General features: G+C 41.2%; 1 protein-coding gene across 1 annotated transcript; it reads left to right on the top strand.

The window, feature by feature from the left end:
* Positions 1-28,554: 28,554 nt before the first annotated feature.
* Positions 28,555-48,017, top strand: LOC140713777 (3'-5' exoribonuclease 1-like). Its single transcript, XM_073024302.1, has 7 exons — positions 28,555-28,695; positions 31,594-31,772; positions 32,992-33,211; positions 37,880-37,963; positions 42,855-42,964; positions 43,182-43,296; positions 45,223-48,017. The coding sequence occupies exons 1-7, from the start codon at positions 28,636-28,638 to the stop codon at positions 45,463-45,465; spliced, it is 1,011 nt and encodes a 336-aa protein (XP_072880403.1). The 5' UTR covers positions 28,555-28,635; the 3' UTR covers positions 45,466-48,017.
* Positions 48,018-72,089: the final 24,072 nt, after the last annotated feature.

The following is a 72,089-nucleotide window of genomic DNA, read 5'->3' as shown; positions in this document are numbered from 1 at the left end:
CCCTCTGTGTTATATGGACAAGGCCATTCTGGATCCAAATGGATCCCATACATCATGGTCATCCAAATTCAAAGATGAAAGTAAGTTTATTAGCTGTATACACAATATATCACTATATACAACTCTGAGATTCACTTTCTTATCGGCATTGACAGCAAATACAGGCTGAGTACTCCTCATCCAAAACGCTCGGGGCCGGAAGTCTGAGATTTCGGAGTTTATTTTGAGATAGCTTGTGATTGTCATCATTCCCGACTCTGAATTTATGTGCTACCGGTATGCAGTCTTTGCCTTCCACTTGTTCATCACACTTACAGTATGTACTGAATGGTATTACACACCATTAATATAATGAGCATATAATGTGTGCAGGATCGGGAGAAAATCCAAATCAGCTGATGAACATAAACCTGCCATTGTGTTAAGTCTCCACCTCTGATGCCATACTTTGATTAAAATGTTATTTAATAGGTTTGTATAAGGTTTAAAAACAATTGGCATTCGAGGCTTGTTCTGTTACATTTTCATCAGTGACCATGTTCACAAATTTATCAATGTATTTCTCTGCCACTTCATGATCAGTAGATGCTTTTTCTTTAAAACTTTTTAAATATTTAAAAAATTAATGCTGTGCTTTTTCTTAAACCTCAGCAACCAGCCTGTTGAATATTCATAATTGCCTTCAGTTCTCAAACTGTCATGATAGACTTTGGCTTGTTTCATGATCAGAATACTGGTAAGCAGTATGTGTTCACACTGCTGAGAAATCAACTCTTTCAATACACGTCAAGATCTTCATTTTTCACTTTGTGCATTGTTTTTCAATTTTTCAGTTCATTACATGTGTAAAGTCACTTATAAGAACTGTCTGTGGTGCTCAGGTACCTATGTATTGCCTGGGAACCTTCCTATACCTTGTGGGATTTTCCATTTGTGTCATCATGTCAACGCTCAAGACCCTTTTGGATTTGAGGTTTTCAGATAAATGGGCACGCAAACTGTACAAGAAACAATAAAAATAACAGGACAACCAACCAATGTGCAAAAGACAACAAACTGTCTAAATACAAAGAGAAAGTGAAAATAATAACAGGTATACAATACATCGAGAATATGAGATGAAGAGTCCTTAAAACTAACGGAGATGGGAGTAGACTCTCACATGGTGGATTGGATAGTGGACTACTTGACAGATAGACCTCAGTATGTGCGGTTGGGAGACTGTAGGTCTGACACGGTGGTCAGCAGCACAGGAGCGCCGCAGGGAACCGTACTCTCTCCGGTCCTGTTCACCCTGTACACATCAGACTTCCAATATAACTCGGAGTCCTGCCATGTGCAGAAGTTCGCTGATGACACGGCCATAGTGGGGTGTGTCAGGAATGGACAGGAGGAGGAGTATAGGAAACTGATACAGGACTTTGTGATATGGTGCAACTCAAACTACCAGCGTCTCAATATCACCAAGACCAAGGAGATGGTGGTGGACTTTAGGAGATCTAGGCCTCATATGGAGCCAGTGATCATTAATGGAGAATGTGTGGAGCAGGTTAAGACCTACAAGTATCTGGGAGTACAGTTAGACGAGAAGCTAGACTGGACTGCCAACACAGATGCCTTGTGCAGGAAGGCACAGAGTCGACTGTACTTCCTTAGAAGGTTGGCGTCATTCAATGTCTGTAGTGAGATGCTGAAGATGTTCTATAGGTCAGTTGTGGAGAGCGCCCTCTTCTTTGTGATGGCGTGTTGGGGAGGAAGCATTAAGAAGAGGGACGCCTCACGTCTTAATAAGCTGGTAAGGAAGGCGGGCTCTGTCGTGGGCAAAGTACTGGAGAGTTTAACATCGGTAGCTGAGCGAAGGGCACTGAGTAGGCTACGGTCAATTATGGAAAACTCTGAACATCCTCTACATAGCACCATTCAGAGACAGAGAAGCAGTTTCAGCGACAGGTTACTATCGATGCAATGCTCCTCAGACAGGATGAAGAGGTCAATACTCCCCAATGCCATTAGGCTTTACAATTCAACCGCCAGGACTTAAGAACTTTTTAAAAGCTATTATTAATGCTTTTTGAGATAGTGATTTAGATGCATATCATATTTTTTACTGAATTAAGTATTGTATGTAATTAGTTTTGCTACAACAAGTGTATGGGACATTGGAAAAAAAGTTGAATTTCCCCATGGGGATGAATAAAGTATCTATCTATCTATCTATCAAAAGTGAGTTCACAGTTGAGGGAACAGTTCAGTGATGGGTGAGTGACTGCTTCAAGTGCCTGATGGATGAGGTAATAACTGTTCCTAAACCTGGTGGTGGGGGTCCTTGGGATCCTGTGGTACCTTCCTGATGACAGTTGTGAGAAGAGAGCATGGCCTGGATGGTGGGGGTCCTTGATGATGGATGCTGCTTTCCTGCGACAGCAGTTTGTGTAGATGTGCTCAATGGTTGGGAGGGCTTTACTCATGATGGACTGGGCAAAACCTACTAATTTTTGTAGGAATTTCTGTTCAAGGGCATTAGTGTTTCCCTACCAGGCCATGATGCAACCAGTCAATATACTCTCCACCACACATCTCGAGAAGTTTGTCAATGTTTTAGATGTCATGTCGAATCTTGGCAAACTTCTAAGGAAGAAGAGGTGCTGCTGTGCTTTCTTCGTAATGACACTTGTATGCGGGGCCCAGGACTGGTCCTCTGAACTGATAACTGATAAAGCTGCTGACCCTCCACCCTGATCCCCCGATGAGGAATGGTTCCTCGACTTCCAGCTTCCTCCTCCTGAAATCAATAACCAGCTCTTCGTCTTGCAGACATTGAGTGAGAAGTTGTTGTGACTCCACTCAGCCGGATTGTCAATCTCCTTCCTATATGCTGATTGCTAATCTACTAACATGCTAATTATCCATGAGGAACCTTGTAAAGCACCTTACTAAAATCCATGAAGATAATATCCACAGTTCAACACTGTTACGGGTCTCACTAATAACAGTGTACAATTCCCATACATTTGATCTTCCACATTGCAACACTTCACATTTTGGCCTGGTTAAACTCCATCTGCCATTTCTCTGCCCATATCTGCAATTGATCTATACCCTGCTGTTGCTTTTGGCAGTCTTCAATGCCATCCACAGCACCACCAATCTTTATATCACTTGCAAACTTGTGAACACACCCATTTGCTGTAAGTTTTCAACTCCGTCATTCATATGTGTCACAAACAGCAGAGGTCCCAGTATGGATTCTTGCACAACACTAGTCACAGATCTCCAGCCAAGATAAGTCCCAGGGTCCACTATCATCTGTGTTCTATGGACAAGGCAATTCTGGATGTAAATAGTCCATTTACTATCATCCCATGCATCATAATCATCTTAATTATCCACAAGATACCTTGTAAAACACCTTACTAAAATTCATGTAAATTATATCCACAGTTCTAACTTCATCGATCACCTTTGTCACTTCCTCAAAAAACACTTCAAGTTAGTAAGACACAACTTTCCCTGCATAAAGCCATATCATTAATTAGACCTTCGTTTTCCAAATGCTCATAAATCAAGTCCCAGTCTAGCTGTCAGCTATGGTATGCCTGACATACTACAATGGGTTGCAAAATGCTGTTGGGCAGTATCACCAATGACACCACACCCTTTCCTGAAGAGTTTAATGCATTCTCTGCAAGTTTTGACTAGAAGAAAATGAGTACATCACTACCCGCCCTCCAGTGCACCTGAATGAACCCACAGAAAGCATCAGGCCTGGTGCAAACCCTGGCTGTGTCCACAGATCCTGTGTGGATATGCAGAAGTTTTCAACTTCTTCCTGTAGGCTGTGGTTCCTTCCTGCTTTAACAAGATCACTATTATCTCAGTACCTAAGAAATATAAGATAATGTATGTTAATGACAAGTGCCCAGTGGTTCTGACATGAAGTGCCTCGGGAGGCTGGTCATGGCATACATCAACTCCAGCCTCCCAGACAACTCCCCCACTACAATTTGCCTACCGCTGAAACGAGTCTGCCTGGCCCTATACTCATCCCAGGAGCATCCGGACGGTAAAGACATCCACGCCAGACTATTTTTATTGACTGCAGCCCCGCCTTCCGTACTACCATTCCAAGCAAACTCATCACCAAACCCCCTATCTGGGAGTCAACATCAATAACTGGATCCTTGAGTTCCGGCCATCAGACCACAATCAGCAAGGGTAGGCAACAAAACCTGTGCCACGATTCTTCCCAACACTGGTGCTCCACAGGCTGCACCCTCAGCCCCCTACTCTACTCCCTCCACACTCATGGCTGAGTGGCCTGAACTCCGCTCGACCTCCACCTACAGGTTGGTGATGTGGCGGGTTGTGGAGTATAGGAAGGGAACATGGTGTCATGACATCAACCTTCCCCTCAATGTCAAAGAACTGCTCAATAATATCAAGAAGGGGGGATGCATCTGCTCCTGTTCACATCAGGTTACAGCTTCAAGCTGCTGGTAATGAATGGCACCGATAGCCTGTCCTGCTCAACCATGTTGATGTCACAGCTACGAGAACTCTACAACCCCTCTGCTTCCTCGGGAGATTAAGGAAATTTGGCATGTCCCTGTTGACCTAACGCTCCATATAAAAGTATTCTATATGGGTGCCTAACAGCTCGGTACGGCACTGCTCTGCATCGGACCACAACAACACTGCAGAGGGCAGAGGGCACAGCTCAACACATGATGGAAACCAGTCTCTCCTTTATGGACTCAGCCTTGCTCCTCACTAAAGCAGCCAGCAAAATCAAACACCCCACCCACCCCAGGTATCCCCAGGTAGAGGGTACAAAAGCCCAAAAGCATGTGCTTCTATCCCATTGCTATTAGACTCCTGAATGGACATTTGTACAACAAGATGGATTCTTAACCATATAATCTGCCTTCTTACTCACCTGCACTGTAATTTCTCTGTAGCTTTTACTCTTTCTTCTTGACTAAATTCACAACCTCTCTCGACGTCTAAGGTTCCCTTACCTTGCCATCCTTCTCCTTCTCTCTTGCTAGAACAATCCCTCTCCTTTACTTTGTACATTGGTCTTTAAACACCCTCCACATGTGGACCTGCCCAAAAACAGTTGTGCACAATTAACTCTCCCTGCCTAGCATTCTAACTTACCCTATTCCACTTTAATATCCATATTTATCCTTATCTTTCGCTGTCTTAAAACCATTGTGGTTACTGTTTCCTAAGTGTTCTCCCAGTGGAAGGCCAGTCACCTGGCCAGGCTCATTACCCAGCAGGTCCTCTCCTCTCATACATTGATGCATGCATACATCATGCATACATTGATTTAAGAAACCCTCATGGATGGAGCTAGCAAATTCTGCCCCACCTAACCTGCTAAATTAGAATGAGAATTTTGTTTTACAAAGTATTAAATATGGGTAGGAAACTATAGTAAGGAGGACTGTATGTAACATTAAGCTAGAATTTTAATTTTAAAATTACAGCAAGCAAAGTTGGTCCTGGCATCATCACAAAATGAAAACTTGCAAGGTCAGTCAATGAAATGGAAAGATGAATTCTTGACTAGCAGCCAATTGAAGAATGTTTACCTTTCAGAAGCACTGACCTCCCTACCCCACTGTTTGCTTGAGCTCTTCCTGACAATTACTTTTTATAATCAAAGGCTAAGGAGGATTGAGGGCATCAAGCTCTGGAAAACAAAGCTGAAATAATATGTCAGGAACAGCAATACCAAACTTGGAACGGGAGCCTTGGGAACTGAGAGAAATTTGATAAACAGTTGGGAATTAATGTGTCAGAATCAATTACAATAAGACACAATGAACATAAATAGAAGTAGGTCATTCAGTCCCGTGTGCTGCTCTGCCGTTTGCCTCGATTCTGTTAATATCTACAAATCTATTAGCAACTGAGTTTCCACAGTCCTCTTGGGTAAAGAATTTGAAAGATTTGCCACTCCTTGGATAAATAAATTTCTTCTCTGTTGTGATTGGCCAGTCCCTTATTTTAATCGTGTGATTCCTGAATTTGAACATCCAGGTCAAACAAAGCCTCTGCTCTTCGATTACGTCGGACCCTGGGGGATGCTCACTTCTGGCCCTGGGTTCTGTAGGGATTAGATGAAGGCAGTGTGCTGTTTTTCAGTGGTAAGCTGAAGTTACAGATTTTTAGGATGGGAAGAAATCAAAGGTTTGCTTTAAAGGAAAAGGGTTGAGACATTTGCTACAGTAGACGTGAAAACTCAGTGATCTTGAAAGTCAGGCTGGATGTCCGATCAGAGCTCTACACTTACCTGACTCCTGAAGGCCAGTGTAAATAGAGAATGCGAGTGTCAGAAAGGGTTTAATGATTAACCTGATTTAAAGTATTACCCATGGTTACATGGAAGTGATTGGCCCGGCTACTGGAAGACGAAGTGACTATTGATGCTGAGTGCATGCTCTGGGTCCTGTGGTGTACTGTATTAAATCAAACCCTGACCTGACTGACATGCACGTGGGAATTGGCGTTGACCTACTTAGCAGATGAAGAACAGAAGTGCCTGATCCTGTGGTGAAACATTCGTACTCCTTCAGAGAGGCTGGTTCCCCAGTGGTAGCCTTGAACATTGTGAGATAAACACTGAAGAACAACTTCTTTGCCACAAAGGGCTCCATCACTGGAGATATTTTAAAAAGAGGTAAATTATAAGATTATAGAATTGAGGCTATGGTGAAGTGCCTCATGAAATGAGGCCTGGGGCAGATCAATTATATTGCATGGTGAGGCAGACTTGTGGCTTATTCCTGCTTCGTTGTTGTTGGGTAAATACTTAATCCAATCACAGAAACGTCTGTAGTCCCTACGAGAAACAAATGGAGAAGGATGCTTAGTCCTCCTAGTTCTTGGCTTCAGGAAACCTCATTTCACCTCTGTTCCATGTCTCCTTATCCATATAATTGTCAAGCCCATTCTCAGAGTTTTATTTAATTCTTAAAGTGGATTGTTTCCCCATGGTTAATTGTTTGAAATTCAGCCCAGTATTTATTTGCTGGATCATTTGAAATTTCAAACAATAGCTAAATATCTGCAGTTTTCCTCTTAATCTATTAGAATCAGAATAAATTCATCTGATCTGTGGAGGGTAATACTTCGTCAACTTCATTTGGCATTCCTTTAACTCGCTTTCTATTTATTCTTCCCATCTGATCATGTGACCTGAGAGAGATTTAGAACAGGGAATTATGGTAGTTTACAACACACCCAAAATGCTAGAGCAATTCAGCGCGGGTAAAATGGGTGGCCAATACACTCTGTCCGTTAGAAGAAGCAGGATCTCCCAGTGGCCATCCATTTTAGTTCCACTTCACCTTCCCATTCCAATACATCAATCCATGGCCTCCTCTACTGTCACAATGAGGCTACACTCAGGTTGGAGGAACAACACCATATATTCCATCTGCGTAGCCTTCAACCTGATGGCACGAACATCAAATTCTCGAACTGCTGGTAATCCCCCGACCCCCCTTCACCATTCCCCATCCCCTTTTCCCTCTCTCACCTTATCTCCTCGCTTGCCTCCGGTTCTCCTCCCCCATTTTCTTTCTTCTGTGGCCTTCTGTCCTCTCCTATCAGACTCCCCCTTCTCTATCCCGGTATCTCTTTCACCATTCACTTCCCAGGTCTTTACCTCACCCCTCCCCCATCACCTGTCACCTTGTGTTTCTCCCTCCCGCCCCCTTTTAAATCTACTCATTTTTTTCCCAGTCCTTCTGAAGGGTATCAGCCCAAAACGTGGATTGTACATTTTTCCGTAGATGCTGCCTGGCCTGCTGAGTTCCTCCAGCATTGTGCGTGTGTTGCTCGGATTTCCAGCGTCTGCAGATTTTCCCTTGTTAGTGAAGGAGACCCTTTTGTAACAGCACTTTGCTGGAGTGATTCAAATGCACAGAGCCCCCACTCCCACGGTAGATTTTTTCTGATTTAATTACTTCTGCTTTTCTTTTCAAATCTTTTTATTATTATTATTATTATTATTCAAAAATAACAGAGGTACATCGAAGTAACAACACTTACAATGCCTCAACAAAAAGGAATTATCTTAAAGATTGAAAATTCTGTGAATAAAAAAACCCCTACTAAGCAAGAAAAGTGAGAGAAAAGAAGAAACCCATTGGGGGTACAACCCCGGAGCCATGCGTCACACAGAAAGCTTCTAAAAATAAACATCTTTTCATTCAAAGGCCAGAAGGCTTCTGGCTCAATCAGTCCTTGTAATGTAGTCCGTACTCCAGTGACACATTGCATGAAGGAATGTTTGCAAACCCCTCTTCTGCAACTTTGCATTGCCACTGTACCTTTTCACAGCCTGACCCAATAATTACAAAAGTGCTTTGCTCCCTCCGTCTTCAGAGAGAATCAATATAATTCAGTTCTTTTAAAATGGTCTTCAGTAGCATTTGACAAGATGCATTTAATATTCTGAGTATTAGCAGATAGCATAGTGGAGTGAAAATTACTGGCTATCATACTATAACTATCAATGTGTTTTGTTTTCTGTTACTATGGTGCCACACAGCAATGCCAAATAATTCTCGATCTATATTTGTATTCCACAAATGCCTTCACGTTTTGTTAATCAATCCTTGTCAACAAGTGCTTATCTGATATTTAGTTATACCTGCAAATTAGAAGTGGTGTCAATGCTCTCTCTCTCCCACAGCTTGGCACCTGAGATTACAGCCTGCCTTACTCCAAAGTGCTGGCTGCTCTGTCATTTACAGTCTGCAGAACAAATACTGATATTTGAAAGTGCTCATGGATGACTGAGTGATTAACTAAGAGCCTCAATTAATAAGGAAGTAAAATACAGTTAAAGCTGCAGTCTCCCAACTGTGGATTCAGTACTGAACTTGGGTGCTGTGCCGAGGAACGGACTATTTCCCAGTGACCACGTGGGTTCCCTCTGGGTACACCAGTTTCGTAGAAACATAGAAAACCTACAGCACAATACAGGCCCTTCGGCCCACAAAACTGTGCCGAACATGTCCTTACCTTAAAACTACCTAGGCTTACCCATAGCCCTCTATTTTTCTAAGCTCCATGTAGCCATCTAGGAGTCTTTTAAAAGACCCCATCGTTTCTGCCTTCACCACCATCAACGGCAGCCCATTCCACACACTCACCACTCCCTGTGTAAAAAAACTTACAACTGACATCTCCTCTGTAGCTACTTCCAAGCACCTTAAGATTATGCCCTCTCATGCTAGCCATTTCAGCCCTGGGAAAAAGCCTCTGACTATCCACACGATCAATGCCTCTCATCATGTTGTGCATCTCTATCAGGTCACCTCTCATCCTCTGTCACTCCAAGAAGAAAAGGCCAAGTTCACTCAACCTATTCTCATAAGGCATGCTCCCCAATCCAGGCAACATCCTCTGCATGTAAATCTCCTCTGCACCCTTTCAATGGTTTCCACATCCCCCCTGTAGTGAGGTGACTAGAACTGAGCACAGTACTCCAAGAGGGGTCTGACCAGGGTCCCATGTAGCCTATATTTCCTCTCTCATCCCAACAATACGCCAACAGGTTAACATAGGTTAATGGAAAATGAATCAAAGAGCAGCTGATGGCCACGTGTGAGAGTGAATGAGTTCCAGGCTCAGAGTGCAATGGGAATAGTGAGATGGGAACTGACTATAGGCTGACTGGTCTTTCTGTTCTGGAACAGCTGGAGGCATCAAATTTGACACTGAATGATAGTGATGACATCACCAATGGTCACAAAAAATACTTTACATCTGATATTTAGTTACTACTCCTCAGTCTAGTCACATTTGGTTCTGTGTTTCAATGTCAGTTTCAGCCATTTTGCAACCCGGAGAATACACACTTATTGGTTCTCAGGCTGTTCAAGATTCAAGATTGTTTAAAGTCATTTCCAGTACAAGTGTAAGGAAAATGAAGTAATTGTTGCTCCCGATCTGATTCAGCACAAAAAAATCACTAAGATAAAAATCACAATAAACATAAATGCATAAGATAGCAGCAGAATCAGTATCAGGTTTCATATCACTGGCGTAAGCGGTGAATGGGTTTTGTGGCAGCAGGGCACTGCAATACATAATAATGAGATCTATAGATTCCAATAAGAAATCAATATACAAACCTGATGCCTCAAGGATTATTTTGAGGCATCAGATTCTTTAGTTTGGGCCCTTTTTTTTGTTTTGTTTATTTTCATACTTATCCTATATTCAAATTCATAAAGTCTATCATCTAATTGCACATGGTGTACTGTCTGATAGTTTGCGTTGTGGGTTTGTAACTGGGGGTACATTACACAGCATCCACACAAACATGATTACCTTGTTTGGCGGGGCCGAAAGCAGATTCCCCTGGACAAACGCTAGCGGGCGGCCTGAGGGTTACATGTAGAAGTTTGCTAGTCTTCGCTGACATACTTAATTTCCTCAAACTCCTAATGAAATATAGTTGCTGTCTTTGTAATTGCATCGTTATGTTGGCACAGGATAAATCTTCAGAGATGTTGACAACCAAGAACTTGATACTGATCACTCTTTCCACTGCTGATCCCTTGATAAGGACTGGAGTGTGTTCCCTCGATTTCCTGTTCATGAATTCTTTGGTCTTACTGACATTGAGTGCAAAGATGTCGTTGCAACATCACTCAACCAGTCGATCAATATCATATCTGTTCGCATCCTCATCACCATCTGAAATTTTGCCAAAGATAGCTGTGATATCAGTAAATCTATAGACGGCATTTGAGCTGTGCACAGCCGCGCAGTCGTGGGTGTAGAGAGAGCAGAGCAGTGGGCTCAGTGTGTACTCTTGAGGTGCACAAGTGATAACTGTCAGTGAGGAGGAGATGTTAATTCCAATCTGCACTGACTGTGGTCTCCCGGTGAGGAAGTTGAGGATCCAGTTGCAGAGGGAGGTATAGAGGCCCAGCTTGTAGATTAAAACTGAGGGGTAATCAATAAACAGCAGCCTGGCACAGGTTTTGCTGTTGTCCGGGTGATACAAGGCCAAGTAAACTGTCAGTGAGATTGCATCTGCTGTAAACTTATTGTGGCGATAGGCAAGTTGCAGTGGGTCCAGTTCTGTGCTCAGACAGAAGTTGACTCTGACCATTACCTCTCTAAGCTCTTCATCACAGTACGTGTGAGTGCCACTGGGCACCTCACCCAGATCTTCCTGCACGCTGGTATGATCGTTGTCCTTTTGAAGCAGGTGGGAGCCACCAACAGCAGCAGTGAGAGATTGAAGATGTCCTTGAACACTCCCCCAATCTTTTGGCACAGGTTTTCAGTCCCTACCAGGTGCATTATCAGGGCCTGGCGCCGTGCGAGGGTTCACCCTCTTGAAAGATGTTCTGACATAGAGATCACAGGGTCACCAGATGCTGCAGGGAGTTGCACAGGTGTAGTTTTATTCTCCTTTACAAAGTATGTATAAAATGGGTTGAACTGACCTGGCCATTCCTGATGTCAGGTTTCGCTTTGTGGGGGGTGATGGCCTGCAACCTCTGCCCACATCTGATATGCATCCAATTCCTTCTTTAACTTCAAACAGATTTTTTTTTCTTCACCCACCTGAACTTCTTGTATAATTCTGGATCACTGGTCTTGAATGCCACAGATCTGGCCCTCAGCAGACTGGGAATCTCCTAGTTTCTCCATGGCCTTTGGTTTGGGGATGTTCTCAAAGGCACACACTCATCCACATGGATCTTGATGAAGTCTGTGACAACTGTAGAGTATTGATTCTAACTTGAAGATGAGTCCCTGAATATCTTCCAGTCTACCAACTCAAAGCAGTTCCTCCATCTCCCTTGACCATACCTTCTTGATCCACCACTGGTGCTGTGGTCTTTAGTCTCTGCCCATATGCTGCAAGTGAAAGTACAGCCAGGTGATTAGACTTTGCGAAGCGTGGGCATAGATGTCACGGCAATTGTTCTTGATTGTGGTGTAACTGTGGTCGAGTGTGTTGCCTCCTCTGGTTACACAGGTGTTGTTGGTGCTGAACTACTTGTTCAGAGACTTCTTCAAGCTGTCCTGGTTGAAATACCCCCGCACTGATAGGGAAGGCCTCAAGGTGGCTGTTTCAAGACTGCAGATCACGGTGCTCAGCTCCCCCGGTGCCTGCCTGACGTTGGCCAGGGGTGGAATGTACATCACTACTAGGATAATGATAGAAGACTCCCTCAGCGGATAAAATGAATGCCACTTGATCACTAGATGCTCCAGGTCAGGTGAGCAGGATTGTGACAGAACTGCCACGTCTGTGAACCACAATAAAGCATACTCCACCTTCTCTACCTTTAAAAAAGACTCAGGTGTCCTGTCTCTTTGGTGGATGGTGAAGCCCTCAGGCTGCAGAGCTGCATCCAAAATGACAGAGATGAGCCACGTTTCTGTGAAGCAGAGTACACAACAGTCCCTGATGTCCCTCTGGGACTGCAATCTTGCTCTGAGGTCTCCAGTTTTATTTTCCAGAGACCGTACATTCACCAGCACGATAGTCAGAGAGTTTAAATGCACAGATTGATTGTATGTCCATAAAGTGACGTTAGGCACAGGAGTGTCTGTACATAAAGTGACTGAAAGGAAACGATAAAGTAGTGTTGATGGGGGGTGTAGTGGTGTGGGTTGGTAAGTGGAGCTGTTAATCAACCTTACCGCTTGGAGGAAGTAACTGTTTTTGAGTCTGCATGGATGCCGCATAGCCTCCTCGCTGATGGGAGTGGAGCAAGCAGTCCATGAGCAGGGTGAGCAGGATCCTTCAGAATCAGAGTCAGGTTTAGTTTCATTGGCATGTGTTATAAAATTTATTCTTTTGTAGTAGCAGTACAATTCAATACATAATAAAAAAATCCCTGTAAATTGCAAAAGGAAACATACTGTATATATGGTGGATTCTGGTTAATTGGGCCATCGATTAATCGAGGCAGCTGCTTACTTGGGACAACACTTAAAAGAACAAAAACTGATCAAGAAAATAGCTGGGGTCCCCTTCCCTTATGTGGGCATGATGCCACTTAATTGGGGCAGGAGATTGTTGCTAGTTTCTAACTAGCATTACTTACATACACTTGTGTGTCCACTAGACACAACACCATATTTCAAGCAAATAATTTTTAAATAGCGTATATTGCGTGTTTATATTCCAAAAGCTGCGATTTTTGTCATTGATAATTGGTAAGAGATAAGTAGTAAGACCATTCAGAACTGCTGTGCTCACTGTGGTTTAAAGCATTCAGGCTTGGAGTAGCTAGAAGTGGCCAGGAGTGAAAGTGAAACGATTTCACTACTTCCAACAAATTAGAAACTCTAAAGAATTTGAATGTCGCAATGAGATTGAAGATTTGGAGGATGGAGTCGTCAACAACATTGTATGAAGGCAGTCCATCATCTGCACTAGATATTAGCACTGATTTTGTTTGTTTATAGTCAAAAGAATGCAACGGAGATGAATTCCTCTGTTGATAAGTATTAGGAACTAATACAGTTTTACAGTCCTGCAGTATGATTGTTAGTGTTCTAATTTGTTCTCTATTTCATTTAAATACATAATTTGTTACTCAGTCTGTAATTTTTATAACTATTTCCATGAAACGTCAGCTAATTGGGGCAGCTGCTTAATTGGGTCAAAAAGTATTGGTCCTGACATGTGACAATTAACCAGAATTGAGTGATGTTGGCCAGGGGTGGAATGTACACTGCACTGCTACCAGGATGATACTGAACAACTCTTTCAGTAGTTAAAATAGATGACACATGATTGCTACATGTAGTAGGTTGGCTAAGAAGGGCTGAGACAGAAGCACCCTGTTGTGAAACACACTCTGCTTCCTCTATCTTTAAAAGACTCTGCTGTTCTCTCTTTGTGATAGATTGAAGCCCTCGGACTGTAGTGCTGTGTCTCAAAAGGAGGCTGTCATGTATTTAATATTTCAGTAATATTTGAGTTAATATTGTAAATATATTGTTTGATTAAGCATTCTTTGTTGTTTACATAATTATGGGTTATATGTAAAAGTATGTGAATGTTATATGTCATTACACCACCACATCATAAGTGCACTCCTCGCTTAAAGTAAAAACAAAGCTAGAGTACACACGTTATTCCCAGCTCTTTGTTTTTCTTACTTTGAAAACAAACCCAAGACAACAAGAAGTGCAGCGAGACATTCGAATTTTAAAAAGGAAGTGCAGCACTTGTTTCTTCAGGAAAGGATGGTCAAGTTAAAAAGAAGGCAGAAAAAGGACCATATTCACAAGTCCATAATCTGTGAGTACTGGTGATAAAATCATAAATAAAAAAACAGAAATGACTAGCTACTTAGGAAAGATAGATCCATCCTACTGCACACAAGGTTCTGGCTGAGCAAACCGAGCAGCATTTTGCAGCAAATGAAAAAGCCAACGAGAAACAAGTGGCAGTTTTGCCAAGTGCTATTGGTGGAAGAGCAAACAGATTGCTTAGAAATTTGACTGCTCCAACCAAACCAGCTGTAAAGAGCTTTGCTGATACTGTGAAAGTAACGCAGGAACATTTAGAACTAAAACCATTGCCAATTGCAGAATGCTTTAGGTTTCATAAGCAGACTCAAAAGGCAAGGGAGTCAATTTCAGTTTTCATGGCTGAATTGAAGAGATTGTCGAGCATTGTCAGTTCAGTGATAGGCGTAATGATGCATTGAGAGATTGTTTAGTTTGTGGAATCTAATAAGAAAGCACTCAAAAACCACTCCTAACAGCAGCACAACCCACATTTAAAGGAACAGTTGAGATCGTTGTTTCAATGGAAACCATACTCAGGGACACAATTGAGTTGCAGTCAGGAATGAAAGTAAGTATGAACACAATTACAATGTCTAAACAGAAACTGGTCTGGCCAAGCAAATTGTGTTACTGTTGTGACAGGAGCTCAAATACACCAGACCTGAAACATACAGAGAATGTAACCAAGTAGAACACATACAAAGAGCATGTCTGGCAAACAAAATTAAACGCATCATGGAATCCTCTTGGGCCACAATGCAGCCACTCTTAGGATGGAGGAGCAACACCTTATACTTTGTCTGGGTAGACTCCACCCTGATGGATGAATATAAGACATGGGAGCAGAATTAGGCCATTTGGCCCATCGAGTCTGCTCCAGCATTTCATCATGGCTGATCCAATATTCCTCTCAGCACCAATCTCCTGCCTTCTCCCCATATCCCTTCATGCCCTGACCAATCAAGAATCTATTAACCTCTGCCTTAAATATAGACTTGGCCTCCAAAGCTACTTGTGGCAAAGACTTCCACAGATTTAGCACTCTCTGGCTAAAGAAATTCCTCCTCATCTCTGTTCTAACAGGGTGTCCCCCTAATCTGAGACTGCATCTTCCGGTCTTAGATACTACAATCATAGGAAACATTCTCTCCACATCCACTCTATCAACACCTTTCACCATTCGATAGGTTTCAATTTGGTCACCCCTCATTCTTCTGAATTCCAGTGAGTACAGGACCAGAGCCATCAAACACTCTTCATACAAGCCATTCAATGCTGGAATCATTTTCGTGAACCTCCTTTGAACCCTCTCCAGTTTCAGCACATGCTTTCTAAGATAAGGGCCCAAAACTGCTCACAATACTCCAAGTGAAGCCTCTTCAGTGCTTTATAAAGTCTCAACATTAACATCAACATCCTTGCTTTTTTATTCCAGTCCTCTTGAAATGAATGCCAACATTGCATTTGCCTTCCTCACCCCAGACTCAACCTGCAAATTAACCTTTAGGGAATCCTGCACAAAGGCTCCCAAGTCCTTTTGCACCTCCATTTTTTGTATTTTCTCTCCATTTAGAAAATAGTCAACCTTTCATTTCTTCTACCAAAGTGAATGACATTGTATTCCATCTGCCATTTCTTTGCCCACTCTCCTAATCTGTCTGTCCATCTGTAGCCTCTCTACTTCCTCAAAACTACCTGTTCCTCCACCTATCTACATATAATCTGCAAACTTTAGAACAAAACCATCAATTCCATGTCAAAATCATTGACATATAATGTAAATCAGCCCCAAGCCAAACCCCTGTGGAACAACACTAGTCACCAGCAAATAAACAGAAAAGGCTCCCTTTATTCCCACTCTTTGCCTCCTGCCAATCAGCCACTGCTTTATCCATGCTAGAATTTTTCCTGTAATACCATAGACTCATAACTTGTAAAGCAGCCTTATGTGCAGCACCTTGTCAAAGGCCTTCTGAAAATTCAGGTTCACCAGACCAACTGATTCCCTTTTGTCTATCCTGCTTGTTATTTCTTCAAAGAATTCCAACAGTTTTATCAGGCAAGATTTTCCCTTGAGGAAACCACAATGACTATGGTCTGTTTTAGCAAGTGCCTCCAAGTACCCTGAGACCTCATCCTGAATAATTGACTCCAACATCTTCCCAACCAAGGTCAGACTGGTTTCCTTTCTGCAGCCTCTCTTCCTTCTTGAAGAGTGGAATGACATCTGTAATGTCCCAGTCCTCTGGAAGCATGCCAGAATCAATTGATTCTTGGAAGATCATTAGTAATACCTCTTCAGCCACCATTTTTTGAACCCTGGGCTGTACACCATCTGATCCAGGTTCCTTATCTGCCTTCAGGCATTTCAGTTTCCTAAGAACTTTCTTTCTGGTTATAGTAACGTCACACACTTCATGACCCCCAATACCTAAAACTTCTACCATACTGTTAGTGTCTTCCACAGAGGAATGCCCCCCTTCTTCCAACCTGCCTGTCCTTTTGATACAGTGTGTATCCTTGGACATTAAGATTCCGGGTATAATCTTCTTTCAGCCATGATTCAGTGATGCCTACACCATCATACCTGCCAACCGGCAACTGTGCTGCAAGTTCATCTGCCTTCTTCCGGATACTGCACGCACTCAAATACACCAGCTTCTTGTCCTGTATTCGTCCTTTTCTATTTTGTCCGCCTTTTACATTGCAATTCATCCTGTTGACAGCAATTTTGCCCCATCAACAGCCTCTCCTCACTACCCATTGCCTCTGTTTGTAAGCCAGCTACCTCCTCTTCAGCACTATCATCCACCTTTCCTACAATACTACTTGCATTGAAATACAGGCAGCTCAGGACAATAGTCACACCACACTCAACCTTTTGATTCCTAACTTTGCCTGAAGTCTTACCAACATCTGCCTCCACAACCTCTCCACTAGCTATTCTGGCACTCTGGTTCCCATCTCTCTGCAACTCTTGTTTAAATTCGACTGTGCAGCACTAACAAACCTTCCCATTAGGTTACTAGTCCCCCTCCAGTTCAGGTGCAAACCGTCTCTTCTGTACAGCTGTGTTTGCCCCTGCCTTCCTTTAATTTGCTCTTACTGATCAATCCCAAGTGTTGACCAGTCGCTGGTCGAAGCTCTTTTTTACTGTAGCAACCTGCTGCTGCCTTTTGCACTCGGGCAGTGGTCCTAACTGAAATCCCCTCCTCTCAAAACTTCCGCTGTCTGGATTGGCCGCTGGTCAAAGCTCGTATTTCTCCTTCTGGTACAAAAAAATTCCCTCCTCCTCCTCTCTTCTATTCCGCACTCTGGCTTCTTACCTCTTCTCACTTCCCTCTCCTCCTTCCCTTTCTCCTGTGGTCCACTCTCTTCTCCTGTCAGATTCCTTCTTCTCTAGCCCTTGACCTTTCCCATGCATCTAGCTTCACCAAAGGCCTTCCAGCTGTCCTCCCCCTCCCCCTGCTGTTTATGCTGGTGTCTTCATCCTTCCTTTCCAGTCCTGAGGGAAGGCCTCAGCCTGAAATGTCAACTGTACTCTTTTCCCTAGATGCTGCCTGGCCTACTGAGCTCCTCCAGCATTTTGTGTCTATTACTTTGGATTTCCAGCATCTGCAGCATCTCTCATGGTAATAATTTTTTGTTCTTTCTCATGTCTGTTCTAAAGGGACGTCCTTGTATTCTGAGGCTGTGCCTCTATTAGAGACACCCCAACTATAGGAAACACCCTCCCCATGTTTACTCTATCCGGTAGGTATCTACTCTATCTAAGCCTTTCAGTGTTCGATAGGATACAACGAGATAGCCTCTCTGTCTTCTAAACTCCAGTGAGTACAGGCCCAGAGCCATCAAACGCTCCTAGGACGTTAACCCTTTAATTCCTGGGCTCATTCTCGCGAACCGCTGAACCCTCTCCAATGACAGCACATCCTTTCTCTGATAAGAGCTCAAAGCTGATCAAAAATATAACACAAAATATAAGATTACACTAATAAACTATCATATTATGTTTTCAGCAATACTCTGCATCCAAGCAGTTACACTGCGTGCCCCCGGCGCTGCCTCCACGCAACTTCAATGCTTCAATCATACGAGCCACGTGGGTGAAAGGTCTTTTTTTCTCGGTTTCAAACAAACATATAACTCAAAGAATTATACAAAACTTCCGGGAAAATGTTTAACCATGTTTTACTAAGAACATGAATTTGCCAATTCACTGAAAATTCCGATGATGTTCCGTATTTCCTGCCCTAGATGAAAAGGGGAGCCAAATGAAACACACACGCTGTCACGTCCGCGCACCGGTCATTTTTTGATGAATGAGTGCAGTGTGCAACTGCGCCCCGCCCCCCGGCATTCCGCAGGCATGAGCAATCCATCGCATGCTGACGATTGAATGGAAGCCCTTACAAGTCAATTGTAGATTCACTGCTCAATACTATATCTCAGGGTTGTATGTGCTGACATGTATGTACTCTGGTAATAGATTTTACTTCGAACTTGGAGCAGGAGTGACCTGTACAAAAAGGACGGGGTGCACTTGAATCTGAGGGGGACCAATATCCTGGCGGGGAGGTTTGCTAAGGTTATTGGGGAGAGTTTAAACTAGGATTGCTGGGGCTGGGAACCGAATTGAAGAGACGGAGGGGAGGTTGGCTCACAAATAGAGAAAGCTTGGAGACAGTGCAAGAGGGAGGATAGGCAGGTAATAGAGAAGGGACGCGCTCAGACCAATGGTTTGAGATGTGTCTATTTTAATGCGAGGAGTATCGTGAATAAAGCGGATGAGCTTAGAGTGTTGATCAGCACTTGAAGCTATGATGTTGTGGCCATTACAGAGACTTGGAAGGCTCAGGGTCAGGAATACTTCAAGTGCCAGGCTTTAGATGTTTCAGAAAGGACAGGGAGGGAGGCAAAAGAGGTGGGGGCATGGCACTGTTGATCAGAGATAGTGTCACAGCTGCAGAAAAGGTGGACGCCATGGAGGGATTGTCTACGGAGTCTCTGTGGGTGGAAGTTAGGAACAGGAAAATGTCAATAACTCTACTGGATGTTTTTTATAGACCACCCAATAATAACAGGGACATCAAGGAGCAGATAGGGAGACAGATTCTGAAAAGGTGTAACAATAACAGGGTTGTTGTGTGGGAGATTTTAATTTCCCAAATATCAATTGGCATGTCCCTAGATCGAGGGGTTTAGATGGGGTGGAGTTTGTTAGGTGTGTTCAGGAAGGTTTCTTGACACAATATGTAGATAAGCCTACAAGAGGAGAGGCTGTACTTGATCTGGTATTGGGAAATGAACCTGGTCAGGTGTCAGGTCTCTCAGTGGGAGAGCATTTTGGAGATAGTGATCACAATGATATCTCCTTTACCATAACATTGAGAGGGATAGGAACAGACAAGTTAGGAAAGAGTTTAATTGGAGTAAGCGGAAATATGAGGCTATCAGGTTGGAACTTGGAAGCATAAATTGGGAATAGATGTTCCCAGGGAAATGTACAGAAAAAATGTGGCAAATGTTCAGGGGATATTTGCATGGAGTTCTGCATAGGTACAGGGAAAGGATGGTAGGGTACAGGAACCATGGTGTACAAGGGCTGTTGTAAATCTAGTCAAGAAGAAAAGAAGAGCTTACGAAAGATTCAAAAAACCAGGTAATGACAGAGATCTAAAAGGTTATAAGGCTAGCAGGAAGGAGTTTAAAGAAGAAATTAAGAGAGCCAGAAGGGACCATGAGAAGGCCTTGGCAGACAGGATTAAGGAAAACCCCAAGGCATTCTACAAGTATGTGAAGAGCAAGAGGATAGGGCCTGAAAGAAAAGGACCAGTCAAGTGTGACAATGGAAAAATGTGTATGGAACCAGAGGAGATAACAGAAGTACTTAATGAGTACTTTGCTTCAGTATTCACTATGGAAAAGGATCTTGGCGATTGTAGGGATGACTTGCAGTGGACTGAAAAGCTTGAGCATGTAGATATTAAGAAAGAGGATGTGCTGGAGCTTTTGGAAAACATCAAGTTGGATAAGTCACCAGGACCAGATGAGATGTACCCCAAGCTACTGTGGGAGGCGAGGGAGGAGATTGCTGAATCTCTGGTGATAATCTTTGCATCATCAATGAGGATGGAAGAGGTTCCAGAGGATTGGAGGGTTGCAGATGTTGTTCCATTATTCAAGAAAGGAAGTAGGGATAGCCCAGGAAATTATAGGCTAGTGAGTCTTACTTCAGTGGTTGGTAAGTTGATGGAGAAGATCCTGAGAGGCAGGATTTATCAACATTTGGAGAGGCATAATATGATTAGGAATAGTCAGCATGGCTTTGTCAAAGGCAGGTCATGCCTTACAAGCCTGATTGAATTTTTTGAGGATGTGACTAAGCAAATTGATGAAAGTAGAGCAGTAGATGTAGTGTACATGGATTTCAGCAAGGCATTTGATAAGGTACCCCATGCCAGGCTTATTGAGAAAGTAAGGAGGCATGAGATCCAAGGGGACATTGCTTTGTGGAGCCAGAACTGTCTTGCCCACAGAAGGCAAAGAGTGGTTGTAGACGGGTCATATTCTGCATGGAGGTTGCTCACCAGTGGAGTGCCGCAGGGATCTGTTCTGGGACCCCTACTCTTTGTGATGTTTATAAATGACCTGGATGAGGAAGTGGAGGGATGGGTTAGTAAATTTGCTGATGACACAAAGATTGGGGGTGTTGTGGATAGTGTGGAGGACTGTCAGTACAGTGAAACATTGATAGGATGCAAAACTGGGCTGAGAAATGGAAGATGGAGTTCAACCCAGATAAGTGTGAAGTAGTTCATTTTGGTAGGTCAAATATGATGGCAGAATATAGTATTAATGGTAAGACTCTTGGCAGTGTGGAGGATCAGAGGGATCTTGGGGTCCAAGTCCATAGTACTCTGTGGTTTAAGAAGGCATACGGTGCATTGGCCTTCATCAATCGTGGGATTAAGTTTAAGAGCTGAGAGGTAATGTTGCAGCTATATTGGACCCTGGTCAGACCCCACTTGGAGTACTGTGCTCAATTCTGGTCGCCTCACTATAGGAAGGATGTATAAACCATAGAAAGGGTGCAGAGGAGATTTACAAGGATGTTGCCTGGATTAGGGAGCATGCCTTATGAGAATAGGTTGAGTGAACTCGGCCTTTTCTCCTTGGAGCAACAGAGGATGAGAGGTGACTTGATAGAGGTGTACAAGATAATGAGAGGCATTAGTCGTATCGATAGTCAGAGGCTTTTTCCCAGGGCTGAAATGGCTAGCATGAGAGGGCATAGTTTCAAGGTACTTGGAAGTAGGTACAAAAGAGATGTCAGGAGTAAGTTTTTTACACGGAGTGGTAAGTGCATGGAATGGGCTGCTGATGACGTTGGTGGTGGCGGAAACGATGGGGTCTTTTAAGAGACTTCTGGATGGCTACATGGAGCTTAGAAAAATAGAGGGCTATGGGTAAAGCCTAGGTAGTTCTAAGGTAGGGATATGTTCAGCACAGCTTTGTGGGCCGAAGGGCCTGTATTGTGCTGTAGGTTTTCTGTTTTTTCTATGTCTTTAGAGGCTGGTTTGGCATGCTGACATATTACATGATGTTCTGTTACCATGTGTTTTGTGTTCAATGGAATACAATAAATGATTCATTATGGGTTTTAAACATAAACGCCTCACACCATTTTACTGTATATGTAAAAACATACACGTGTACAAATGATAAAAGTTTTTAGTAACTAAGTGATGTTTTAGAGTTTCTAGGCTAAAGTCTTTTAGTATCTGATAGAGGTTTATAAGATTTTGAGAGGCATAGATGAGTATCTTTTTCCTGGGGAGAAATGTCTGGTACTAGAGCGCACGCATGGTAGGTGAGAGGGGCTAGGTTCAAGGGGGATGGGAGGGGTAAGCTTTTTACTCAGAGAGTGGTGGATGTCTGGAATGTGCTGCCTGGTATGGTGTTAGAGGCAAATACGTTACAGGTTTTTAAGAGACGTCTAGACAGGCACATGGACATGAGGAAGATGGAGGGATATGGACATGGTGTAGGTAGGAGGGATTAATTTTGGGGGGCTTTTGATTTATCTTTTAGCTGGTTTGGCACAACATTGTGGGCTGAAGGGCCTGTTCCTGTGCTGTACTGTCCTCTGTTCTAATATTCTGTAGTTTGCTTTTATTTTGTCCATGAAGGAAATGCTATTCAAACAATAATTATTTACGGTAATTGTTTTGTTACTGACACGATCGCAATATGGAAATAGATACTTGTCTGCAGTAACAGCAACAGTAAACTGACTGTTTGACTTGAGTTAATGACATGAAAGCCTCAGTGAGAAGACAAAAGGAGATCAGTGAAGCTCTAAAGAAGGAATGCAAATGAACTGGAATGTTGTTGGATAATCTGGATGAAAATGGGATAGCAGAAGATAGATTTTGTATTATTTCTAATGAAGCAGATAGATAGTGAAAGCCATTTTGACAGCGATATTCAATAATGAACAGAAAATATTGAGCACACCTACACAGAGTGGTGTCGCAGGAAAGCCGCATCCATCATCAGGGACCCCCACCACGCAGATCACACTCTCTTCTCACTGCTGCCATCAGGAAGGAGGCACAGGAGCCTCAGGACTCACACCACCAGGTTCAGGAACAGTTATTATCCTTCAGCCATCAGGCGCTTGAACCAAAGGGGAAAACTTCACTCAAGCAACACACACACAATGCTGGAGGAACTCAGCAGGCCAGGCAGCATCTATGGGAAAAAAGTACACGACGTTTTGGGCTGAAACCCTTCGGCAGGACTGGAGAAAAATAGATGAAGTATCAGGAAAAGAAGGTGGAAGAAACGCAAGGTGAAAGGTGAAACTGAGGTTGAGGTAGGAGGCGAAGTAAAGAGCTGGAACATTGCTTGGTGAAAGAGATACAGGGCTGGAGAAGGGAGAATCTAATAGGAGAGGACAGAGGCCATGGAAGAAAGGAAAGGGGGAGGAGCACCAGAGGAAGGAGATGGGCAGGTAAGGAGACAAGGTGAGAGAGGGAAAAGGGGGTGGGGAATGGTGAAGGGGGGGGGGTGCACTATCGGAAGTTCAAGAAATCGATATTCATGCCATCAGATTGGAGGCTACCCTAACGAAAGATAAGGTGTTGTTCCTCCAACCTGAGTGTGGCCTCATCACAACAGCAGAGGAAGCCATGGACTGACATGTCAGAGTAGGGATGGGAGGTGGAATTAAAATGGGTGGCCACTGGGAGATCCTGCTTGTTCTGGTGGATGGACCGTCGATGCACAGTGACTCCCAATCTACATCGACTTTCACCGAAATACAGGAGGCCACACTCTGAGCACTGGATACAGATGATGACCCCAACAGATTCACAGGTGAAATGTCACCTCACCTGGAAGGACTGTTTGGGGCCCCTGAATGGGAGATTGTGAGGCCGCCCTCCGACACCCCCCCCCCCCCCACCTTCTTACTCTGACTCATCTATTTTTTTCCAGTTCTGATGATGGATCTCAGCCTGAAACGTTGACTGTTAACTCTTTTCCGTAGATGCTGCCTGGCCTGCTGAGCTCCTCCAGCATTTTGTGTGTGTTGCTTGCAATTGCAGCATCTGCAGATTCTCTCGTTTGCAACTTCTCTGCTTCTTCACAGAAATGTTCCCACAATCCACCGACTCACTTTCAAGGACTCTTCGTCTCATATTCTTTATACTAATTGCTTATTTATTTATTATTACTATTATTTTATACTTACAGTTTGCTGTCTTTTGCACTCTGGTTGAATCCCAACTGGTGCGGTCTTTCATTGATTGTTACGGTTATTATTCCATCATGCCCGCAAGGAGATGAATCTTAGAGTTTGATATCATGATATATATGTATTTTGATAATACATTTACTTTGACTTTGAATCTGTCTGATTGAGAGCAAAGGAGTAATACATCACTTGATAAACTTAAAAGGCAAGTACGTTTGTATTAATTGCACAGACGAATGCACGTACATAATATTACATCAATGAGGTTTAATCATCCATTCAAATTGAAATCCTTATACCTGGTCTGTTTAAATAAACGAACACACTCATGGCCCTTGAGGTATATAAGAATTTATTTGTATTGATTTCATGGGCTTTATTTTTGTACTAACTGTAGAATGGAATCATACATCTCATTGGCGCTCTCATTCTGATACTGACCCAAATGCGGAAATTACAAAACAGCAAGGTGTTTTATTCCCTACTGCAGCAATCAATTTTCTTGACATCATAAACAGTTCTCCTTTTCAAGTAACTGTTAGTTGTTAGTTCCCACTGAAAAGACAGTCTGTACTTTAATAGCCACATGTCCTAATAACCTGTTGTATATATACATTTCTAACATTCCCCTGTGTTCCTCATGGCATCATTCTGACTTTCTGCTGCAAGGTGACTGATTTACGAATCATGGGACACCAGTGTGTAACTATTAAGCTTCCTCAGTTTTCCATGTTAAATTTCCTTGTTTTGTATACCTCAGTTAAAGTTTTACTACAAAATAGCTGACTCTTCAAGCCTTTCTCCAAAAGTTCTTTAAGACTTAACACAAAATAATGTATCCAGCTGTAAGAGACATTATTTAGACTAGTAATTCAGTGTAGCATTGAAGGAGATGATGTCTTTCAGTTGAGATGTTAACTCAGGTAGACACTGACACTTTGTGAAAGAGTGGAGATGTTCCTTTCAGTTCCCTGGCTACTAGTTATCTCTCAACATATACTTAAGAAGAGACAACTAAGTCATTTTCTTATTACTGTGTGTGGAAGGTTTCTGAATGCAGATTGTCTGACACTTCTCCCAAATTACAATAATTATTATACTTAAAAATGTCTTCAGTGACTTAAAAGTAGTTCAGGATATTTTGAGGTAAATTGGCACCATAGGATGATATAAGTTATTTCCCATTTTGAACATAATAACATTACAGTTATTATCATTTAAGTTTTTAACAACTTAAAGTAAAATCAGTGTCTGAACAGATATAGTCAATATTTGACGATTAACTTTAAGTTGCATCATCTTAATTCAAGGCAGCGGAATGTGCCTTGGGCTCAGTTCTGTACTCACATTTCTTTCACTTCTCTGTCTCCTTCATCAGATTCCACCAAGCAGATGTTACCCATTATTCATGGAAGATGAAACAGAGAAGCTGGAAAATTATCTATCTGTCTGATTAACACTTGTTATAGGAAAGTCACTGGAATTTATAATTAAGGATTGATTAGATATGTACAAATCTGGGTACTCCACCTTGGTAAAAATATATTGGTTTTATGTGCTACAGATTCATCACAGTGTTGGATCTAATTCAAGGTTGAATTGTACCTCTGAAGTGAACAGACAGCAAAATAAAGAGATAATTGATTGGGAGCCAGATAAATTTGCCTTGAAACAAAATCCAATGGTAATGAAAAAGGAAATGACTTGAATTTCCAAAAAGTGGTAGAGTTCACAAACAATAATGCTTAATCTTGCAATAGAACCAACACTTAAAGCAGGGCACTGCAGATGAAGTTACACTCAAGCTATAGTGTATTGGGAATTGACTTGCTCAAGTTTTCCTGATCTTAGATTGTGCTCTGAATTCAAGATTGACTTGTAACCACTCCAGTTCTGAAGAGTGCAAGCTACCAGCACATGAATTCATTTATATAAAAGTGAGGGAACTGCTACCGTTAGTTACAGGCATAATACAGAAGCCAGAGCCCAGAAATGTTCACTATTTCTCTTTACGCAGTTCCTCCTGACTCGCTGAGTTTATCCAGTATTTTCTATTTTTAATTCAGATTTCCGACATCTATGGCTTTATTCTCATTTAGGTGTTAACTTAAAAAGCATGTTTTCATAGATGGTGGAGATCTGGAATTTTCTCCCACAAAAAGGAGTAAACTGTACCATTGTTAAGCTTTTTAAAAATTTGAATATGAATCATTCTTAGTAAGATTAAGACCATGGAGCTAAGACAATTGCAGGTATTCGCCATATCTGAATAAAAAGCACAACAGCCTTGTTGTGTTAATAACCCCATGACAGTTCAATTTTCCTTTCCTTCCCCGATTGTTATCCCAAAGTCAAATAGAGAATTAAGAATAGAGAGTGTCTTTGGCCTCATATTTCATTTTCAAGCTCTTATATCTCTACTGAGAGAAAACATTATTCAAAACAGCATGAAAATGTTCAACTAAGTGGCACTCAGAAATATGATGGATGATTTGCATAATCAAATAGTTTAATAAGAGAAAATGGGTTCTTAATATCTATTTTTGGGGGAATGTAAGAGGTGGGGGTGGGATGGGAAATTAAGGTTGAAGCAGTGGATGTAGTAATCTTATAATCTGTCATCTAAAACACCTGAGATAAAGATCTTTTAAGGTTAGAATCAGAATCAGGTTTATTATCACCGGCATGTGACGTGAAATGTGTTAACTTAGCAGCAGCAGTTCAATGCAATACATAATCTAGAAATAGAAGGAAAACAATAATAATAAATAAGTATATCAATCACAGTATATGTATATTGAATAATTAAAAATTGTGCAAAAACAGAAGTAATATACATTTTTTAAAAAGTGAAGTAGTGTTCATGGGTTCAATGTTGATTTAGGAATCAGATAACAGAGGGGAAGAAGCTGTTCCCGAATTGAATCTGTGCCTTCAGACCTCCGTACTTCCTACCTGATGGTAACAGTGAGAAAAGGACATGCCCTGGGTACTGGAGGCTCTTAATAATGGATGATGCCTTTCTGAGACACCGCTCCTTGAAGATGTCCTGGGTACTTTGTAGGCCTGTATCCAAGATGGAGCCAACTAAATTAAGAACCCTCTGCAGCTTCTTTCAGTCCAGTGCATAGCCCCCCCCCCCCATACCAGACACAGATGCAGCCTGTCAGAATGCTCACCACAGTACATCTATAGAATTTTTTGAGTGTATTTGTTGACCTGCCAAATCTCTTCAAACTCCTAATGAAATATAGACGCTGTCTTGCCTTCTTTATAACTGCATGAATATGTTGGGACCAGGTTAGATCCTCAGAGATCTTGACACCCAGGAACTTGAAACTGCTCAGTCTCTCAACTTCTGATCCCTCTATGAGGATTGGTATGTGTTCCTTTGTCTTACCCTTCCTGAAGTCCACAATCAGCTTTTTGGTCTTACTGATGTTGAGTGCCAGGTTGTTGCTGCGACACCACTCCACTAGTTGGCCCTCCCATCTCCATGAGATTCTACCAACAATGGTTGTATTATCAGCAAATTTATAGATGGTATTTGAGCTATGCCAATCCACAGTCACGTGTATACAGAGAGTAGACCAATGGGCTAAGCACACACCCCTGAGGTGCATCAGTGTTGTTTAGTGAGGAGATGTTATCACCAATCTGCACAGACTGGTCTTCAGATTAGAAAGTAAAGGTGAATTGAGAATTGAAAATCTGGCAAGAAACAGTTTGAATACGTGTATAATTTTCAAAATGTGTTGATATCAGGATTTTAGGGAGCTCAGATATTTACAGTTAATATTTGTGACTTAGACGAAGGCATCAGGTACCATGAATCCGAGTTTTTTTATTAAACAAAATATACTTTATTCAAAAATAAAACTATGTACAATAAACCATTCAATGACGCAGTCCTTTACAAGTGTTTTCATTATGGTCTTTACATTTCCACACTTTTTGCCACCCACGTGGCACTCTGTTATTCCATATTTACATACCCTTGTTGAGGAAATATACACCCACCCCCTACCCCTCAACTCCCGCGGGAGAAGAACCCTAGACTGCGGTCCTTCCCCACCGGGCCCTTGCGGTGGCTGCACCGAGTTTGAGTGCGTCCCTCAGCACGTACTCCTGCAGCCAGTCGGCAGCATCCATGTGCTGGTAGACCATCAAGTTTCGGGCCGACCAAAGAGCGTCTTTCGCCGAGTTGATGCTGGTCTCGGTGTGCGTCCCCGAGAAGAGTCCTCTGTCACGCAGCTGCTGGGGACACTGTCCCTCCCATCCGCGGAAGAACTCGCGCAGACTTTAAACGAGTGTGTGTTGGTGTGAAGAGTGAGGCAGACATTCAGCAACACTCGGCATCCAGTCCCCGGGGGAACGGGAAGGCCCCGCGAAAGAGGTTGGAACAGACCGGAACAGTCCACCACCGCCGTCTCCTCACCGCGCATGCGCGGGGGGCGACGGCGGCGGCGGCGGCAGCCGGGCGGGTGACGTCAGCGCGCTCCTTTCCGGAAGCCCCGTGCGGGGAAGCGGAAGTGAGGTGGGTTGTTTGCGCGGCGGCTGGTCCAAAGATGGAGGAGCAGAAGGAGAATGTCCCGCAAGCTGCGGAAAGCTGTTCGGCTGCTGCTCAGGTCGGTATTGTGTGGGGGAAGCTAGAGTGGAGCCGCGGCGCAGAGCCAGAGTACAGATAGGAGGCATACAGGACCAGTGTCCCCTTACCCCCACACATCTCTGTGCGTCGTTTTCTATACATGCTCCCCGGCATCTCCAGCTCCAGCTCTCATCCCTGCCTGCACAAGGATTGTGTGGGCAGGAGCTTAAACTTAAACCGTATTTGGACAAGCTGTGTTCTCATCAACCGGGCAGACCAAATTAAAAATAATATTTTGGGTGAGGAGTCTCAGTAAAGGAATTGTGGTTTAATTTTAAGCCTGTTTTAGCATAGTGGAAGTCTGTAATTATGTTATCGTTAACTTCCTTGGCGCCTGCCACCCTCTCACCATTATTTTTCTGATAAATAAATGATTTCACTCCATTCATACTTGTCAGCAACTTTTAAATTGTATAATGACAACACAGAATGCTGGGGGAACTCAGTAGGTCAGCCAACGTTCTCGGAAATGAACAAGCAGTTGATATTTCGGGCCGAAGCCCTTCATCCAGACTGAAAAGGAAGGGGAAGATGCCAGAATAAAAAGATGGAGAAGGGAAAGGAGGTTGGCTGGAAGGTAAGACACACAAAATGCTGGAGAAAATCAGCAGGCCAGGCAGCATTTATGGAAAAGAGTAAACAAATCTATATTTCGGGCTGAGACCCTTCATTGGGACTGGAGGAAAGAGATGAGAAGTCAGAGTAAGATGGTGGGTGGTGGGGGGGAAGAAGTATGAGGTGGTAGGTGAAAGATGAATCTGGGAGAGGGAGAGAGGGGTGAAGTAAAGAGGAAGTTGATTAATGAAAAAGAAAAAGGACTGGAGAACGTGGAATCTGATTGGAGAGGACAGAAGACCATGAAAGAAAGGAAAGGGAGAGGAGAACCAGAGGGAGGGGATTGGTGGGTAAGTAGATAATGTGACAGAGGGGAATGAGGTTGGGGCAATTTGAGAAGTTTGAGAAATCGATGATCAATGATTAACCCCCACCTCCCCTTCACTATTCCCAGTTCCCCCTCTCACCTTATCTTTTTACCTGTCCATAACCTCCCACTGGTGCTCCTCCCCCTTCCCTTTTTTCCATGGTCTTCTGTCCTCTCCTATCACATTCCCACTTCTCCAGCCCATTATATCTTTCACCAATCAACTTCCCAGCTCTTTACTTCACCCTTCCCCCACCTCCTCATTTCACCTATCAACTACCACCTCGTACTACTTCCTCCCCTCTCTCCACCTTCTTACTCTGGATTCCCATCTTTATTCTCCAGTCCTGGTGAAGGGTCTCGGCCCAAAACATTAACTGTTCGCCCTTTTCCATCGGCACTGCCTGGCCTGCTGAGTTCCTCCAGCATTTTGTGTGTTGCTTGGATTTCCAGCATCTGTCGATTGTCTCTTGTTTGTGATAGCTAGAAGGTGATGGGTGAAGCCAGGTGGGTAGGAAAGGTAAAAGGCTGGAGAAGAAGGAATTTTGATAGGAGGGGAGAGTAGAACACGGGAAAGGAAAGGAGGGGCACCATGGGAGGCCAGAGTGGGGAATAGAAGAAGGAGGGAGAAAGGGAATTTTTTTCATGGAAGGAGAAATCACATTGAGTTATGATTTGCATACAATTTACCCCTAGCACTGTATTTAAAGTCATGGAGAAACAAGCCCATCTGGCCCATCTAGTCTGTGCCGAATTGTTGTTCTGCCTAGTCCCATTGACCCACACCTGGACCGTAGCCCTCCCATGCATTTAATTATCTAGATTTGTAGTAAATGTAAAAGTAAACTTGTATCCACCACTTCTGCAGCTTGTTAAACACTCTCACCACCCTCTGAGTGAAGTTTCTCCTTAAATATTTTACTTTTCACCCTCAACCTATGACCCTCTAGTTCTAGTCTCACTCAACTTCAGTGAGTGCCTGCTTGCATTTACCCTATCTAATACCCCTCATAACTTTGTATACCTGTATCAAATCTCTCCAGGGAATAAAGTCCTGACCTATTCAATCTTTATAACTCAGGTCTTCCAGTCCTGGCAACATTCTGTATATTTTCTCTGTAATGTTTCAATCTTGTTGATTGTTTTCCTGTAAGTAGGGGTCAGAACTGTACAGGCCTCACTGTTCATAACATCCCAACTCCTGTACTCACTACTTTGATTTATGAAGGCCAATGTGCCAAAAAGCTTTTACATCCCTATCTATGTGAGATGTTACTTTCAGGGAATTGTGGATCAGTATTCCCAGATCCCGTTTTTTTTTACTGTATTCTTCAGTGTCCTAACGGACATTGTGTAGGGTCCTACCCCGGTTTGCTCTCCCAAAGTGCAACTACTCACAGTTACCTACATTAACTTCCCTCTGCCATTTTTCCAGCTGGTCCAGATCCTGCACAAGCTATGATAGTCTTCCTCACTGTCCATAACACCCTAAGCTCGGTGTCATCCGCAGAACTGCTGATCCAGTTAACCACATTATTATCCAGATCATTGATATAGATGACAAGCAGCAACGCGCCCAACACCGACAGCTGTGGCACTCCACTAATCACAGGCCTCCATCCGAGTGGGCAGCCATCTACTGGCACTCTGGTTTCTCCTGTGAAGCCAATGTCAAATCCAATTTACTACCTCATCCAGAACGCTGAGCAACTGAACCTTCTTGACCAGCCTCCCATGCGGGACCTTGTCAAAGGCCTTGCTAAAGTCCACGCGGACAACATCTACTGCCCTGTCTTCATCAACTTTCCTAGTAACTCTTTAGATTTATTCAAGGAGGTTACCAGGATTTATGTAAATGTCCTTCATTTATTGTGTAAGTAACTCTGGCCTGATGTGTGAAGTAGGTGTTTATTACAAGTTGGCCATTGAAGTGTTCGGATGTCCATTTATCTTCAGCTGAAGCCGCGTTGCAGACTTGATGGACAAGAGCATCCAATGAAAGCTGCCCCTGCTGCTTGTATAAAAGACTTCAGTGACCCCATCTACAAAGAAATTGCTGTCACAAATGGTCACATCAACAGAATGACTCGTGATGAGCTCCGATCAAAGCTAGCTGAGCTCCATTTAGAAGCCAGGTGGGTAATATTCTGCCAACCTGAGGCCATGGGGAAAACTCAGTCCTGTCAGGATTAGTATTCCTATTTCTGTGAATTGTTATTGGAAAGTTATAACAGCTATGGCTGCACCTTAATGTCATGGGGTGGGGTGGGGTGTGGGTGACAGGAATGGGAGGGGAAGTAACCAGATGGTGCAAAGGAGATGGCATTGATGGTGGAGGCCTAAAATCCAAAGTAAGTGAAAGGTTACATACAGTCCAAATCTATGTGCAGATTGTCTTGTTCATTTATTAACAATTTACTAGCTGCTGGGAAAAATACTCAATGCAATATAATAGATGTAAGACCAACTAAAGTTCTTAGCCGTCCACACAAAATGCTGGAGGAACACAGCAGGCCTGCAGCACCTTTGGGAAGCAGTGAACAGTCGACGCTTTGGCCTGAAACGACAACTGGTCACTGTTTTTCATAGATGCAATCTGGTGTGCTGAGGTCCTCTAGCATTTTGTGTGTATTACTTTGATTTCCAGCATCTGCAGATTTTCTCCTGTTTGTGAAAATTTTTAGCTAACAGACTTCTAGAAAATTGAAGCTTTATCGTCTCAAGTTACCAATACTTTTGCTCTTGTATGTCATAGAAGATCAGCTGGGGATGGCCATATTGTTCAAACTCAATTAATTTTAATATTCCTTCTATAACAAAATTTCAGGTAATATCAATACCACATTGTTGTGTAACCCAGGAGGTTTGGTAGTGTCACAGTTAGCACAACGGTTTATAGTACAAGTGATCTGTAAGGAGTTTGTACGTTCTCCCCATTACCGTGTGGGGTTCCTCCTACAGTCCAAAGTCGTGCCAATTGTTAGGTTAATTGGTCATCTCATGATTAGGCTAGGGTTAATTTGGGGGATTACTGGTCGTCGTGTTTCAAAGGGCTGGAAAGGCCTATTCTACATTGTGTCTAATATAACACACATACACTGTTCACAGTAAAATCTTGCAAGGATAAATATTTCACTTATTATCAGATGTGCGTGAATGGAAAATGCACTTTAACTTTGCTTTTTTCTAGTTTTACACTTTTTGTTTGTCCATCATATTTAATCTTACATTTTTCCTGTGTGAAACTTGCTGCCTGTATCATATGTGTTTGAAGCTGCACTTTCTTTGAAAGCTTCTTGCTCACATTTGACCATAACTGACCCTTAGCCTTTCTATTTTCTTGACCTGCTTTAGGGGAGTGAAGGATGTGTTGAGAAAACGATTAAAGAACTACTACAAGAAGCAGAAACTGACGCAGACTTTGCAAATCAAGCCTGAGTTTTCAGATATGTACTACGATTACTTATGTGTTATTGATTTTGAAGCAACGTGTGAGGAGAACAACCCACCAGACTACTTGCATGAAATCATTGAGTTTCCTATTGCTCTTGTGAATACTCAAACACTAGAAATTGTGAGTAGTTGTGTTTCAAATATTTTGAATGAAATTTAAATTGTCATTATATCAATTGTCATCATAAATTGTCGTATATCAAAGCATTCAACTCTTATTCAGAGGATGTATTAAAATCAGATAATCAGAAGTTTAGTCAAAGATGTAGCTTTAATGATAGCTTTTTCAGAATGAAAGAAAAATGGAGGCGAATTCCGATGCTTAAGGTTTGCCTGCCAAAGGTAAGTAATTGAATCTGAGAATATCGGTGCGGGAGAGTGCCAGAAAGCTGAGGGTTGTAGGGATGGAGTTATAGATGTGTGATGGTCATGACTATGGACACAACAAGTAGGAGGGTGATGGGTAAATGATCTTGGTGCCTACAGTGGTCACAGCAGTTAAGTTCAACATGACCGATTTACATAGGAGTGACACAGCTGATAGAGTTACTGCCTCACGACATAGATTGTGAGTTCAATCCTGGGGAATGTTCATCCTCTCCCTCTGATGTTCGGTTTCCAGCTGGTTTTCCAGTTTCCTCCTGCATCTCAAAGGCATGCAGGTTGGTTTGCTAATTGGCCATTGTGTGTAGGTGAGTGGTAGAATCTGTGGGCAGTTGAGGGTATGGGAGGATAAATTGGGATTATTATACAATTTGAGTAGATGATGGCTGAACTCTAAACCAAACAGAGTTGTATCTGTGCTTGTATCAATGTCTGGGAAAAAAATTGAGTTAGAGATGACATTTTAAAAAAATACTAGAAAGGTTTTGCAGCCAAGCAGCATCTATGGAGAATGAAACTGATTTATCAGAACCATTCTGATGGGAGGTCACTACCCTTGTGAGCGGAGTATATATCTGCAATTTTCTATATTGTTAATTGGTTTGTTGTTACAACATAATATACAGCAAATAAACTTTGTTCTGACTGCCATTTATATAGATTGTTTTGAAACATATAGTTGCGAGAAAAAGTTTGTGAACCCTTTGCAATTACTTGGCTTTCTGCAATATTTACTCATAAAATGTGTTCTGATCTTCATCTAAGTCACAATAATAGACAAACACAAACAATTGTACTGCTTCTCATCAATACTGTGTGCACCATTTAAACAATCGTGGTCTAGGTTCAAACAAGTATGTGAACCCTTGTATTTAATAACTGGTAGAATCTCCTTTACAAACAGTACCCTCCACCAAACGTTCCTGTAGCTGCTGTTCAAACTTGGACAACAGCGAGGAGGAATTTTAGATAGATAGATAGATAGATAGATACTTTATTCATCCCCATGGGGAAATTCAACTTTTTTTCCAATGTCCCATACACTTGTTGTAGCAAAACTAATTACATACAATACTTAACTCAGTAAAAAATATGATATGCATCTAAATCACTATCTCAAAAAGCATTAATAATAGCTTTTAAAAAGTTCTTAAGTCCTGGCGGTAGAATTGTAAAGCCTAATGGCATTGGGGAGTATTGACCTCTTCATCCTGTCTGAGGAGCATTGCATCGATAGTAACCTGTCGCTGAAACTGCTTCTCTGTCTCTGGATGGTGCTATGTAGAGGATGTTCAGAGTTATCCATAATTGACCGTAGCCTACTCAGCGCCCTTCGCTCAGCTACCGATGTTAAACTCTCCAGTACTTTGCCCACGACAGAGCCCGCCTTCCTTACCAGCTTATTAAGACGTGAGGCGTCCCTCTTCTTAATGCTTCCTCCCCAACACGCCACCACAAAGAAGAGGGCGCTCTCCACAACTGACCTATTCCTCCATATGTATGGAACATTCCTCCATACAAAACTGTTTCAGTTTATCAGTATTTCTGGAATGCCTTGCATGAACAGCCCTCCAGGTCAAGCTACTGCATCTCAATTGGGTTAAGGTCTGAACTCTGGCATTTTCTTCTTTTTAAACTATTCTGTTGTGGATTTACTCTTTGTGTTTCAGATCATTGTCTTGTTGCATCATCCAACTTCAGGTGACAGGCCACTACCCTGACGTTCTCCTGTAAAATGTCTTGATACAATTTTGAATTCATTGTTCCCTCAATGATTGCAAGCTGCTTAGGCTCTGAAGTAGCCCCAAACCATGATACTCCTTCCACCATGCTTCATGGTTGGGATGAAGTTTTGATGTTGGTATGCAGTGCATGTTTTCTTCCAAGTATAGTGGTGTGCTTTTCTGCCAAAAAGTTCAATTGGAACATCCAGGTGGTCTTTTGCAAACTTGAGACGTGCAGCAATGTTTTTTTTCAGACAGCAATGGTTTCTTCTGTGGTGTCCTTCCGTGAATACCATTCTTGTTCAGTGTTTTTCTTATAGTGGACACATGAGCAGAGACTTTACCATGTTCTAGAGATTTCTGCAGGACTTTTGCTGTTTCCATTGAGTTCTTTTTACCTCCTTCAATGTTGCACCTTGTGCTCTTGGTGTGATCTTTGCAGGATGCCCACTCCTAGGAGAGTAGCAACAGTGCTGAATTTCTTCCATTTGTGGACAATTTCTCTTATTGTGGACTGATGAACACACAGGTCTTCAGAAATGCTTTTGTAGCCTTTTCCAGCTTCATGCATCTCTACAATTCTTCATCTAATGTTCTCTGAAAGATGTTTTGATCGAGGCATGGTGCACATGAGCAGTTCTTTCTTGAGAAGAGCAAGCTCAGTCAGTAATCTGACTTTGTGTGTCTCTTTTATAGGGCAGGGCACCTCTTCAACCCCGACCTCCAATTTCATCCCATTGACTGGAGCACCTGACTCCAAATAGATTTTGTAGAAGGCATTACATCAAAGGTTCACATACTTTGTTGAACGTAGACTGTGATTTTTTTTAAATGATGTACTCAGTATTGATGAGGTACAATTGTTTGTGTTATTATTTTGGGGGATTGTGTTTGTCTATTATTGTGACTTAACTGAACGTCAGACCATATTTTATGAGTAATTAATGCAGAAAACAGGTAATTGTAAAGGGCTCACAAACTGTTTCTTGCAACTGTGAGTACATTGGGCTGGCACAAATAATAGAATGCGGAGTACTGTGTCCCTGTTAGAGAGAGCGTGCAGTGAGATGATACAGTGCAAGGACCATGATGCAGCAGGTTGTGGGGTCAAGAGTTTTATCATGAGGTCCATTCACAAATGTTATAACAATGGGATAGAAGCTGTCATTGAGTCTGGTGTGTGTTTTCAAGTTTTTGTATCTTTACCCAATGAAGTGGGGAGGAAAGAGAATGTGTGGGGGGGGGGGGGGTCTTTCCTGGGGCAGAGTGGATCGAATCTATGGGGAGGAAGCTGATTGTGATGGAGGTAGAGAGGTGACAACCTGGCTAGAAGTGCATCTTCACTGCTCTGTCCCATCAAGTTGTGTTCAGAGTTAGCTCAGTGACAGGAAGCTAAGTGTAAACAGGGATTTGAGAGCTTTACTTTGCATGTAAAGGCAGGTAAAGATGAAGAAGCTTGAAAATGATGATAAGAAAATTGTTGACTCTGGATGATGTCAATAGATTTTTACGTAGACTTTTTAAAATGTACCAGGTGAAGTTAATTTTGGGAAGCTTGAAGCAAAGCATTTGGGAAGGACAAATAAGGCAAGAGAATACATACTGTGTGTAAATGGTAGGGCACTGAAAAGTTCAAAAGCAGGCACCTTGAGAGTGCCCGCCCATCGGCCTCGATGGGAGGAGGACACCAGGGCATGTAGATAGTTCTCTTTAGTAGCTGAAAATAATAAGCACATGGACATTCTGAGGTGCATGATTCCAAGAGAGGGGTAGAATTGTATGCTCCTAACCCCAGGTGAACTGTATGGAGAGATAGTTTTAGAAAGTTGAATGAGGTATTTGGGGTTGCCTCTTGTATGATTGTAGCAATACTTTGATGGGCCTTTGTGAAGATGCCAGTTAGGAGACAGGTAATATTGGAGGAAAGCCCAGTGCTCACTTAAAAGCACTAGACCTGAGTCATGCCAGTTGCATGTTACCACCTATTCCTATTGTAGAGTTGTGTGATTTTTGGATCATGAGAATCTTTAGGTTCGGTAATCAAATGTAAGTGCAGTTACTAGTATTGAAGGGAACACAGCAAACTCATATAGATGTGACAATCAGATTTACAATTGATGCAACAGCGCTAAAATAAACCTAAATATTTCCTACAGGCAATTTTTATTTTAAATTGGAATGTTATCAGGCAAAGTGAAACTTGTTTTTAAAAATTCAAGATTTTGGTATAAACTTTATTTTGACTGGAAGTTTCCTGTGTAAAACAATATTTTTCTGCATCCTGTCTGCCTAATATTAGGTGAGCTTAAATAAACTGCAGCTGTTTCTGTGAAGTCATAAGAACATGTAGATGAAATCACTTTTTAATGTGTTGAAAATGGAGCCAAATGCCTACAGGGTTGGTGCCACAAGTGAAGATTGTAGGCATAGCTTTTTGGAGAGTGTTCTTAAATTTTAAGATAGTCTTTCATTAATTATCATTATCACTGTGTTTTTGGTCCTTTGTCAAGCAGAAATAAGCACTTGTATTTGCCATTATTATTACAGAATGCACTTAGACAGATCCTGAGCATCTACAAGAAGGCATATATCATTCTTTAATAACCAGACTATTGAAGGAAATATTTTCCAGCCCACAGCTCTGAGAAAGTCATAACAAAAACATAATTGTTGTTTTCTAGGAGGATACATTCCAGGAATACGTCAAACCAGAACTGAAGCCCACTCTTACAGAGTTCTGTACCAAACTCACAGGCATTACGCAGGTAATTTTATCAAATGAATGGGTTACAGTTTGCTCCAGTATGACTTGAAAGTTTATATTAAAAAATAGAAACTTGGTATCTGATTTTTGCTTCAACTTTTTCCTGTGTTAGATATACTGTAAGCTGACAAATTGTGGCATAGTGAGAACGATCAGGTGAGTGTAGCCTGTTGAAGTTGAAAGAATGCAGTAATTGAACAGAGAGGAACAGCAGCTTTTAAATTATACACTTTCTAATGTCATCTATAAATGATCCCTTTAATTTGGAAAATCAAAACATACATTTACTAGAGCACAAACTTTAACCAAGAGTTTGAGTCTGACACTAATATTGAGCTGTACCTTCTTCAAAGGTTTGCTGCATTACTGAGTATTTGAAAATAATGTTGATTTGTTTATAAAATGGAAAGTTTCAGAGTAAATAGCTTTATTTCAAGGTGTGCTTCCTGGAGCCACAGTAATAATAGAAATTGTCTCTGCAAATGGTTCATATGGATTGCATAGCAACCTAGTGGTTGGCATAACACTATTACATGGCCAGCAATTCGGATTCAATTCCGCGGCTGCCTGAAAGGAGTTTGTACATTCCTCCTGTGACTGTGGGTTTCTTCTAGGGGCTGTGCTTTCCTCTCACATTCCAAAGACATGCTGGTTAGTAGGCTAAACGGGTGGCATGGGCTTGTTGAGCGGGAAGGGCCTGGTACCACAATGTATCTCTAAATCAGTATGCTTCCCATCTTACCTTTTCCTTAGTGTATCTCAATGTTCCCATCTTACCTTTTCCTCAGTGTATCTCAATGTTCCCATCTTACCTTTTCCTCAGTGTATCTCAATGTTTCCACCTTACCTTTTCCTCAGTGTATCTCAATGTTCCCATCTTTTCCTCAGTGTATCTCAATGTTTCCACCTTACCTTTTCCTCAGTGTATCTCAATGTTTCCACCTTACCTTTTCCTCAGTGTATCTCAATGTTCCCATCTTTTCCTCAGTGTATCTCAATGTTTCCACCTTACCTTTTCCTCAGTGTATCTCAATGTTCCCATCTTACCTTTTCCTCAGTGTATCTCAATGTTTCCACCTTACCTTTTCCTCAGTGTATCTCAATGTTCCCATCTTTTCCTCAGTGTATCTCAATGTTTCCACCTTACCTTTTCCTCAGTGTATCTCAATGTTCCCATCTTACCTTTTCCTCAGTGTATCTCAATGTTCCCATCTTACCTTTTCCTCAGTGTATCTCAATGTTTCCACCTTACCTTTTCCTCAGTGTATCTCAATGTTCCCATCTTACCTTTTCCTCAGTGTATCTCAATGTTCCCATCTTTTCCTCCATGTATCTCAATGTTCCCATCTTACCTTTTCCTCAGTGTATCTCAATGTTCCCATCTTACCTTTTCCTCAGTGTATCTCAATGTTTCCACCTTACCTTTTCCTCAGTGTATCTCAATGTTCCCATCTTTTCCTCAGTGTATCTCAATGTTCCCATCTTTTCCTCCATGTATCTCAATGTTCCCATCTTACCTTTTCCTCAGTGTATCTCAATGTTCCCATCTTACCTTTTCCTCACTGTATCTCAATGTTTCCACCTTACCTTTTCCTCAGTGTATCACAATGTTCCCATCTTTTCCTCCATGTATCTCAATGTTCCCATCTTACCTTTTCCTCAGTGTATCTCAATGTTTCCATCTTTTCCTCAGTGTATCTCAATGTTCCCACCTTACCTTTTCCTCAGTGTATCTCAATGTTTCCATCTTTTCCTCAGTGTATCTCAATGTTCCCATCTTACCTTTTCCTCAGTGTATCTCAATGTTCCCATCTTACCTTTTCCTCAGTGTATCTCAATGTTTCCACCTTACCTTTTCCTCACTGTATCTCAATGTTTCCACCTTACCTTTTCCTCAGTGTATCTCAATGTTCCCATCTTTTCCTCAGTGTATCTCAATGTTTCCACCTTACCTTTTCCTCAGTGTATCTCAATGTTTCCACCTTACCTTTTCCTCAGTGTATCTCAATGTTTCCATCTTTTCCTCAGTGTATCTCAATGTTTCCACCTTACCTTTTCCTCAGTGTATCTCAATGTTCCCATCTTACCTTTTCCTCAGTGTATCTCAATGTTCCCATCTTTTCCTCAGTGTATCTCAATGTTTCCACCTTACCTTTTCCTCAGTGTATCTCAATGTTTCCACCTTACCTTTTCCTCAGTGTATCTCAATGTTTCCATCTTTTCCTCAGTGTATCTCAATGTTTCCACCTTACCTTTTCCTCAGTGTATCTCAATGTTTCCACCTTACCTTTTCCTCAGTGTATCTCAGTGTTCCCATCTTACCTTTTCCTCAGTGTATCTCAATGTTCCCATCTTACCTTTTCCTCAGTGTATCTCAATGTTTCCACCTTACCTTTTCCTCAGTGTATCTCAATGTTCCCATCTTACCTTTTCCTCAGTGTATCTCATTGTTTCCACCTTACCTTTTCCTCAGTGTATCTCAATGTTCCCATCTTTTCCTCAGTGTATCTCAATGTTCCCATCTTACCTTTTCCTCAGTGTATCTCAATGTTCCCATCTTACCTTTTCCTCAGTGTATCTCAATGTTTCCACCTTACCTTTTCCTCAGTGTATCTCAATGTTCCCATCTTACCTTTTCCTCAGTGTATCTCAATGTTTCCACCTTACCTTTTCCTCAGTGTATCTCAATGTTCCCATCTTACCTTTTCCTCAGTGTATCTCAATGTTCCCATCTTTTCCTCAGTGTATCTCAATGTTCCCATCTTACCTTTTCCTCAGTGTATCTCAATGTTCCCATCTTACCTTTTCCTCAGTGTATCTCAATGTTTCCACCTTACCTTTTCCTCAGTGTATCTCAATGTTCCCATCTTACCTTTTCCTCAGTGTATCTCAATGTTCCCATCTTACCTTTTCCTCAGTGTATCTCAATGTTCCCATCTTACCTTTTCCTCAGTGTATCTCAATGTTCCCATCTTTTCCTCAGTGTATCTCAATGTTCCCATCTTACCTTTTCCTCAGTGTTTCTCAATGTTTCCACCTTACCTTTTCCTCAGTGTATCTCAATGTTCCCATCTTACCTTTTCCTCAGTGTTTCTCAATGTTTCCACCTTACCTTTTCCTCAGTGTATCTCAATGTTTCCACCTTACCTTTTCCTCAGTGTATCTGAATGTTCCCATCTTTTCCTCAGTGTATCTCAATGTTTCCACCTTACCTTTTCCTCAGTGTATCTCAATGTTCCCATCTTACCTTTTCCTCAGTGTATCTCAATGTTCCCATCTTACCTTTTCCTCAGTGTATCTCAATGTTCCCATCTTACCTTTTCCTCAGTGTATCTCAATGTTCCCATCTTACCTTTTCCTCAGTGTATCTCAATGTTCCCACCTTACCTTTTCCTCAGTGTATCTCAATGTTCCCATCTTACCTTTTCCTCAGTGTATCTCAATGTTCCCATCTTACCTTTTCCTCAGTGTATCTCAATGTTCCCATCTTACCTTTTCCTCAGTGTATCTCAATGTTCCCATCTTTTCCTCAGTGTATCTCAATGTTTCCATCTTACCTTTTCCTCAGTGTATCTCAATGTTCCCATCTTACCTTTTCCTCAGTGTATCTCAATGTTCCCATCTTACCTTTTCCTCAGTGTATCTCAATGTTCCCATCTTTTCCTCAGTGTATCTCAATGTTCCCATCTTACCTTTTCCTCAGTGTATCTCAATGTTCCCATCTTACCTTTTCCTCAGTGTATCTCAATGTTCCCATCTTACCTTTTCCTCAGTGTATCTCAATGTTCCCATCTTTTCCTCAGTGTATCTCAATGTTCCCATCTTACCTTTTCCTCAGTGTATCTCAATGTTTCCATCTTACCTTTTCCTCAGTGTATCTCAATGTTTCCACCTTACCTTTTCCTCAGTGTATCTCAATGTTCCCATCTTACCTTTTCCTCAGTGTATCTCAATGTTCCCATCTTACCTTTTCCTCAGTGTATCTCAATGTTCCCATCTTTTCCTCAGTGTATCTCAATGTTCCCATCTTACCTTTTCCTCAGTGTATCTCAATGTTCCCATCTTACCTTTTCCTCAGTGTATCTCAATGTTCCCATCTTACCTTTTCCTCAGTGTATCTCAATGTTCCCACCTTACCTTTTCCTCAGTGTATCTCAATGTTCCCATCTTACCTTTTCCTCAGTGTATCTCAATGTTCCCATCTTACCTTTTCCTCAGTGTATCTCAATGTTCCCATCTTACCTTTTCCTCAGTGTATCTCAATGTTCCCATCTTACCTTTTCCTCAGTGTATCTCAATGTTCCCATCTTACCTTTTCCTCAGTGTATCTCAATGTTCCCATCTTACCTTTTCCTCAGTGTATCTCAATGTTCCCACCTTACCTTTTCCTCAGTGTATCTCAATGTTCCCATCTTACCTTTTCCTCAGTGTATCTCAATGTTCCCATCTTTTCCTCAATTTATCTCTAAATCAGTAGTCTTCCCATTTTGCCTTTTCTTCAGTAGAGGACTCCAAACATTCTTTCTGCTTTTCAAGATGCTGTGTATTAATCTAACCACAAAAAATAATTTGTATTGATTTGATTTAATGCCCTCCTATTTTCCCTTAATTATACCTGCTCATCCCTGACTACTCGTTTCACTTGAACACTGTAACTGACTTCCGAGATGAAGCAGTACAATATATTGAATATTAATATATTGTAAACCTTGGAGATAGCATGTAATTCTCAGGTACTATCCCTTGAAAACTGTCCTGTAACTTGATCAGAATCATGGTGAATTGTTAATGTTAAATAAATAGATGTAGAGGAATAGGCAAATATTCTGAGTATTGAATTACTTTAGATGCAGGTCATCGTTTCAACCCTTTTTATGTTGTGTTTATTTTAGGATATGGTGGACAAGGCAGGAAGTTTCCCAGATGTTCTTCAACGAGTGGTTGATTGGATGAGAGAGAGAGAACTAGGAACCAAGTGTAGATACGCAGTATTAACTGATGGGTAGGTCATTTTTTTAAAAAGCTCACATTTACTATGGAAAAAATTAAATTGGTGAATAGTGAGTGTAAAGTTACTTCAACTACTTTATTTTTTATGGCATTAAAATTGCACTTTAACTTACCAAATAATTCAGCTGCAGAAACATTGGTAAGTTCTGTGGTTTTCTCTAGGATGGTGAATAATTTAATCCAGAAAACTTATTTTTCCTTTATGTCAGGTCGTGGGATATGAGTAAGTTCCTGAATGTTCAGTGCCACCTTAGCAGTATTGAATATCCACGATTTGCAAAGAAATGGATTAACATTCGAAAAAGTTATGGAAACTTTTACAAGGTTTGTGATGTGTTATTTGTGAACACTGTCACAGAAATTAAAAGCTCAGGTTTTCATTGCATTGTACTTTTGAATGCGATCGCTAACTTAAATTTCTAGGGTTCAGATATTTCTGTCCTAATTCTGTTTCTTTTCTATTGATTTGTCTATTTTTAAATGTGGAAAAGGATATTATAATTCTATTGATGGAACAATCCTAAATGAAACCAGGCATTTAACTACCTTGAAATAGTACGTTTTTAGTAGCACTGAAGAGTTTGGGCCATTCAATGCAGTAAGAAGACATTTCCAGGCCCATAAATCCTACTGTGAGAATGTGTTATTCCAACTAGATGGGCTGAAGGGTCTGTTTCTGAGCTATACTTCTCTATGACTATAACAATTTAGAGCAAATCTCTCTCTAGCTTTGCTACTGGTCTTTCACTGATAAATCTGCTTCTTGGCCGCAAGACTAGTATTTATAATGCTAGGGCAGGGCAAAGAGCATTATTCTTGGACTTCATGATTTCAACCCTATATCAATCTCATTGTTATAGCATTGGAATGGTGAAGTCCAGCGTATGGTTTTCAGATTTCCTTCCCACAATGCTGTTAATATAGTTGGATTTTTACAACTGGATGCACACTTGTACATTTTTGACTGGACAGAGTTGAATTTTAATTCTTTGTCTCTTGAGATTTGAATTAATCTTTGAGTTTTTAGTATAACTTCTGTGTTTCACCAGCCCATTAATTCTGCAAGTCCTTTATTATAGTGTGATTCCCTAGTTCTAACCAGAGCAAAGAGCTCTTTAACAAAGAGCAGCAGTGTTATTGTATGTCAAAAATGGGTGAAATTTGTTAAATTATATGTGCATTTACATTGACATATTTTGGAATAATTGTTAATTTACAAATTTTTGGCAAATGAACTTATAATTTTGTAGGTAAACTACAAAATTACTGCTTGTGCATCAAATATTCCAAAATTTCTTTGTGTCTAGATCAGTGGTTCCCAACCTTTTTTTAGCCATGCCCCACCTAATCACCTCTAAAATCCTGATGCCCCCTGTGGCGATATATAATTCTTATTATTCAAAAAGTGAACTCCTATTCACCTGGAGGAAGCCTAAAAGACCATTAACTTGGTTTAAGCAAGCTTCCAAAGAATATGGCATTCATGAAAGAGAAAAATAAAAGAACCAAAGGACCGTTAAAGTTCTGAGGAAGAAATTACTAAGAAATTATTAAAAAAAAGAACATTAAGTGATATTAAAATAATAATAATAATAATAAATAAAACAATGCCGATTCGTTTCTACAGCATACAAAGACAGATATACCGTTTAAAAGAGATAACGCAATGTACACACCCTCACACCACCAAGAACTGAAAGCTACTGCAAAAAGCAGCATTGGCACGACCTCGTACGAGTTTCTTACGCGTTTGGACTTGTTCATTCGTTCCTTCCTACATCAGTCAATTCATTAATTTAATTATGAAAGCCATTTGATGGTTGTAATGATGGTGATACACTATATATACAGTACATACGCAATTACACATGTACATACGCACAAGTATTTTTATGTATGCATACTGTATATACACATATGTATTAACTCGCACACACACTCATACTCACACAGACTTACTAGAAAAAATACACTGTTAATAACTCATTCTCGAATTGCCCCCCTTAAAAATCAAATTATCCCCCTGTGGGGCGTACGCCCCACGTTGGGAACCACTGGTCAAGATGATCTGAGTGATGGGATAGAGCTCATTCCTTTGGGCACTATTTCTCAAGAATTTAGATAGATTTTTAAAGAAAACTTTTATGGTTGACTGTGTAACTACTCTCTTCCCTCTTGTCCCTGTGCCCTTGAAAATTTGAGTGATACGGTTTAATTTGAATTGGTTTTGACACATTCTCCAATAATCAGGTTCCTAGGGCTCAGACTAAACTCGCTTCCATGCTGGAAAACCTTGGAATGATGTATGAAGGAAGACCTCACTCTGGATTGGACGATTCCCGAAATATTGCTCGGATTGCTATCCGAATGCTTCAGGATGGATGTCAATTACGTGTCAATGAACGCCTGCATGCAGGGCAACTGGTGAATGTGCCCAACAGCACTCCACTGGAGAGTGCTCCTCCTCCTTATTCACCATGGCAGAAGATTTAGTACTTCACATATGTGTGCATTTGGTCCAAAGGAGCACAACATTCAGACTGCAAAAGACATTGATTTGTTCAGGAGCACCAGCATGGTTTTGTGCTTTGTTTTTTTAAAAATTCTGGGTTACAACATTTTCTGTTATCTTCCAGCTTGTATATTGTGTGAAATACTACAAGTCAAGGAAGTGAGAATGGCCAAATTTTACTTACTTAATTTGAATTTGTACAGACCTACCAATAAAAGCATTGTTTTATATTAGCTCAGCTTTGCCTTTTTCTATCTTGTGAAGCTGGCACCTTTAGCCAAATACTTATGTGAAACATTGTTCCTTATAAGCATTTTTTCAAGTCTCTATGTGCCACAGCATTTCCATAATCTAAAGGAAGCCAAGTGCAGTTTCACCTTTTTTTTATGAACCAGTGTTATTCACCTTGCTTTTGGCAAATCAACCCAGTTTAATTCTAGCCTTGTTTTTATCTGCTGTACAGACTCGGTAAAATAGTCTATGCCAAAGCCCAATGCAACTTGACCAACTAGAGTCCTACATAATGCATGTTCATTTTCCCTGCTGCCCTCCATAAAGGACTTTCCCTTATTTCAACACATTTGTTCCATTTTGTTTTCCACAAAAGAGAATGCTTCTGGTAGTAATTCAAATTCTATGATTTAATTTTCAAATTTTGTTTAAATATTTACGTGACTGCCACATTAATACTGCAAATGGAGATTTAGATTTAAAAATAGATATTAGATGTCTTTATTACTTGTACACTATTTATTTCCCCTAACATTTTAATATTTTGTCCAGCTGCTATGTCTCTTAACTAATTTTTAATAAAGTGAATGAATTCCCAGTTCCAAGTTGCTATGTGAACAAGAACAGTTTGATGTGCCTTTTGAACTTGGTCTATTCAGAGCAATGGTTTGAGTGTTAGTACCACAGTATAGAAGCACATCACTTCAATCACACCAGAATTCATAGGGAGGCTAATTCAGCTATTATTAATTTTGAAAGACTACATACTCCAATCCATATACCTTCTAAGCACAGCTCCCTATTGGAAGTGTAGCACTTACACTTTAAACTTTACTCCTTTCTTGGAAGTTTGGAAAGATCAGAACTTGTTGCACTTGTTACTTATGTTTTGTCTATTCAAGGCTAACTTTTAGGCCAGCATTTTTACTCACATTGATAACTGGTTTATGGAAATGTTTTACATGTTCAATAGTTATAAAGGAGCATTGTGTTGATAGATAAAATGTTCTCATTTATCACAATCTGCTCTGTTGTGATTAGTTAAATGCATTGTGCTGTTCTTTAAAGATCCATCCAGGTGCCTTGTAACTTTCTACCACTTCAGACATTTATGATGTTACGATGCCAGTTCTAATAAAAAATGGTAGACTGACATCTATTCCAGACGGCCAGCGTCCTCCTTACAGTCTTACGTTGGCTGGTTTTGCAATTATTCCTGGCAGCTAGCCTTGTCTGATTTTCTCACTAAAATCTTGCAACCTTTTAATACATATCTTATGTACTGAAAGTCTGTTAGGGTTTAGAATTAGATGTTCAAATCAAATGCAGGGTAATACTGTGATATTCCCCAAAATATCGAGTTATAAAGCACAGAAACATCTGTTCTTAAACTTGCATTCGTGTCAATTTGATGCCGTCGCTGACAGTACCATACAGTATCAGTGCCCCTTCCTCTCAATTTTGCCACTGGTTTCAAATAGTCACACTATATGTCTGATGTGGTCTGGATGAGCAGAAAGTTTCTCCCAATTTTGAGGGGACTAAAGCTATTGTCTACAATCTCTCCCACACACTCTGTTCCCTGTCGCCCAGCTCTGACAGTCCCTCTGAATGTTTAAATCAAATAGAACAATTCACTTCCTTGGTACTATATTGAGCAGTCAGCTTCATCTGTGCATCACTAGGATGCTAGTTTTCCTCAATTCCATCTTTGTCTCAGTTTATTTGCAAGTGAAAACTCCAAGCCATTGTCTTTGTCATCTCTTGATTTGAATACTGTATACTTATGGAATTGGCTCCAAATTGCATATTTTTGATCTGATTATTAATATTTCCTGTTCTAGTTTTCATTGTTTCCCATTTCTTGTTGATTTTGTGCTTGTTGATCCATATCAACATCTGGGTAAGAATAATCACAAATCAAAAAATAACCTATTTAAACATCCTCCCTTGGCCTTCCCTATCTCCAGACCTACAGCCTTTTGAGATTCTGGCCCAGCTCCAATTCTGACCTCTGCAGCCTGCCTGTATCTCCTAATTTCTTTATCACCGGCACCTTTGTTTTCAACAACATGACACATAGGATGTGGAATTCCTTAACTCTCTCTAAGATGCTCTTATTGATGTTTTTATCTTAATCCTTTCATGTCATAGATACAAATGTTCTTCCTGTTAAGCACCTTGAAACATTTTGATAAATTAAAGGTATTGTACTAATGCAATTTGTTGCTAATGAATGCCATGTGTTTGCCATTGTTTTAAATGTCTCCTTAATCATATTTATTAAAGACATTTTAATAAGCATTGAGACTGCAACAGTATAAATTGATGTATCAGCATTACTAAAAAATAGGTTTGTGCTTTCCAACTTAAAACATCAGTACTCCAGTATCATGAGATAGAATGGGAAATTTTCAGCTGGTCTAACAGAAACTCAGATTGCATCTTTGAAAGGTTATTTGTTTGGCTGTAGATTTTTCAGCAAAATGTTACCAATTATTGGTATTAATACCATGGTAATGGTCTTCTCTGCTTCTGTAAAGCATCACGACTGTTGGTGACAGAGTGCAAACTAGACGTGCGACTGCACTAAAGGGTCTGGAAAATAATGTTGCTGTGTCACATTAGGTTCAATAGAAAAGTGTTATTGGACTTAAATGAATTAGCATTCAAAAAGGTGCATTCTAAAGGTTGATTGAAGGAAAGAATAGGGATGTGTGTGTGTGTGTCAGGTTTTTTTAATACAGAGTGGTATGCATTGCTAGGGATAGTGGTAGACAGATACCATGGGGACATTTAAGAGACTAAGATCAGCATATGGATGAAAAAAAATGGAGGACTATATGGGAGGACAGGGTTAGGATTAATCTAGGGACAGGCTAAAAGGTTGGCACAACATTGTGGGCCAAAGGACTTGTGCTGTACTGTTCCGAGTAAATATGTTTAATCTGAAACAATTTTTTTTAGAAAAGGCCAGGATAATACAACAGTTAAGGATGGGACATGAGTTACTGAAGCTATTTCCAGCCAAACAAAAGCAAACAAGTATCCACTGTTGTGATGCTGGATACGGGGGTGGGGGGAGGGTGTTTCTTCTGAGACAGTGTCAAGAGTTGTCAGTTTTATTGTTTTTCTCTATTAGGTGAAGGGAGCAATAACAGTTTCCCTGCTTTGGTTAACTCCTCTTTTGCTGTTTCCCAGCAATGGTTCCCCACTAATAGAAACATAGAAAACCTACAGCACAATACAGGCCCTTTGGCCCACGAAGCTGTGCCAAACATGTCCTTACCTTACAACTACCTGAGCTTACCCGTGACCTATTTTGCTAAGCTCCATGTATCCATCCAGGAGTCTCTTAAAAGACCGTATCATTCCTGCTTCCATCACTGCCCCCAGCAGCCCATTCCACGCACTCACCACTCTGCATAAAAGACTTACCTCTGACATCTCCTCTGTACCTACTTCCAAGCACCTTAAAACAATGCCCTCTCATGCTAGCCTCTTCAGCCCTGGGAAAAAGCCTCTGACTATCCACAAGATCAATGCCCCTCATTATCTTGTACACCTCTCATCCTCCGTCCCTCCAAGGAGAAAAGGCCGAGCTCACTCAACCTATTCGCATAAGACATGCTCCCCAATCCAGGCAACATCCTTGTAATCTCTGCACCCTTTCTATGGTTTCCTCGTCCTTCCTGTAGTGAGGTGACCAGAATTCAGCACAATTCTCCAAGTGGGGTATAGCTGCAACATTACCTCTCAACTCTTAAACTCACTTCCATGATTGATGAAGGCCAATCCACCATCTTAACCACAGAGTCAACCTGCGTAGCAGCTTTGAGTGTCCTATGGACTCAGACCCCAAGATCCCTCTGATCCTCCACGCTGCCAAGAGTCTTGCCATTAATACTATATTCTGCCATCATATTTGACCTACCAAAATGAACCACCTCACACTTATCTGGGTTGAACTCCATCTGCCACTTCTCAGCCTAGTTTTGCATCCTATCAATGTCCCACTGTAATCTCTGACAGTCCTCCACACTATCCACAACACCTCCAATCTTTGTGTCATCAGCAAATTTACTAACCCATCCCTCCACTTCTTCATCCAGGTCATTTATAAAAATCACGAAGAGTAGGGGTCCCAAAACAGATCCCTGAGGCACACCACTGGTCACCGGCCTCCATGCAGAATATGACCAGTCTACAATCACTCTTTGCCTTCTGTGGGCAAGCCAGTTCTGGCTCCACAAAGCAATGTCCCCATGGATCCCATGCCTCCTTACTTTCTTAATAAGCCTTGCATGGGGTACCTTATCAAATACCTTGCTGAAATCCATATACACTACATCTGCTCTTCCTTCATCAATGTGTTTAGTCACATTCTCAAAAAATTCAATCAGGCTTGTAAGGTACGACCTGCCTTTGACAAAGCCATGCTGACTATTCCTAATCATATTATGCCTCTCCAAATGTTCATAAATCCTGCCTCTCATGATCTTTTCCATCAATTTACCAACCACTGAAGTAAGACTCACTGGTCTATAATTTCCTGGGCTATCCCTACTCCCTTTCTTGAATAAAGGAACAACATCTGCAACCCTCCAATCCTCTGGAACCTTTCCTGTCCTCATTGATAATACAAAGATCTTCGCTCAGCAATCTCCTCCCTCGCTTCCCACAGTGGCCTGGGGTGCACCTTGTCCGGTCCTGGTGACTTATCCATTGATGCTTTCCAAAGGGTCCAGCACATCCTCTTCCTTAATATCTACATGCACGAGGGGTTTCTGGTGATGTCATTGTCGAGAATGCCAGCATAAGTCACTAGCTCCTCCGGAAAAATGCGTATTAAGCCTCGTTAACCCATCAAATACAGTATTTTTAGAAAAATATTTGAACCGAAAAGAGAGGCAAGAATGGGGAAAAAGAATGGAAATAAAAAAAAGTGACACTGCAGAGCCTGCGTCCGAGAGGAGTGCAGCGAGCGGCTCTCCTACCCAACTGCGTGCTAGCAAGGGGGACGCTGGGCCTCGTTCAGGCGAAGCGGCGAATATGATCGAAATCCTGAAAGAGATAATGGAGGTCCAGAAAGATATAAAGCAGCAGCTCCGTGATATTAAGTCAGAGCTCGCCAACATCAATCAAAAAATAGCGGTGGCAGAGACTCGAATTGAGAAGATGGAAGATCGCGTTCAAAATGTGGAACGGATACTGAGCAAGAGAATAAAAATAATACATCACCAAGAAGGTAAACTGCTTGAACTGGAGGGAAGATCACGGCAGAAAAATATCAGAATCTACAACGTTCCTGAAGGAGTGGAGGGCTCATCTATGATGGAGTTTGTCGGAAAGTTACTGTGGGACGCGCTAGAGCTTCCCCTGGCTATGGAGCTGGAAGTCGAGAGAGCCTACCGCGCATTCGTTCCGAAACCTACCCAGGATAGAAAGCCACGCTCAATAATAATTAAATTCCTTCAGTACAGCACCAAGGCGGAGATTCTACGAAGGACCTGGGGTAAGAAGAGAGTGTTTTTAGAGGATAAATTAATATATTTCGACCAAGATTACACCCCCATGGTCCTGCAGAAATGCAAAGAATACTCTGAAGTAAAGCGAGTACTAAAGCAAAATAAGATTAGATTTCAAACTCCGTACCCTGCTAAACTTCAAGTGTTTTATGACAACGGGACGCAGTTGTACCAGACAATGGAAGAGGCGACTACAGGCATGAAAGCCAGAGGTTTGCCCATCAGCATGACCAAAATGAGGGAAAGCCAGGCTGAGGAATTATCCCGCTCCACTTGGGAAATAGTGCGAGAAACGAGAAGGCAGGAGACGGGAGGAGGCCGAGAGAAGTATATCAGGAAGAGACCGGGGGTTTCCCAAAGACAGTCCTCACTCCCTTCAGAAGAGCCATAAGGTGTGGCTAACTTTAAAAATGTTGAGAAGCTAAATGGAAGCAAAAGTACACGGTGATATACCTATCTCGAGAAATACTTATTATAATGTGGATTTTATATTACTTAGTTGTTATTCTTTATTCGCTCACTTACTCCTTTTTCCCCACCAAAATGAGAATATATATATGTGTATGTATGTAATGTGTGTTTGTATGTGTGTGTATATATGTGTGTGTGTGTGTGCGCGCGTATGTGTATATATATATATATGTATGTATAGAAGGAGTACACAGGGAAATCTTTTCTGTGTAATGGATTTGTTCACTGACTTTTATGAATACTGCAATGGGGGCCCTCAACTCACAAGTAGGAGGGGTTATCCCCCACAGCTATAGTGATATAGTAAATCGAAGCAATAGTGATAAGCGTGGACGCTAAAAAAGCATTTGATTTGGTTAATTGGAATTTTCTTTACAGAGTTTTACATAGATTTGGTTTCCAAGACACAATTATTAAAACTATACAGACACTATATGACAATCCTACTGCTAGAATTAAAATCAATGGATATTTATCAAATAGTCTTACCCTAGAAAGGGGCACGAGACAGGGTTGTGCATGGTCACCACTATTCTTCACGTTATATCTGGAACCATTAGCTCAATACATCAGACAAAATGAAGATATCAGGGGAATTACTATTAAAGGGACAGAGCATAAATTGGCTTGTTATGCAGATAACATTTTGATCTATCTAGGGCAACTAACATACTCTTTACCTAAATTGATGCAATCCTTTGAACAATATGGTCAATTATCAGGATACAAGATCAACATAGATAAAACCCAATTACTTTCATATTACTATAGCCCACCAAGATAAATTGAAAGTTGATACCCCTGGGCATGGCACACAGAGTCTTTCAAATATTTGGGCATCATTACGCCAAAAGATTTGGCAAAATTATCAGAATGTAATTATCAGCATTTATATAAAAAAATTAAGGAAGATGTGGCAAGGTGGAACCTGATTCCTTTTTTCAGTCTCAGTTCAAGGATTGAGTCTATTAAAATGAATATACTGCCCAGACTGTTATATCTCTTTCAGACCCTACCAATAGAGATTAATCAAAATCAATTCAATGAATGGAACAAGATGCTATCAAGGTATATTTGGCAGGGTAAAAGGCCTAGAGTTCGTCTCAAAACTTTGCAATTAGCAAAGGAAAAGGGGGGATGGGGCTTACCTTCTCTTAGAGATTATTATTTTGCAGCACAGTTGAGAGCTGTGATATGTTGGTGTAACCCATCATATGATGCTCAATGGAAAAACATTGAGGAGTGGGTACTTCCCATCCCCATACAAGCAATTTTGGCTGACAGCAGCCTGCAAAGGTACATAAATACTATTGATAACCCATGGGTGAAATTGACTCTTGAAATATGGAAAACTACTATAAAAGAATATAATCTAGAGGGAGATATTGCAATTCTTAAATAGTGTGCATATGACTTGGATTTTACACCAAATAAATTGGATGCTAGATTTAAGGACTGGACAGCTAAAGGAATAACAGTTCTTTGCAACATAATGAAAAAAGGAACACTGTTCAGTTTTGAAATGCTTAAAGAGAAACACTTTTTAGAAAAACAAGATTTTTATTGGTATTTACAGATGCCACAATATGTTAATAAGATGCTTAAAAATGTAACCAAGGCAAATACATGCTTGATAGAGCTCTTTAGAAAAGCATATAATTCAGGTGATGGTAGTAGAATCATTTCAAACATGTATAAGGGGTTGTCAAATCTTAAAACACATTTGACTTCATACATTAAAACAAAATGGGAGAAGGAAGGAGGGATAATTATATCTGAGGAAGAATGGACAACAATATGGAGGTATCAATGGAAGTGTACCAGTTCACAGAAATGGAGGGAGTTCGGATGGAAAAACTTGATAAGATATTTTATTACACCCTCTCAGAAATCCCATTATGATAGTAACCTTCCTGTTTGCTGGAGAAATTGTGGAAATCAAAATGCAAATCATTATCATATTTTTTGGGACTGCCCTGTTATTAAAGATTATTGGAGGGGGATACACAATGCCCTACAAGACATCTTTAAATGTGAAATACCCTTGGAGAGTAAGACCATATATTTTGGATATATACCTCAAGAATGGTTGAAAAGAGATAAATATTTAATGAATATACTGTTGGTGGCTGGTAAAAAGACTCTTACTAGGAAATGGTTATCACAGGAGAGCCCAACTTTAAATACATGGATGGAAATTACAATGGACATTTACAAAATGGAGAAGATAACAGCATCTGTTAATCATAAGCTGGGACAATTTGATTCATACTGGGGAAAATGGTTTAACTACATAATGTCTCATAGGCCTGATTTTATTCTCACAAATCAATGAATCTGTTGTAAAAAAAAAGATCATTCCCTACTTGTACATAATTCTTTCCTTTTGCTTGTTTTTTCTTTCCACTCTTTTCTATAAGTGTATACCTCAGATAAATACTTTGTGGAGATTTGTGATATATATGATTATATGATATATATGTACAATGTCTGAAATACATCTTATGGAAATGTTTGATGAACATCAATAAAAAAATAAATTACAAAAAAAAATCTACATGCACAAGCTTTTCAGTCCACTGCAAGTCATCTCAACAGTTACCAAGGTCCTTTTCTGTAGTGTATACTGAAGCGAAGTATTCATTAAGTATCTCTGCCATCACTGCCGGTTCCATACATACTTTTCCACTGTCACACTTGATTGGTCCTATTCTTTCACGACTTATCCTCTTGCTCTTCATACTTGTAGAATGTCTTGGGGTTTTCCTTAATCCTGTCCGCCAAGGCCTTCTCATGGCCCTTTCTGGCTCTACTAATTTCATTCTTAAATTCCTTCCTGCTAGCCTTATTATCTTCTAGATCTCTATCATTACCTAGTTTTTTTAACCTTTCATAAGCTCTTCTTTTCTTCTTGACTAGATTTACAACAGCCTTTGTACCCCACCATCCTTTCCCTGTCTCATTGGAACGTATCTACGCAGAACTCCACGCAAATATCCCCTGAACATTTGCCACATTTCTTCCATATGTTTCCCTGAGAACATCTGTTCCCAATTTATTCTTACAAGTTCCTGCCTGTTTCCCTGACTAATTTGTTCCTATCCCTCTCCAATGCAATGGTAAAGGAGATAGAATTGTGATCACTATCTCCAAAATGCTCTCCCACTGAGAGATCTGACACCTGACCAGGTTCATTTCCCAATACCAGATCAAGTACAGCCTCTCCTCTTGTAGGCTTATCTACATGTTGTGTCAAGAAACCATCCTGAACACATCTAACAAACTCCACCCCATCTAAACCCCTCACTCCAGGGAGATGCCAATCAATATTTGGGAAATTAAAATCTCCCGCTACGATAACTCTTTCATTATTACACCTTTTCAGAATCTGTCTCCCTATCTGCTCATCGATGTCCCTGTTACTGTTGGGTGGTCTATAAAAAAACACCCAGTAGAGTTATTAACCCCTTGCTGTTCCTAACTTCCACCCACAGAGACTCCGCAGACAACTGCTCCATGACTTCCTCCTTTTCTGCAGCTGTGACACTATCTCTGATCAACAGTGCCACGCCTCCACCTCTTTGCCTCCCTCCCTGCCCTTTCTGAAACATCTAAAGCCTAAAACTTGAAGTAGCCATCCAAGTCTCTGTAATGGCCACAACATCATAGCTCCAAGTACTGATCCACACTCTAAGCTCATCTGCTTTGTTCATGATACTCCTCGCATTAAAATAGACACATCTCAAACCATCGGTCTGAGCATGTCCCTTCTCTATCACCTGCCTATCCTCCCTTTCTCACTGTCCCCAAGCTTTCTCTATTTGTGAGCCAACCTCCCTTTCCTCCGTCACTTCAGTTCGGTTCCCACCCCCCAGCAGTTCTAGTTTAAACTCTCCCCAGTAGTCCTTGCAAACCTGCCTGCCAGGATATTGGTCCCCCTGGGATTCAAGTACAACCTGCCCTTTTTGTACAGGTCACACCTGTCCCATAAGAGGTCCTGATGATCCAGAAATCTGAATCCCTGCCCCCTTGCTCCAATTCCTCAGCCACACATTTATCCTCCACCTCATTCTATTCCTATACTCACTGTCACGTGGCACAGGCAGAAATCCCGAGATGACTACCTTTGAGGTCCTGCTTCTCACCTTCCTTCCTAACTCCCTGTAGTCTGTTTTCAGGACCTCCTCCTTTTTCCTGCCTATGTCATTGGTACCAATATGTACCACGACCTCTGGCTATTCACCCTCCCACTTCAGGATATTGTGGACACGATCAGAAACATCCCAGACCCTGGACCCTGGCACCTGGGAGGCAATCTACCATCCGTGTCTATTTCCTGTGTCCACAGAATCGCCTGTCTGACCCCCTTACTATAGAGTCCCCTATCAGTGTTGCCATCCTCTTCCTTTCCCTACCCTTCTGAGCCACAGGGCCAGACTCTGTGGCTGAGGTTCAACCACTGTTGCTTCCCCCAGGCAGGTCATCCCCTCCCCAACAGTACTCAAACAGGAGTACTTATTGTTAAGGGGTACTCTCTAGTATCTGACTCCTGCCCTTTCCTCTCCTGACTGTGACCCACTTGTCTGTCTCCTGAGGCCCCGGTGTGACTACTTGCCTATAGCTCCTCTCTATCACTTCCTCACTTTCCCTGACCAGATGAAGGTCATTGAGCTGCATCTCCAGTTCCCTAACTCGGTCCCTAAGGAGCTGCAGCTCAACGCACCTGGTGCAGATGTGTCTTACACTTTGGAGACTCTTGCTGCTTTCTGAGATAGTTCTTGGTTAATGTTTCTGGACCTCAACCAAAGGAACTTAGCAAACATGGAAATGCTACTCCTTTCTGAGATTGGCGAGATGCAGAGATCTGTCATGGTGTGTAGCTTGTAATAACCAAAAATCAATGTTGTATAGACTTGTGGAACAATGGTACATTTTTGAATAAAGGATTTTAAAAAAACAGGTTTGTTATGTTATCAAATGTGTTGTTTTGCAGCAGCAGTACAGTGCGATGGATAAAAATGACTATATAGTAATAACACATAGTAAATGAATGAATAGTGCAAATGAGCAAAATAATGAGGTAGTGTTCCTGGGTTCATGGACCGTTCACAGTGGGGAAGGAGCTGTTCCTAAAACACTCTGTGTGAGTTTAAAGCTCCTGTATGTTAATAATGAGGAGAGGCAATGCTCTGGATGGTGATGTCCTTCATGATGAGTGCCTCTTTCTTGAGGTGTTGTCTTTTCAAGATATCCTGGATGATGGGAAGGCTAACGCCTGTGATGGAACCGGCTGAGTCTGCAGCTTTCTCTGATCCTATCCTCCATACCACATGGTGATGCCACGAGTCCAAATGCTCTCCATGTAAAAATAAAGTCATTGGTAATATACTAAATCCCACATGCCTGATATAGCCACTTGCATGCCTTCTTCGTAATTGCATCAATATGTTGGGCCAAGGATAGATCCTCAGAGGTGTTGACAGTCAAAAACATAAAGCTACTCGCCCTTCCCTCAATGAGAACTGTTGTGTGTTCTCTCCATTTTCCCTTTCCTGTAGTCCTGTTATGGACTTCAGTAAGGCCTTTGACAAGGTTCCGCACGAGAGGTTAGTTAGGAAGGTTCAATCGTTTGGTATTAATATTGAAGTAGTAAAATGGATTCAACAGTGGCTGGATGGGAGATGCCAGAGAGTAGTGGTGGATAACTTTGTCAGGTTGGAGGCCGGTGACTAGTGGTGTGCCTCAGGGATCTGTATTGGGTCCAATGTTGTTTATCATATACATTAACAATCTGGATGATGGGGTGGTAAATTGGATTAGTAAGTATGCAGATGATACTAAGGTAGGTGGCAATGTGGATAATGAAGTAGGTGTTCAAAGCTTGCAGAGAGATTTAGGCCAGTTAGAAGAGTGGACTGAACGATGGCAGATGGAGTTTAATGCTGATAAATGTGAGGTAGATTTTGGTAGGAATAACCCAAATAGGACATACATGGTAAATGGTAGCACATTGAAGAACAGAGTGATCTAGGAATAATGGTGCATAGTTCCCTGAAGTTAGAATCTCATGTGGATAGGGTGGTGAAGAAAGCTTTTGGTATGCTGGTCTTTATAAATCAGAGCATTGAGTATAGGAGTTGGGATGTAATGTTAAAATTGTACAAGGCATTGGTGAGGCCGAATTTGGAGTATCGTGTACAGTTCTGGTCACTGAATTATAGGAAAGATATCAGCAAAATAGAGCGAGTACAGAGAAGATTTACTAGAATGTTACCTGGGTTTCAGCACCTAAGTTACAGGGAAAGGCTGAACAAGTTAGGTCTTTATTCTTTGGAGCGTAGAGGGTTGAGGGGGGACTTGATAGAGGTATTTAAAATAATGAGGGGGATAGATCAAGTTGACGTGGATAGGCTTTTTCCATTGAAAGTAGGGGAGATTCAAACAAGAGGACATGATTTGAGAGTTAAGGGGCAAAAGTTTAAGGGTAACATGAGGGGGAATTTCTTTACTCAGAGAGTGGTAGCTGTGTGGAACGAGCTTCCAGTAGAAGTGGTAGAGGCAGGTTCGGTATTATCATTTAAAGTAAAATTGGCTAGGTAAATGGACAGGAAAGGAATGGAGGGTTTTGGGTTGAGTGCGGGTCAGTGGGACTAGGTGAGAGTAAGCATTCGGCATGGACTAGAAGGGCCGAGATGGCCTGTTTCCGTGCTGTAATTGTTAATTGGTCCACAATCAATTACTTGGTCTTACTGATGAAAAGAGCAACCAGCCTATCGATCTCATTCCTGTACACCTCATCAAAATCTGAGTTTCTACTGACAACGGCTGTATCATTGGCAAACTTATAGGTGGTGTTTGAGCTATGCCTAGCCACACTGTCACGAGTGTAGAGAGAGTAGTGTAGTGAGCTAAGCATGTGTCCTTCAGTTGCGTCTGTGTTTATTGTCACTGAGGAAGAGATGATTTGTTCTGATCTGCACTGACTGTGGTCTCCCAATGAGGAAGTCAATGATTCAGTAGCGAGGGGGGGGGGGTACAGAAGCCCCATTTTTGAAACTGGAACATAAGCTGCTATATGAATAGACGAACTTGTCTTCTGCTTTGTCTGGAAAAGAACTATTAATATTGGTTTATGGGCTGGTTACAAAACTCAAATATCCAAAAGCATTCTATAAATAGAGATCTTTGTAGATACATTTTCATTAAAAGGTATTTGTTGTAACTTCACTCTTTGTATTGGAGAGCAATGGAAGGGCTTATAGACTGATTAACACTCTGGCAGGTCCTGGACCCATCACTTTTTCCTCACCGTGACTTCTGTTATACATGCCAATAGATAGTTAGTTCTGTAGAGTGAAGCATTTTTTTGAGCTCCAACAATAATTACCTATACTTCCTATTAGGTGGAAATCACGGGAGTATTGTGTGTGTTTATGGAGTCTATGCTATTGAAGTACAAGAAAGCAGGGAAGATATACAAGAACATGGCCAGGAGTGATACGGCAGGGAAGTTAAAACTGGATGAGATTTGGTAGTGGTCTGAAGGAGTTCATGGCAGGGATGTGGGGAATTGCATTGGTGGGTGATCCTTGCACCAAGTAAAAGCAGTTACTCAGATCAAACTGAATGCAGAGCAATATTGGTGATAAAGTGCAACTTGCTTCCACGTAGACTGGTTGATATCAGCTGCACTCGAAGGCTGGGATGAGGACAACTGGGACACAGTAATTTTGGGAAGAATTCATTGCGAGAATGATGTGGAGCAAAAGCATTTGTATAGGCTAGTATGGCTTGTATCTGGTAAATATAATATAATTATCTGTTATCATCAGAATGCAGTATTTACCAAATGAACCTTTTTCTCACATGAAAATTCTATTCTTCCTCTTGGGGACTTTCAGTTAAAGAAAACAAATAAATGAGTAGGTTATTCTGTCCCATGAGCCTGCTTAGAGTTGTATAACATGTGATCACAATTCTATCTCCTTTACCATAGCACTGGAGAGGGATAGGAACGGACAAGTTAGGAAAGTGTTTAATTGGAGTAAGAGGAAATATGAGGCTATCAGGCAGGAACTTGGAAGCATAAATTGGGAACAGATGTTCTCAGGGAAACGTATGGAAGAAATGTGGCAAATGTTCAGGGGATATTTGCATGGAGTTCTGCATAGGTACATTCCAATGAGACAAGGAAAGGATGGTAGGGTACAGGAACCACGGTGTACAAAGGCTGTTGTAAATCTAGTCAAGAAGAAAAGAAGAGCTTACGAAAGGTTCAAAAAATTTTCAATGATAGAGATCTAGAAGATTATAAGACTAGCAGAAAGGAGCTTAAGACTGAAATTAGGAGAACCAGAAGGAGCCTTGAGAAGGCCTTGGTGGACAGGATTAAGGAAAACCCCAAGACATTCTACAAGTATATGAAGAGCAAGAGAATAAGATGTGAGAGAATAGGACCAATCAAGTATCACAGTGGAAAAGTGTGTATGGAACTGGAGGAGATAGCAGAGGTACTTAATGATTACTTTGCTTCAGTATTCACTACAGAAAAAGATCCTGGCAATTGTAGGGATGACTTACAGTGAACTGAAAACTTGAGCATGTAGATATTAAAGAAAAAGATGTGCTGGAGCTTTTCAAAGGCATCAAGTTGGATAAGTCACTGGGATTGGATGAGATGTACCTAGGCTACTGTGGGAGACGAGGGAGGAGATTGCTGAGCCTCTGGCAATGATCTTTGCATCACCAATGGGGTTGGGAGAGGTTCCAGAGGATTGGAGGGTTGTGGATGTTGTTCCCTTATTCAAGAAAGGGAGTAGAGATAGCCCAGAAAATTATAGACCAGTAAGTCTTACCTCAGTGGTTGGTAAGTTGATGGAGAAGATCCTGAGAGGCAGGATTTATGAACATTTGGAAAGGTATAATATGATTAGGAATAGTCAGCATGGCTTTGTCAAAGGCAGTTCGTGCCTTTCGAGCCTGATTGAATTTTTTTGAGGATGTGACTAAGCACATTGATGAAGGAAGAGCAGTAGATGTAGTGTATATAGATTTCAGCAAGGCATTTGATAAGGTACGCCGTGCAAGACTTATTGAGAAAGTAAGGAGGCATGTAAGGGGAAAGTAAGGAGGAACTTATATTGGAAACAGAAAGTGGTGGTCAGTGTAGAAAATGAGCTATCACCTTGAGCATGTATTAAGCGAGGCGTAAGGCAAGGCTGTGTTAGATCGCTGGATTTGTTCAACCTCTACGGAGAATGGATTTTTTGGGAATGCGACCATCAGGAGGAAGGTATTCCAATTGGAGACCGGAAGGTGGATAACTTCAGGTATGCGGACGACACGGTGTTGTTAGCTGACAGCGAATGTGAACTGCAAATTATGCTGAATAAAGTGAATGAGAAAAGCCCTGACTGCGGACTTAAAATCAACCCTAAGAAAACAAAATCAATGGTGGTAAGCAAAACAAACACTAAAGATTTATTCATGATGATATCGTTATAAGTGAATGGACAAGACATTGAACAGGTGTGAAAGTTTGAATATCTTGGCAGTTGTCTGACAGATGACGGGCGAGGTGAAGTTGAGATCAGAAGGAGAATAGGTATGGCTAAGACCCAGTTCATGAAGCTAATAGATCTACTACTCAATCGGAAGGTAGATATCCAAAGTAGAATCCGCTTCCTCTAGTGTTATGTATGGTCAGTGCTGAGGTATGGATCAGAAACATGGACCCTGAAGAAGGATGACATGAAACAAATTAATGATTTTGAAATGTGTTGCTATCAACGAATGTTGTAGATCAGCTGGGTAGGGAAAGTTTCAAATGAGAGGGTTTTGTCCGAAGCTGATAGACCACGGATACTGCTGGAGAAGATCATGAAGTTAAAAGTTGCTTAGTGTGGACACGTTACGCAGAGAGATGACACCTTGTCGGACTTGCTATATGGAAAGGTGGAAGGAAAGAAAGGAAGAGGAAGGCAAAGAACAACATGGCTGGATAACATCAAGGATTGGACCAAGCTGGACAAGACTAGGGATGTTGTGGACAAGAGCGGTGTGGAGGAAAATCGTCCGCCAACTGGAAATTCCAGATGCGACCTAATGACGACGACGAAGGAGGCATCAGATCTAAAGGCACATTGCTTTGTGGATCCAGAACTGGCTTGCCCACAGAAGGCAAAGAGTGGTTGTAGACGGGTCATATTCTGCATGGAAGTCAGTGACCAGTGGTGTGCCTCAGGGATCTGTTCTGGGACCCCTACTCTTCGTAATTTTTATAAATGACCTGGATGAGGAAGTGGAGGGATGGGTTAGTAAGTTTGCTGATGACACAAAGGTGGGGGTGTAGTGGATAGTGTGGAGGGCTGTCAGAGGTTACAGTGGGACATTGATAGGATGCAAAACTGGGCTGAGAAGTGGCAGATGGAGTTCAACCCAGATAAGTGTGAGGTGGTTCATTTTGGTAGGTCAAATATGATGGCAGAATATAGTATTAATGGTAAGACTCTTAGCAGTGTGGAGGATCAGAGGGATCTTGGGGTCCGAGTCCACTGGACACTCAAAGCTGCTGCGCAGGTTGACTCTGTGATTAAGAAGACATACGGTGCATTGGCCTTCATCAATCATGATATTGAGTTTAGGAGCTGAGAGGTAATGTTGCAGCTAAATAGGATCCTGGTCAGACCCTACTTGGAGTACTGTGCTCAGTTCTGGTCGCCTCACTACAGGAAGGATGTGGAAACCATAGAAAGGACGCAGAGGAGATTTACAAGGATGTTGCCTGAATTGGGGAGCACATCTTATGAGAATAGGTTGAGTGAACTCGGCCTTTTCACCTAGGAGCGAAGAAAGATGAGAGGTGACCTAATAGAGTTGTACAAGATAATGACAGGCATTGATCATGTGGATAGTCAGAAACTTTTCCCCAGGGCTGAAATGGCTAGCATGAGAGGACACAGGTTTAAGGTGCTTGGAAGTAAGTACAGAGGAGATGTCAGAGGTAAGTTTTTTACGCAGAGAGTAATCGTTCCTATCCATCTAACTATCTAATGAGGTTTATAAAGTTTTTTTTTACTTATTCGTGGGATGTTCCATTCCTAATCTTTGCAATGTTTTTGCACTAGAATTCTGAAGCTGTTATGAAACCCACTAATATGGAACACTACATTTTATCTTGATGCAAGAAATGATTGTGTAGAGATAAACTAAATGTGAACGTACGTTATTTCCATTCAGCTGGCTATTGCAGAAATGTTTGTAGCAATGATTCTATTGCTAGGGAAGTTCTAACCTCATTGACATTTTGTAAATAACCCTGTCACTGGGGTCCGTATACAAACGCCCGCTAGCTAACTCGGCTAACAGTCACGTGACTCAGTGGTGAGGTCACCTCCCCTAAGGAACACACATCTAGCGTTGGTATGATTTGGGTTCAGCTGAGCAGAGAAGTTGTAACAACAATCGTGAATGCCGTGTAAATACTGCCCCACGGAAAGTTATTGTTCACTAGAAAATAACAGATCATACACTGCATAAAATTTACAAAGGAAATATATTTACCAACATTTCAACTTTAACAAATTAACAGAAAAGAGAAAAGGAAAATAAAAGGCCAATTACTTGTAAACTAGTCTAGACGTGCACATAAGCTTGTCTCTGAAGCAGTAAGGATGCTTTGCTTTGATGACTCACGCACTGAACCCACGTTCTGTGTGAAAGACACCCACTTCCCCCGGAGACGATTTTGAACAAACTGGCTAAATCAGGGGTATTATCACTTCTTCCTTTGAACCTTTCATCTGCACAAAGCACTTCCAACATTCGGGTTTCCCCTTCGTGTGGGATCTCCTGAGCATCTCCCCTTGTGCTCGGCTCTGCAGCTCCTGCAAAAAGACCCCAAACCAGAACACTGTCCTTCAGAAATCTGATCCCTCCCAGTTCTCTCAAATCTTCCATCACATCCCACTGGGCATCAAGTTACACCACATTACCAATACAAACCCAGCTGGCTGATACAACATTCCTAAATTGGACAAAATAACTCCTTACCTTTAGTCAAAGCCCAAACACCTTTAACAGCGAGGCAACTGCTTCTGCTAAAATAAAACTGCTAAAATAACAATACCTCACAGCATAGCAGTAGAAATCTTACCCAGGGCATTAGGAATTCTGTGAGGGGAAAATAATTAGATTATCTACATCAAAAGTGTCTACGTGTGGACAATCAAAAGGCTGGATAAATTAATATCTGGTTTAAAAAATATCATAGTTTCTTAAGTCACTTGCTTTAGCCTGAATATTGTAGGAAAATTATCTATGCAATCTTTAACTACTTGCTTATGTTGGTGTTTTCCATGAAGCTTTGAGAGCAAGATGCAACCTTAGGAGGTCCTGTTAATTGTGTCAAATGGAAATTGGATTTATGAGCTGTTTGCTGTCTTGGCATTTCCGGTTAAGGGCAAGGTGACTGGCAGCAACTGCTGGGTGTGATGTACCTACAATGGCTTTGGCACCTCAGGCTCCATTATCCTTACTTAAAATGCTTCTAACATAGGAGAAAGAGCTGAAAGGTGAACTTTGTCACATATACATCAGAGCATGCAGTGAAATGCAGTTGCTTGTGTCAATGACCAACACAGTGTGAGGATTGTGCTGGAGGGAGCTCGCCAGTAGAACAGGAGTTGCTCTTTTCAGAGTATCACCAGAGAGAGTAATGAGGAGCAGTTGTTGTTGCTGAGTGCTGTCGAGTTATCATTGACTCATGCTGGCCCTATGGCTGGTGTATGAGGGGTGATTGATAAGTTCGTGGCCTAAGGTAGAAGGAGTCAATTTTAGAAAATCTAGCACATTTATTTTTCAACATAGTCCCCTTCTACATTTACATACTTGATCATGGAGCATACGGATCTTGGACCTCCAGAAAGTGTCCACAGATGGGTGATTGATAAGTTCATGGCCTAAGGTAGAAGGAGATGAGTTATACAGCTCTCATTACATGCACATGCAGGACAACTCTGAGTGATAATGCAGAAAGTTTGAAGTTAATAACTCATCGGGGTAATTGATGTTCGTGGCCTAAGGTAGAAGGAGATGAGTTATTAACTTAAAATTTTCTGCATAATCACTCAAGATCTGTATGCTCCACGACCACTGGACTAAGTGTAAATCTCATCTTTGTGAAACTAATGATAATCCTTTACAACCAGGGGTGTTTGTACACGCTGCAGATTCCCCTTTCCTACCTTTGTGTTTGTGACACTGAATGTATTCAGTTCCACAAAGTCATCAGTATAAAAAATTATTACAGCTCCTTCGGAAATAATTTAAGACATTAAGAAATATGTAGCTCAGCAGGTTTGTAAGTTGGATGTTCTTGGAACAGCTGATATAAATGAATCTCTTCAACCTATTGGAAGTAACACAACTTGTTCATTAGTTCTTGACCCAACAGGCCATTGGTCCATCTACATTGACACCGAAGTTCTTAATTTCTCACAGGTTTAATTAATTCCTGAGTGGCTGATATTTGTTACCTTCAAAAGATCTCAATCCATGGCCTAAATTTAGGAGGGTAAAACTGATATTCTAATAAAAACAGAAATCACCCTAGAAACTATTAAACAGTGAAAGCAGACAAAGAATTGGATCAAACTTAGATTAAATTTATTGAATATAAAACTCTGCACAACCATCAAATACTGTGAATACAAACCAAAATGGTGCAATCACAGGTAATGATCTGGTTTGTACTTTCTCAAATGGTAGTTATCCTGGGACTGACTGGTTCTATCCATTATGGAAAGTTGTCAGCCATCAGTTGGAGTTTCTACACATTAATGCTGATGTATTAAATTGTGTCCTTGGTAAAGAAACTTAAAATTAAATGTAGATCAGCATTATTTCTGGCTAAGAGCAAAATGAAATACAGAACTGGAACCAAAAGTGGCCCACAGTGTATTCTGTTGTAGGACTTGTACATTGTTGAATACGTCACTCATTATTGTAGAGGTCTATTACATAGTAATATTACTGTTATTTTCTTAAATGTTGTAATGGATTTAAGATAGGAGATAGCCAAGGCTTTCAGTAACCACACATCAATATCAGATCATCATGAAAATGAGCCAGCAGGTTTTTTTTTGTAATTAAACCTGTTCAACTCTGATGTGAAGTGAAACCCATTTGTATTGAATCCTTGGCTCCAGTACTCTACAGAACCGCACAGAGGGATGAATTTGAGACCTTCCTTTGAGTGTTGCAATTGTTCACTGCTGTGACGGATCCAGTTTTATCCCGGATTTCAAAGTGATCTGAATTTTCACCTGTGAGATGGGGAGCAAAAAATCAACTATCAATCAACCAATGTAAACAGAAAGTTAATATTAAACTTCAGTCGCACCCAGTCGGTCAACATAGGATTGTGATTATCAGCAAGCATAGAAGCTGACATTTCTATAAATATCATTCGCGTGAGACTGCACGGATCTCTTGCACATCTGTTTAGTTGGGTAAATCCTGAAAACTATGAAACCCGTGATCTGATAAGATAATATTAGATCCTTACAAATATCAGATTTTTGCCATCTCAAGTTAATTTCATTTTGGTATTTGCACATTCACGATCTGATTAACAAAAAGACTATCACTGTGATGAATCAAAAGCAAAGAAATCCACAGCAAGTTTAGTGAGTTGGCAATTTCAGATTACATTTGAACATAGCCTGTCAGAGTTCAACTCAATCTGTTGGTGTCGACCATGATGACAATGTAAACCAAAACAACCCCCTTGCATGTGGTTTGTAGCGCACTATTTCCTGCCCATTCATGTGTACATCTAACTGCCTGCTGACTCCACTGACTGTGTTGTGAATACCGACCCCTCTCTGTGGGTAAACAAACAGCTTTTCTCTGTGAGTTTCCTTTTAAACTTCCTTTGACCTTAAAACGATGCCTTCTATATTAGATATTTCCATCCTGGGGAAAAGGCTGTGACTATCGACCCTATCTACACCTCTAGCAGTGAAAACACGTTCGCCCAGCCTCTCCTTGTGGATAATGCTCCCCAATGCAGGCAACATCCTGCCTCCATTAAGCCTCCATATCCTTCCTATATTGTAGTCAGAATTGTACACAATACTCCGAATGTGGCCTAACCAAAGCTACATTTCATCTTCACTTTTATACTCAATCCCCCACTGATGAAGATGGACAAACTATATACCTTCTTTACCACTCTATTCACCAGTTTCAGGGAACTATGGACACACCCTAAAATCCCTCTGTATGTCACTCCTCCAAAGTATTCTGTCATTTGCAATGTATATTCCTCTTGTGATTGACCTCTGAAAGTGCTCTTTGCTGATCAAGATCTGTTTGTTTTATATTCCTGTCAAGAAAGATGTTGCAGTGAAATGGACTCATTAAGTTTGTCTCTCACCTTCGGGGAATAAGACCTGTTGAGTGAGCTGGCTTTCAATGTTTAATTCAGCAATGGAGATTTACTACATTTTTCAAACCTCAACACTGGGACATATCAAAAATGTGATTGCAGTTAGTGCCCCAATAAATCTCTTCGCTTGCCTGCTTCACAAGTCAGAACAGTGTTGTCTCACTCTCAAGACTCTCACCTCCAAATCCAGAGTCCATAATGAAACCTGAGTGTACACTGTGGTATGCAGCCTGCAGTTCCAGAGCTGCCAGTACGTCTTTAAGGACAGATTCTCAACTCCAATCGATCAATTAATTTTACACACACCTCTAGTGTATTGTACAGAACGTCTCCTTTCCGAAAGGCAAGTTTGATATTGTAGAGAAAATGTCCAACTTCCTGACTTGGAAGAGTGGAAAATATTTACTGCTTAATATTAGAGCATCTAGCTTTTTGCAAAAGTTGGTGTTTTATGTATTTTTTTCTGATTAGAGTTAAGAGTTAGGAACTTAAGGTTCATGTGTTAGAAGCAGGCAACTGACAGTTTCTGCATGTTTCCATTTGATCCCATTTAATGCAACATTGTCAACTTCAACCTGCACGTTAGTAGTCGATCCCAGAGGATGATGGGTTTGAGCCTCTGGTGGACTGTGTCCTCTCCAGGATGCAAGCCTGGGCAGGAAGATTTGAAAAACCCATACAGCGGGTTCCCCCTCTCCACGTCCCTGATGTAGTCCAAGGGAAGGGCAATTGCCGATACAACTTGGCACCAGTGTTGTCGCAGAGGTTGCCAGAGTGAAGTTGCAAACAACATCAAACTGCCTCAGGGACCCCGGCTCCAGATTTCTTCTTCGGGGTTTACTCCTGAAGCCTTTCCCATGGGTGGGTATGGCCACAAGGCAGTGGAAGTTTGAAATCAAAGTCTTCCTTCTCCTGCTGCACATTACACATCCAGGTATGTGACACTTACAAACATCAGAAAACATATAATTCAGCACAAGTCAATGTACTGCATATGTTTCCACTGTTATTCAATTATTACAGTGAAGACTATGTGCCTTTTGGATTTTACGATCTGCTGTTTTCAACTCACTTTAGAAAGTTAGATTCTTGACCCAAAGTGACCGGAACTCATTGGGCCAAATGGCCTAATTCTGCTCCTATATCTAATGGTCTTATGGCCTTCCAGGCTGAATCTCCTTGTGCTGCATCGCTGCAGTTTATGATACTCTGGCTAAGCAGATTCAGTCTAGAATTTATGAAGATCCTATATTATCCTAAAAGAACTGCAGGTGAATCCGTCTGTGTTCTGGCCAGCATTTCCCCCCCAAATGAAATCAGCAAAAACAGATTCTCGCTTTTTGCACTTACACGTTTTGTGATATAAATGCAGATCAAAGGTTTGGGACATGTTTCTAAAGGACAGGAAATAAACATAATCAATTTTTCTCTTTGGTCCTATGGGTGAGTTTTATGATTCATTTCCTGAATAAAGTTAACGTGATGGTGCACAGAATTCCGGAGCGTGTAGGCAGCTTTTCGGTGCATTGAGTGATCATCTCCTACCTTTAGCTCTTCTTTGTTCACTGTTGTTCGTGGCTCTCTTTCCTTTATGAGCAGCTTCTGGGATGCTCGTGGATTGTATTGAATGTTTCTCTGGTGATACTTTCTGTATCAAAAAGGCATCAGAATCAGGTTTATTATCACTGATATAAGTCATGAAATTTGTTCTTTTGTGGCAGCAAGAATAAGTTACAAAAATAATATATAAAAGGAGCAATAACAAGGCCATGCTAATGAATCATTCAGAAATCTGCTAGCGGAAGGGAGCTAGCTTCTCCTAAAATGCCAAGTGTGAGTCTTCATTTTTCTGCACCTCCTTCCTAATGATGGTAGTGAGGAAAGGGTATGTCCCGGATGGTGAGGGTTCTTACCCTTCCTGAGGTATTGCCTCTTAAAGATGTCCTCAGTGGTGGCGAGGGTTGTGTCTGTGTTGGAGCTGGCTGAGTCTAAAAGACTCTGCAGCCTCTTGTAACCCTGTGTTTTAGAGTCTCCACACCGGCTGATGACGCAAACAGTCTGTTATCTTTCGTGCTAGATTCTCCCTCGAGGAATCTTCCTACTTGTCTCTATTCTGTCAAGCCTTTGAAGAAAATGTTCCAATGAGGTCATCTCTCATTCATCTGCACTCTAGAGAACAGAGGGCTAGCCTTCTGCATCTCCAGATTTATGGGAGATCCACCATCCCAGAGATTATCTTTGCTGCATTCACTCTACACTAGGTGTATTAATCTTTAGGATAGGTGACAAAAATAGTACATGTAAGGGGTCTCACCAAGGCCTTGTGTGACTGTAAAAGATATCTTTGTGCATGTGCTCATATCCTTGAGTAATAATATTTAACACAACATTTGCTTTCCTAATTGTTTCTAAGGTAATTGTTTTTTTTAATATTATTTATTTATTGAATTTTAGAAATTACAAGAATAAATGTAATAATGAAATGGTAAGAAAAGTGATATTAACCCTCCCCCCTCCCCTTAACCCTCCCCCCTTAATCCTTATCTAAAGGGAAAAAAAGAAAGAAAGAAAAGAGAAGAAAGATTGCCTGGATATCAGAGGGTCCCCACATGTTCCATGGAGTTCAAAATAATTTTGATATTTATTTTCACTTTCCCCAATTACTATAATTTTATCTTCAAAGGACCTATGTATCTAATCCTATCTTTCATAAGTATGGTGACCAAATTTTCGAAAACATTGGTCAGACATATTTGAAAGCAAATTAGTCATTCATAATACCTTGGGAACTCTTTAAAATTCTCCATGTTGCTATGAGTCTCTCCCCAACCATCCAGGCAGAAAAGAAGAAAGATATAAAAAAAGATAACTAATATATAAGAAAAAAATACAAAATACCCCCCACTAATGTTGCGAATAAAAATAACACAACATTACCCCCCCCCCCCATTTTACGGGTCATGGCAATTGCCATGATTGTACACGTGAAACTCGCAGCCATCGATCAGGAGCTCCTCCAGCTCCCCCGCAAAAAGAAAGAAAAAAAACATATATATATTAATGAAGAAAAAAAAAGAAAATAATTAATATCTCTACTCCCAATTAATTCTCTTCGACTATTTTTTCTTTATAAATGTCCATCAAGTCCAACCTTATTTCAATCTTCATCATAAGTCCATTTCATTTCTATAATTCATTAGTCCTCTTCATGAACATCGGGTAGTTCTTGTACAAATTTCTCCGCTTTCCGGTAGTCAACAAAAAAGCTTCTTTCTCCATTTTCCAGAAAAATTATCAATTTTGCTGGGTAACTCAATAAAAATTTATAACCCTTTTCCCATAAAGGTTTTTTCACTGGATTAAATTCTTTCCGCCTCTTCAGAAGATCGTAACTTATGTCTGGGTAAAAAAAAACTCTTTTTCCTTTTATTATCAATGGCCCTTTTCTCTCTTTGGCACCCTGAGTAGCTGCCTTCAAGATCATTTCTTTATCTTGATACCTTAAGCATTTTATCAAAATTGATCTTGGATTTTGATCTTGTTGAGATCTTGGTCTTAAAACTCTATGTGCTCTTTCAATTTCAATTACTTGACTTCCTTCTTCCATTTCCAAAATTTTCCGAATCCAATCTTGAAAGAATTTTATTGGATTTTTTCCCTCTGTACCTTCCATAAGACCAACAATTTGGAGGAGGAAGAAAAGGAAAAGAAGAAAGAGATTAAAGGAGACATAAAAGATATCCTGAGATACATAACGAATGAATTAAAATCTATAAGAGCAGATATGATGAAAGAATCAAAAGTTACAAGAACAGATATGATGAAGGAATTAAAAGCTATAAGAACAGATACAAAAAGGATACAGAATACACTTGATAATGTGGTGGAAAAACAAATAAAGATGGAGAAGGAAGTTAAAGAGATGGAAGTAAAAGTGGAAGAAAATACTGAAAGAATAGAAAAAATAGAAAATGATAATTCTGTCTGGATAGCAGAAAGAAAATGGATGCTTGAAAAAATGGATGCGTTTGAGAACTCTAGTAGACAAAATAATATCTAAGGTAATTGTTGAAAAAAATTAATGTAACTAGCTAGCTGTTAGAGCAGACACAATACACAGCATTAAATCTTTAGCAGGAGCACTGTACTGGTCTACTTCTGAATATTGCTGAGCAGGAATTAACAGTTCACCATGTGAATGATGTAGTCGTGTGAAAGAAAGGGGTACATTCTGAGTAGCTGTAAGTAGACAGCGTAGGGAGTAAGCGAGGGCCAGTTTGAAAAGATGTTGAAAAGATGTCCTCACTCATAAGGAGAGCAATAATCACAGAATATCAGTGGTATACAATGAGTTCAGGCACCAATAACATTGCTCTTCATCACAAATGTGTTGCCTGGGAAACCAGAATGAAGGAAGGAAAGTCAAGGGCATCTGCCCTTTAAGGTTTCTAGCACTGTAGCAAAGCAGCGACCAAGAGAAACATTTACCCACTTTTATTTGTGCCATGGGTGGCAGTGAATAGAGATTGTAAATTATGATTGTGTTTAGATTCCAGTCAATTGACATACAATAACTACTCAGAAATTGAAAAGAAGTGATTGCACAACTATAATTCAGACAGTAATTGGAATAAACCACACTTTCCAATTCTTCCCGGTTTTTACTGATTTTAATGGGTTAGCCCATGACATCAAAGTCACAGGGCAATACAGTAGTTGTCCAAGGAATCTGAAGGGTCTTGGTCACACAATCAGCCTATCCTGCAAATGACTCAACCACAAATTTATGTATTGGCATCTTCACAGTAAATCACCTTCCTGAGTGGGGAAGGAAATGATGGTGTTAATTACCTCATGATTCAATAAAGATGCTTTTAAAAACTACATTTTTAAATGTCAGGGTGAATAATAGGTTCCAGGAAGT

This window comes from Hemitrygon akajei, chromosome 2 (genome assembly GCF_048418815.1).
Source record: "Hemitrygon akajei chromosome 2, sHemAka1.3, whole genome shotgun sequence".
Taxonomy (NCBI): Eukaryota; Metazoa; Chordata; class Chondrichthyes; order Myliobatiformes; family Dasyatidae; genus Hemitrygon; species Hemitrygon akajei.
The sequence above is the reverse complement of the archived record's forward strand: the minus strand, read 5'-3'. Positions and strand labels throughout refer to the sequence as shown.

Bases quoted from the DNA above. Each gene is read 5' to 3' on its own strand.
- LOC140713777 (XM_073024302.1), top strand. From the start codon at position 28,636: ATGGAGGAGCAGAAGGAGAATGTCCCGCAAGCTGCGGAAAGCTGTTCG. The intron at 33,212-37,879 runs GTGAGTAGTTGT...GTTGTTTTCTAG, and splicing joins ATACTCAAACACTAGAAATT to GAGGATACATTCCAGGAATA. The intron at 43,297-45,222 runs GTTTGTGATGTG...TCCAATAATCAG, and splicing joins GTTATGGAAACTTTTACAAG to GTTCCTAGGGCTCAGACTAA.